The sequence below is a fragment of the Ornithorhynchus anatinus genome, chromosome 5 (genome assembly GCF_004115215.2).
Source record: "Ornithorhynchus anatinus isolate Pmale09 chromosome 5, mOrnAna1.pri.v4, whole genome shotgun sequence".
In the NCBI taxonomy this organism is placed as follows: Eukaryota; Metazoa; Chordata; class Mammalia; order Monotremata; family Ornithorhynchidae; genus Ornithorhynchus; species Ornithorhynchus anatinus.
In genome coordinates, this window is record NC_041732.1 from 3256809 (window position 1) to 3324235 (window position 67427).

At 59.8% G+C, this 67427-nt stretch overlaps 4 protein-coding genes and 1 non-coding gene across 8 annotated transcripts; 3 read left to right on the top strand and 2 right to left on the bottom strand.

Annotated features, from left to right (window-relative positions):
* Positions 1 to 4985: 4985 nt before the first annotated feature.
* SAMD4B (sterile alpha motif domain containing 4B) lies at positions 4986 to 21867 on the top strand. 3 transcript variants are annotated; one of them, XM_029064777.2, is made up of 13 exons: positions 4986 to 5062; positions 11657 to 12035; positions 15791 to 16270; positions 17114 to 17374; positions 17644 to 17753; positions 18877 to 18963; positions 19192 to 19513; positions 19817 to 19902; positions 20049 to 20167; positions 20281 to 20479; positions 20576 to 20699; positions 21530 to 21617; positions 21768 to 21867. In XM_029064777.2, the coding sequence occupies exons 2-13, from the start codon at positions 11840 to 11842 to the stop codon at positions 21823 to 21825; spliced, it is 2130 nt and encodes a 709-aa protein (XP_028920610.1). In that variant the 5' UTR covers positions 4986 to 5062; positions 11657 to 11839; the 3' UTR covers positions 21826 to 21867. The 3 variants fall into 3 exon arrangements, with proteins under 3 accessions (XP_028920610.1, XP_028920609.1, XP_028920611.1); XM_029064776.2 differs by lacking the exon at positions 4986 to 5062 and adding an exon at positions 5463 to 5564; XM_029064778.2 differs by lacking the exon at positions 4986 to 5062 and adding an exon at positions 5465 to 5564 and having other exon boundaries at positions 21530 to 21613.
* Positions 21868 to 24149: 2282 nt separating this feature from the next.
* PAF1 (PAF1 homolog, Paf1/RNA polymerase II complex component) lies at positions 24150 to 29071 on the bottom strand. The gene is made up of 14 exons (XM_029064792.2): positions 28819 to 29071; positions 27819 to 27848; positions 27070 to 27162; positions 26853 to 26974; positions 26664 to 26730; positions 26393 to 26494; positions 26187 to 26292; positions 26029 to 26097; positions 25802 to 25905; positions 25587 to 25703; positions 25344 to 25472; positions 25125 to 25230; positions 24951 to 25038; positions 24150 to 24826 (listed from the first exon to the last, which is right to left on the bottom strand). The coding sequence occupies exons 1-14, from the start codon at positions 28863 to 28865 to the stop codon at positions 24336 to 24338; spliced, it is 1671 nt and encodes a 556-aa protein (XP_028920625.1). The 5' UTR covers positions 28866 to 29071; the 3' UTR covers positions 24150 to 24335.
* A 189-nt stretch (positions 29072 to 29260) lies between these two features.
* On the top strand, positions 29261 to 36573 carry MED29 (mediator complex subunit 29). Of its 2 annotated transcripts, none has more exons than XM_029064811.2 (4): positions 29261 to 29545; positions 32995 to 33053; positions 34349 to 34460; positions 36136 to 36573. In XM_029064811.2, exons 1-4 carry the CDS (start codon positions 29276 to 29278, stop codon positions 36361 to 36363), a joined length of 669 nt encoding a protein of 222 aa, XP_028920644.1. In that variant the 5' UTR covers positions 29261 to 29275; the 3' UTR covers positions 36364 to 36573. The 2 variants fall into 2 exon arrangements, with proteins under 2 accessions (XP_028920644.1, XP_028920645.1); XM_029064812.2 differs by having other exon boundaries at positions 34376 to 34460.
* Positions 36574 to 52264: 15691 nt separating this feature from the next.
* On the top strand, positions 52265 to 54638 carry ZFP36 (ZFP36 ring finger protein). The gene is made up of 2 exons (XM_029064804.1): positions 52265 to 52395; positions 53162 to 54638. Exons 1-2 carry the CDS (start codon positions 52360 to 52362, stop codon positions 54218 to 54220), a joined length of 1095 nt encoding a protein of 364 aa, XP_028920637.1. The 5' UTR covers positions 52265 to 52359; the 3' UTR covers positions 54221 to 54638.
* An 11483-nt stretch (positions 54639 to 66121) lies between these two features.
* Positions 66122 to 66214, bottom strand: TRNAI-UAU. The gene is given in 2 exon segments: positions 66122 to 66157; positions 66177 to 66214. It is a non-coding gene; the product is annotated as a tRNA-Ile (tRNA).
* Between the last annotated feature and the right edge of the window lie 1213 nt (positions 66215 to 67427).

Below are 67427 nucleotides of genomic sequence, written 5' to 3' on the forward strand. Positions count from 1 at the left end.
CACAACCCCGCCCACTGGGGGTGGGGGGAAGAGAAGGATCCCCCCCCTCAAAAAGCCCCCCCAAAACACACTGCCTCCTGCTGGAGGAGAGCAGAATAGTGACCGCCGGACGTTCGGACGTGGGTTTGGGGGCTCAGTCTCCTCTCTGTCTGGGCTTCTCCCTGTGTGACTGTGGGCAAGTCGCTTCACTTCTCTGTGCCTCAGTGACCTCATCTGTCAAATGGGGATGAAGCCTGTGAGCCTCACGTGGGACCACCTGATGACCCTGTATCTACCCCGGCGCTTAGTACAGTGCTCTGCACCTAGGAAGCGCTTAACAAATACCGACGTTATTATTATGTATTCATTCAATAGCATTTATCGAGCGCTCACTGCGTGCAGAGCACTGGAACGGCGTGGCTCAGTGGCAAGAGCCCGGGGTTGGGAGTCAGAGGTCACGGGCTCGAATCCCGCCTCTGCCACGTAGCAGCTGTGTGACCCTGGGCAAGTCACTTAGCTTCTCTAGGCCTCAGTTACCTCCCCTGTAAAATGGGGATTAAGACTGTGAGTCCCACGTGGGACAACCTGATGACCTCATACCCCCCCACCCCCCTGCGCTTAGAACAGTGATTGGCACATAGTAAGCGCTTAACAAATGCCATCATTATTATAATTATTACTATTACTAAGCACTTGGATGAGTACGGTATAACAATAAAAAGATACGAAATCAGACTTTGATCCCCCCACCCCATATTGAATAATTATAACATTTGTTAATAACGATAATAATAATAACGCTATGTTAAGCGCTGTGTGCAAGCACTGTTCTAAGCGCTGGGATAGATACAAGGTAATCAGGCTGTCCCACGTGGGGCTCATGGACTTAATCCCCATTTTACAGATGAGGTAACTGAGGCAGGGAGAAGTGAAGTGGCTGGCCCAAGGTCACACAGCAGACAGTTGGCAGAGCAGGAATTAGAACCCATGTCCTCTGACTCCCAAGCCCGCGCTCTTCCCACTGAGCCATGCTGAAGCGCTTACTTTGTGCCGGGCACGGTACCAAGTGCTGATTCCTACAAACCCCACACTCGCTAGCCTTTATTGTTATATTACACTCTCCTAAGAGCTTAGTACAGTGCTCTGCCCACAGTAAGCGCTCAATAAATACTATCGACTGCCTGACTAGTCTCCTCCCCCTGCTCATCCTCTCCCCTCCTACCTAGAGGAGCAGCATGGCCTAGTGGATAGAGCACAGGCCTGGGAGTCCGAAGGATCTGGGTTCTAATCCCTGCTCTGCCAATTGCCTGCTGGGTGACCTAGGGCAAGTCACTTCACTTCTCTGGGCCTCAGTTCCCTCATCTGTAAAATGGGCATGAAGACGGTGATCCCCATTTGGGACAGGGACTGTGTCCCACCTGATTAGCTGTATCTACCCCAGCAGTGCCGGACACAAAGTAAGCACTTAACAAATAATCACGTTGGTATTCGTTAAGCGCTTACTATGTGCAGAGCACTGTTCTAAGCGCTGGGGTAGATACAGGGTCATCAGGTTGTCCCACTTGAGGCTCACAGGCTTCATCCCCGTTTGACAGACGAGGTCACTGAGGCACAGAGAAGTGACTTGCCCACAGTCACACAGCTGACGAGTGGCAGAGCTGGGATTCGAACCCATGACCTCCGGCCCCCAAGCCCGGGCTCTTTCCACTGAGAATGCCATCATTATTAGTAGTAGTAGTAAAGCGCTCAATAAATACAATGGACTGACTGATTGATTAGCCTCCTCCCTCACCCCCGTCCCTCCTCTGCCCTCCTGTGGGTTCCGGCTCCTTCCCTGACTCTACCCCGTGGCCACATCCCCCACATTGTCACCCTCCCTCGGCTCTGGACCCCCCGCCCCGTCCCTCCTTTGGCTCCGTCCTTCCTCCCTCGCCCGAAAATGGCGGGCCGGGCCACTGGGATGCCTGCGGAGGGAACCTTTCGCACCCTTCCCCACCCACCGCTTCTCCCTCTGCATGCAGACCTGGGCATCAGAAGGTCATGGGTTCTAATCCCAGCTCGGCCACTTGCCTGCTGTGTGACCTTGGGTAAGTCACTTCACTTCTCTGGGCCTCAGTTACCTCATCTGTAAAAGAGGGATCCAGACTGTGAGCCCCAGGTGGGACAGGGACTGTGTCCAGCCCCATTTGCTTCATTCATTCAATCGTATTTCAGTGGTATTTATTGAGCGCTTACTGTGTGCAGACACTGTATACATTTGCTTGTACCACCCCAGGGCTTTTTAAGGTACCTGGCGCCTAGTAAGCGCCCACAGAGAAGCAGCGTGGCTCAGTGGAAAGAGCCCGGGCTTGGGAGTCAGAGGTCATGGGTTCTAATCCCGACTCCGCCGCTAGTCAGCTTTGTGACCTTGGGCAAGTCACTGAACTTCTCTGTGCCTCAGAGGAGCAGTGAGGCTCAGTGGAAAGAGCCCGGGCTTGGGAGTCAGAGGTCATGGGTTCTAATCCCGACTCCGCCGCTAGTCAGCTTTGTGACCTTGGGCAAGTCACTGAACTTCTCTGTGCCTCAGAGGAGCAGTGAGGCTCAGTGGAAAGAGCCCGGGCTTGGGAGTCAGAGGTCATGGGTTCTAATCCCGCCTCAGCCACTTGCCAGCTGTGTGACCTTGGGCAAGTCACTTCACTTCTCTGCGCCTCAGTTACCTCATCTGTAAAATGGGGATTAAGGCTGTGAGCCCCACGTGGGACAACCTGATTAGCTTGTATCTACCCCAGTGCTTAGAATAGTGCTTGGCACATAGTAGGCGCTTAACAAATACCAACGTTATTATTTTTATTATTACCTCGTCTGTAAAATGGGGACGAAGCCTGTGAGCCCTACGTGAGACAACCCGATGACCTTGTATCTAGCCCAGCGCTTAGAAGAGTGCGTGGCCCATAGTAAGTGCTTAAAATCCAACGTGATTAACAAATGCCACAATTATTATTATTATTAGTGGACTGTCTCTCCCCTCCTCCCCTCCCTGCGTGAGCAGCACAGCCGGGGTTGGCCCCATGATGTAACGGTTAGCACTGTGGACTCTGAATCCAGCCACCCGACCTTGAATCTATGTGGGACCTGTCGAATCTCGCTTGAGGGAAGCAGCACGGCCTAGGGGATCGAGCCCGGGCCTCGGGGTCAGAAAGTCACGGATTCTAATCCCCGATCTGCCGCTCGTGCGCCCCGTGGCCTTGGGCGAGTCACTCCACTTCTCTGTGCCTCGGTAAAATGGAGACCGAAACCGTGAGCCCTACGTGGGACACGGACTGCGTCCAGCTCGATTGGCCTGTATCCACTCCGGCGCTTCGTCCGGTGTCTGGCGTTCATTCATTCAATAGTAGCTCAGTGGAAAGAGCCCGGGCTTGGGAGTCAGAGGTCATGGGTTCGAATTTCCGCCTCTGCCACTGGTCAGCTGGGTGACTGCGGGCAAGTCACTTCACTTCTCTGGGCCTCAGTGACCTCATCTGGAAAATGGGGATGAAGACTGGGAGCCTCACGTGGGACCACCTGATGACCCTGGATCTCCCCCAGCGCTTAGAACAGTGCTCTGCACATAGTCAGTGCTTAACAAATGCCAACTTTATTTGTAGTAGTATTCACTGAGCGCTTACTGTGTAGCATGGCTCAGTGGAAAGAGCACAGGCTTGAGAGGCAGAGGCCAGGGGTTCGAATCCCGCCTCTGCCACTGGTCAGCTGGGTGACTGTGGGCAAGTCACTCAACTTCTCTGTGCCTCAGTTCCCTCATCTGTAAAATGGGGATGAAGACTGGGAGCCTCAGGTGGGACAACCTGATGACCCTGTATCTCCTCCAGCGCTTAGAACAGTGCTCTGCCCATAGTGAGCGCTTAACAAATACCAACATGATTATTATTATGTGCAGAGGACTGGACGAAGCGCTTGGAGTGGACAATTGGGCAACAGATCGGGACCGTCCCTGCCCAGTGACGGGCTCACGGTCTAATGGTGGGGAGACAGAGGGCAGGGCAAAGCACTCCAGCGCTTAGTACAGTATCTGGCACATAGGAAGCGCTGAACAAATAATAATGTTGGTGTTTGTTAAGCGCTTCCCATGTGCGGAGCCCTGTTCTGAGCGCTGGGGTAGACACAGGGGAATCGGGTTGTCCCACGTGGGGCTCCCAGTCTTCATCCCCATTTTCCAGATGAGGTCACCGAGGCCCAGAGAAGTGACTTGCCTACAGTCACCCAGCTGCCAAGTGGCGGAGGCGGGATTCGAACCCATGACCTCTGACTCCAAAGGCCGTGCATGTTGGTACTAAGCGCTTCCTATGTGCGGAGCCCTGTTCTAAGCGCTGGGGTGGCTCACTTCTTATCACTTTTATTGTCATTATCGGCCCCGAGAGGCCTCGGCCGCCCCTGCCCCCTCTGGGTTGGGTCCCCATGACCTCGCGAAGGAGGCGTGGAGGCCCGAGGGGAACCAGGCAGGCGGCCTCTTGTCACGCAAAGGGGGCAGGGAAGGCGCGCCCTCTCCCCAGCGCTTAGGCCAGGGCTTAGTGCACCCCGCTGATCGACCGATCGATCGACCGATCGACCGATCGACCGATCGACCGATCGATCGATGCCCGCCTGCTGCAGAAGCAGTGCGAGGCAGGGGCGGTGGCGCGGGGGGGGAGGGCCGGCCGCCAGCTCCGTTGCCCTGGCAACGCTCCCTCCGGCCCCGCCCCCGCCTCCCCCCGCCCTGCCGATCACGGCGGGGAGGGGGCGGCGCCAGCCAATCCCGGGTCGGGGCCCGCCCCCCCGGCCGGCGGCGGCCCGCGGCCCCGCCCCCCGTCGCCTGGGCGGCGTCCGATTGGCCGGCCGGCCCGTCCGTCCGCGCGGCGCCGGCCAATGGGGAGGCGGGGGGGCGGTGACGCGGCGCGGTGACGCAGCGCGGCGGCGGCCACTGCGGTCGCTGCGGGGAGGGAGGCGAGAGGGCCCGCGGCGGGGGGGGGTGGGGGGGGAAAGGACGAGGCGCGACGCGACGCGACGCGGCGGCCTGAGGCCTTCGGGTTCCCCGGCGGCGGCGGCGGCGGCGGCGCGGGGCCGGAGCCCGGTGAGTGTCCGGGGCCCCGCTCTCCTGGCGGGGAGGGGTGAGGGAGGGAATGAGCCCCCCCCGCCCTCGGGGCCAAGCGCGCGCGCGCGGGGAGGGGAGGCGCGCGCCTGAGAGAGAGAGAGCGCTCGCGCGCGCGCCAGGCAGCGCGAGGGGGCGGGGCCTCGCGCCCTGGGAGCGCGCGCCCCCTCCCCCGCCCCTTGAGGCCCCTCTCCCTCAGGTCGCCCTCTCAGCCCTCAGTTTCCCCCCCCCCCATCATCATGTTGCATTTAAGCGCTTCCTGGGTGCAGAGCACTGGCCTAAGCGCTGGGCGAGGGACAGGGTCATCTCACGTGAGGCCCCCCGGGCTTCATCCCCGTCTGACAGAGGAGGGAACTGAGGCCCGGAGAAGTGGAGCGCGGTCACCCAGCTGACAAGCGGTGGAGGCGGGATTCGAACCCAGGACCTCGGACTCCCAAGCCCGGGCTCTCGCCCCTGAGCTGTGCTGCTTTCCCCCATCATTCAGGTTGGCCTCCCCCCCGTCTCTCTGACTTGCCTCCCCTCTTTATGAACACCTTCCCCCCACTTTGCTAGGCCTCCCCCCATCACCCTCACCTCACTCAGACACCCCCCTTTCATGCAAATCACACACACCTCACTCTGATTGTGGTCACCTCACCTTCCCCCCCCCACACGTGCCCCCCCCATATCGCACCCCTAACTCTGATTGCCCCCCCTTCCACGTTGCCCTCCATCGCTCCTCCCGTCCCCCAGTCGCTTACGTTGCCCCGACCTCTCAGACGGTTCCGCCAACACCCAGATTCATTCAGTAGTCTCTATTGAGCGCTTACTATGTACTAAGCGCTTGGAATGGACGGGTCGGCAACAGATAGAGACCGTCCCTGCCGTTTGACGGGCTTACGGTCTAATCACTTTCTCCCATTCGCCCTTATATCTCCCCTTCAGATTGCCCCCCTCGCTCAGACCCACTCCTCTTGAGCCTGGACTTGGGAGTCGGAGGTCATGGGTTCGATTCCCGGCTCTGCCACTTGTCAGCTGGGTGACTGTGGGCGAGTCACTTCACTGGGCCTCGGTTCCCTCATCTGTAAAATGGGGATTAACTGTGAGCCTCATGTGGGACCACCTGATGACCCTGTATCTCTCCCAGCGCTTAGAACAGTGCTCTGCACATAGTAAGCGCTTAATAAATACCAACGTTATTATTATTACTTCACTTCTCTGTGCCTCGGTTACCTCATCTGTTCAATGGGGATTAACTGTCAGCCTCACAGGGGACCACCTGATGACCCTGTATCTACCCCAGCGCTTAGAACGGTGCTCAGCACATAGCGCTTAACAAATAGCAACATTATTAAATCTCCCCCCCCACCTGACCGCTCAGCTCAGCCCCTCCTCATTCTGATCGCTCTCCCCCCTCCGAAATCCCCCTCTCCCACTTCAGTGTGCTCCTCCCCGCTCTCACAGTGTCCCCTCTTCTCTACAAGATGACTCCCGTCCCCCCATTTTTCCTCTGGAGTCATTCCCCCTCCCCCATTTCAGGTTGCCCTCTCCCCCCTCGCCCTCACATTGCCATAGCGAAGCAGCGTGGCTCAGTGGAAAGAGCCCGGGCTCGGGAGTCAGAGGTCATGAGTTCGAATCCCAGCTCTGCCACTTGTCAGCTGTGGGACTGTGGGCAAGCCACTTCACTTCTCTGTGCCTCAGTTCCCTCATCTGTAAAATGGGGATTAACTGTGAGCCTCCAGTGGGACAACCTGATGACCCCGTATCTCCCCCAGCGCTTAAAACAGTGCTCTGCACGTGGTAAGCGCTTAACAAATACCAACATTATTATAAAGAATGACAGTCTCTCCCCCCACCTCCTGCTTTGGGACCCTGTTTTATTTTGGTTTTGTCTCCTCCCAACTGATCTTCCCTGGGATCCCCTGGGCTCCGCTTTTCTCCTCGTGGTGACTTCCTCCCCGCTGGGCACTCGCTCCCCACCTGCTCACCCAAGGGGACAGCGGTCACGCCACTTGTCAGCTGTATGACTGGCCAAGTCACTTCTCTGTGCCTCAGTTCCCTCATCTGTCAAACGGGGATTAAGACTGTGAGCGCCACAAGGGACAACCTGATTCCCCTGTATCTACCCCCGCGCTTAGAACAGTGCTCGGCACATAGTAAGCGCTTGACAAATCTCAACGTTATTATCTCTTTTCTCCCGGGCTCTCCCTTTTCCCAATTATAGTCAGTATCCACTCTGTGTTCAGCTCACAACCTTCACTCCTACAAGCCTCTGCCGCTCGCTTTCTCCCTGCCCATCCTCCCCTCTAAACCTAAGCCGCTCCCGCAAGTTTGCCTTTCCCTCATCAGTCCTGACCTGAGAGAGAACCTGCTCCTCACCGTGCCTCTCCCCGCCTCCGTCTCCTCAGGCTGGGTCCCTCAGCCTGCGGCCTGGACGGTCACCAGATCTCCCTCCTGCCTGTTCCCTTTGACCCTGCCTTCCCAATCCCTGGGTGAAGCTGCTCTGGCCGGGCCTCCCGCCCTCACCGCCCAGCTGGTGACCCATAATGGCCCAGCCCGAAAGTCTCTTCTAGCCTCTCAATCCTGGAGAAGACCGAGTCTTTATCGTAAACCTGAGAGCCCCTCTCCAGCACCAGGCCCCCGGGGGTTCCCAGGAAGGTTTGGAGGCCGTGGAGGGGATCCAGCGAAGGTGTCGGGTCCCGCACGTTAAGAAGGGAGAAGATGGGGGAAGAAAGGGCACAAGAGTCGGGGACCTGGGTACAGAGTGATGAAGTGGTGGGGTGGGTGAGGTTGAAGCATCTGGGAGAGGAAAGACAGAGGAATTGGGAGGGCACCGCTCCCGGGACTACTGCCCGGCCAAGGCCCAGGAGCCCCTCTGCCCCCTGTCTGAGAGGGGTGAGTTTGGAGGAAGGGCCAAGGGTGTTTCTTGAATCCCTTGGGGATTCTTGCCTCCCCGCTACCTTCCTGGGCAAATTGTTGCTCTTTCCCCGGCCCCTTCCTGGCTATCTCCTTGTCCTCTCTCGTTGGCTCCTGGAAGTCCTGGTGATTCCGCTGTGGAGGAAAGATAGGGTCCCCCAACTGACCCAGTCCTGCCCTCAGGTGACTCACCTCAATATCTCCATCTAGAAAGTGGCCATTCCCCGCAAGAGGTGCTGTCCACCCCGCACCGATGACCTCCCGAGAAGGGCCAAGCGGGACGGGGGAAACGGACGGAAACCTGGCCGCAGACCACTTTGCCTGCGCTGGCGGGCCTGGCGTTCTGCAATAGCAGCAGCGTGTCTCTCTCTCTGTCCACCCCCCCACCCCGGGCCACCGGGCCAACGGCCACAGCTGGCCCAGTAGTTCCACCTGGATGGACGGTCTCCTCCGTCCAACCTGCTTCCAACTGGTAACCTAGAACCAGTCCTTTAGGTGGTTACCCAGGCTGGGGAAGAATCAGCGAAAGGCTCCCCCGATCCCGCCATGCTGCTGAATTGTCATCACCCCTTAGAGGCCCCCAATCACTGCCCTCAGACGCCTACCCCCCCACCAACTGCCCTCCCGTTTTGCCCCTCTGTATGCGGAGGGATTGGTCTCTGCCCCTTCCGCTTTAGGGACTCAGGGAGTTCTTCCCGCTTGCTCCCCAAACCTTTGCCTCATCCTCTGCCCCTCCCTGCTCCTCCTTGGTCCTTCAGACCTCAGGCCGGCCTGCTTGCCATCGACGAGGGACGCAGTGAGAGGCGGCCTGGAGCTTAGGGGACCCCAAGATGGTTCCCGCCTTCCCTCATCCACCCTTTTGGGGCCAAACCCGTTGACCACCCTGGATGGACTTGGGGGAGGATGCCAGGGAATTCAGGGAGGCCACAGAAGGGCTCCAGGAATGGCTGCGGGGGGAGGCATTGTTTTCCCCCCCCCGATCCCGAGGGACCAGAGGGGCTCCAGCGCCGCCAGTTCCCAACCTCCTCCCGTCCCCGGGCAATGCCGCACACGTGGCTGAGCTGGAAATAAAATGCCCCAGAAATTCCCCATCCAGGATCGTAGAGAAGTCTTCTGATGACTCCTCTGTGCTCTGCAGCCCCCCGGGTGGGCCGGCCGGTGGACGAGCACAAGCCTTCGGGGGGAAGCCCACCTGTCCTAGGGGAGCCGCCCGGAGAGCAGGGGCCGGGGAGGCGTGGGTGCCCGAAGTTGAGAAACGGGGTCGGCTGGGGGAGCCGCGGGCCGCAGCCAGAGGGATCGAGGGCAGACCGTCGGAGAAGCCGCCACCCTGCGCCAGCAGACCCTCGGGGAGCTTGGGGAATGCCTTCTCGCGGGTGGCGGCCCGGCTCCGGGGACAGGTGTGGGACTGCTTGGAGGCAGGGGGCTGGGTAAGATGGTCTGCCGAGCTCCCGATTGGTGGGCCCAGCCAGGGACGGTCATCCGGAGCCCTGTCCGCCGATTGGGGGAGCGCGGCGGCCGAGGCGACCGCTCTTTCCCGTGCAGAGGGACCCGGGCCAGGCCGCCGGTGATCCCCCGAGACCCGCGATGGCTCAGGGCCTACGGCGTCGGCCCTGGGCATCTCAACTGCGTCCCCGAGCGGGACGGGTCAGCCGGGCCCCCGGGCTACGGCATCCACCAGTGGTGGCCTCCGCCCCCTGATGAACCGGCGATCTGCACCTCGGTGGGCCCGTGTTCGGACTTGCTCCGCCCCGAGGTCTCGGGCCCACCCCGGGGCGGAGATCTGCCGGGGGGGGTCCCCCGGAACCGGGAGGCAGACGTTCAGGGGTGGGGTCGGACCCGCGGCTGTGGAGCCGTGATGCTCAGGTGGGGAAAACGGGGACGCCAAGCGGCTCCAATGTGGAAACCACTCCCAGCCGGTTCCTGTCTCTCGGTAGGGGGTTTTCGCCACTGTCCATTCGGGAATCGGGGACTCCCGGCCCATCCCCCTACCCTCCGGTCGGCTCCCGGCCGGCCTCGAGGGCAGTAGCGGGGAAGCCTCAGTTGCATCGGCCCCCACCCCGGGTCAGGGAGGGGGATCCAGGCCCGGGGCAGGAGGAAGTCAACAGCTCGGTGGCCAGGCCGGCCAGGCGCCCGGGGGCGTGGGCGGTGGGTGATCAGAAATGGGCATTGCGACAGACCGGGGCGAGGCTAGCAGGGAATCACTCTCAGCAACCAGAGGGGCAGCCCCCCGGGTGGTCGAGTCCTCCCTCCTTCCCCCCCGTCCCGTCCCTTGGACCCCTAGAGCCCGGCGGCGCCTAGAGGAGAGAGCCTTGGGGCCTGGAGTCTGCAGACCTGGGTTCTAATTCCATCTTTACCATCGGCCTCTGCTGGGGGACGTTGGGCAAATCACTTAACCGCTCTAGGCCTCAGTTAACTCATCAGTAAAATGGGGCTAAGACCTCTATCCTCCTTCCTTCTTTGTGTATTTCCTCCATCGAACTTTTCCAAGAGCTTAATTGAGTGCTTCGTGCGGACTGTGTGCTCAGTTAATATGATTGATTGAGTGAATGATTGACTGATTTGACTGAGGGGCCCTGGTTGGGCCAGGGACCGTGCCCAATTGGAACGTCTTGTATCGACCCCGAGTTCGGCACCTAGTAAGCGCTTAATCAATTCTCCAGAGTTAATATTAATCAGCCGGGGGAGAGATCATTCTCTCCGGCCCCCTGGGTCCACCCCACCCCGAGCACTTGGGCCAGCCTGATTTCTAAACCTGCCACGGGGCTGGGAGCCGGGGGGGACGGAGAATTGCGGTCCGTTCTACAGTCTCAACCACTTTTTGGCCCGGAAGTCCTTCCTAAAGTCTAACCCGACTCTGGGTCGGTCGCCACCCTGCCCCACCTGGGCAGCGGCGGACCAGCTTCCTCTCTGCCGGCCCTTGGCGACAGCCGAACGGTCGCCCCTTGGGCTGAGCTGGTCGCCCCTCGGGCTCTTCCTTGGCCGGAGCCGCTCCGCCAGAGAAAGTTTCACCTCCAGCCCCCTGGCAGGCCGGACACGGGCCTTGCCCGCCGGACCTCCTCGCAGGCCCCGGGTCAAACTCCCCGAGGGGCTCTGCCTTGCTGGATTAACCAATCCATCAGTCGGTAGTGCCCGTCGAGCCCTCACTGCGTGCTAAGCGCTCGGCCGAATGCAGCCAAGTTAGTTGTCACGGGCCCTGCCCTGCAGGAGCTTGCGGTCGAGTAGGGGAGCGAGATGGCGAACGATACGACAGTTGGGGGAAGCGACAGAATTGAAGGGCATGGATCTCGGGGCCCCGCTGGGAGTCCGTGCTTGGGGGACGCGGGCGGGAGCGGGGACTTAGGGAGGATAGTCAGGGAAGGGCTCCTGGGGGAGACGGGGTTTCGGGACAACTTTGAAGAGGGGAAAAGCGGAGGACCGGCGGCGGATGTGAAGGCCCCGACACCCTGCTCCTGGACCGCCCCCGGGCAGCGGCCTCCTTTGCGGCCCCATTCCTATCACCCCCGATTCACCGGCCATCTCCTCCTCCGGCCCGGGGTTGCCCGTCTTGTCTCCCCTGCCGCCCGGGAGCGAGCGGGTGGCCGAGGGGAGCGGGGAACGGACAGCCCGGTCCTAGGGAAGGGCCCTGTTCGGGCTCCCCCACCCCCGGGGGAGTTTCCGATCTCATCTGTGTGTCGTTCGCAGGGGTGGATCTCCAGCGCCCGCCTGCCGGACTGACCGGGGCAGAAGCTCGGGCGGCCCGGCTCCCGCCGCCGCGCCGGGCCGTCCCTCCACCCCGCACCCCGCACCGGGGGACGGCGGCCGGGGCCCCAGCCGAAACCATGTGACGGCGCCCGCCGTCCACCCCGCCGCCCCGTGCCCGGCACCATGATGTTCCGCGACCAGGTGGGCATCCTGGCCGGCTGGTTCCGGGGCTGGAATGAGTGCGAGCAGACGGTGGCCCTGCTGTCGCTCCTGAAGAGGATCAGCCGCACGCAGGCCCGCTTCCTGCAGCTCTGCCTGGAGCACTCCCTGGCCGACTGCGACGAGGTCCACCTGCTCGAGGCCGAGGCCAACAGCGCCGGTGAGGCCCCGCCCCCTCCCCCACCACCACTCGCGTCTGGGCGGGGAGGGAGGGGCCCGGATGATGCCGGCAGGGCCCCGGTGGGTGACGGCGCTTCGCTCCGGGGTGAAGGGAGAGACGGAGGTCAGCCTCCCGGTCGGACTCCGGGGAGCCGCGGGAGAGCCGTCCGCGGAGGAGGGGGACGGCTGGGCCGGGGGACGGCGACGGGAAGACGCCCGGGGGACTCGCAACCGACCCACCTTCTCAGCCCTCCACTCTCCCTTTGCTCCGGGCCAAGCACCCGATGGGCCCCGGCTCACCACCCACTGGTGACGATGGGGCGGGGACCGCCACGCCGCCTGTCCGTGACCAGGGCCCGTTAGGTGGCTGAGAGACGCGTGATCCCGGCCCCCCTCACCCGATCGGTCAGCGGCGTTTACCGTGTGCAGAGCACTGTACTGAGGGCTCGGGAAAGCGCATCGTAAAAGGGTTCCGATAGCCCGGTATTGGGCCCCCTGCCCCGTCGGGTCCCCGGCGCCGGGCACCTCCCCAGGCATGTGGGCGTGGGAACCTGGGGAGAGCAGGAGCCCGTCCCGGCCCAGCCTCCTTGGTTCCCGGGGCGGGAGCCGCGGGAGCGGAGGAGGGCAGCGGTCCGGGCGGGCAGACCCTCTGCCCGCTCGGGGACCTGCCAGGAGTGAGGCGCGGTAGCCTCTGGGTGTCGGCAGCAGCCACCCAACCTGTCAGGCGCCCTCCGGAGAGCACCCGCCTGGGTCAGCTCCCGGGGTCATGCCGAGGGCAGGGGCGGGGTGAGAGCAACGGGGGTGGCCGGAGGGGGTGTGCCCACATGGGGCGGTGCGTGATCACAAGCGTGTATTGATTGGAACTGTTTATTTGGGGAATTTGCAACTTTTTTTTTTTTAATAGTGTTCGTTAAGCGCTTACCATGTGTCGAACGCTGTTCTAAGCACGGGGGTACGTACAAGTTAGGTTGGACACAGTTTCTGAACCACCTGGGGCTCCCGGTCTCAGACCCTTCTCCTCCGGGTCTTATTTCTTTTTCCTAACAGAATGCCCTCGGCACTTACTACGTGTCGAACACTGTTCTGAGCGTTGGGGTAGATACAGGTTAATTAGGTTGGACGCAGTCCCTGTCCCACATGGGGCTCACAGTCTAAACGGACGGGGGGGACAGGAGAACTGAGGCACAGAGGAAGGGAAGTGACCCGCCCAAGGTCACACAGCAGACGAGCGGCGGACTCGGGACTAGAACCCAGGTCCTCTTGACGCCCAGGTCCGGGTTCTCCCAGCGGGGATCAGCTGGGCCGTGGGCTCTGCGGGCCCGAGCTCCCTCCTCTCCTTCGATCCAGGTGCCCCTCGCCCGTCTGCCCCTGATGCTCCGGGCATCAAACACCCAAATCCCAAAGTCGAAGCGCTGCATGAAACTGTGGGAATTGCTACCTAAATTCTCCCCTTGCTCCCTCACCCCACCCCGACCCTCAAGCCGGCCGCCCCTTTTCTTCGCTCTCCCCGGGACCCCACCGCTGCCTCAGTTCGGCCTCGCTGCCGGGCCCGGCAGGGAAAGCTCTGGGGTGGACACGCCGGGGATCGCGGGAGCCCCCCCGGCCGTCGGGGGCTTCCCCCCAAGCCGGCCGGACCCCGAGCCCCTCTGCCTCTCGGTCAGGCAGGTCCTCTCCGGAGCCGGGGGAAGCCGGCCCGGCCCCAACCGCGGCCTCCCCCTCCACGGCCGGGCAGTAGCCACGGTGGCCTCGGAGGCCCCGGCCGTTGCCGGAACCCACGTGGCCTCCTTCGCCGGCCCCGCCCCTCCGCCCCCCTCGGAGTGAGCGGGGGACCCCGCAGGCCCCCGGGCAGCCCTCCCCGCTCCGGCTGCCCCCCGGCAGACCGGTTCACCGCCCAGAAACGCTCGGCGTTTCCCCGCCCGGGGCAGCGGGGGCCCGGCCGGGGAGCGGGGGGCCGAGCCAAGTCCCGGCCCTCTGGTGGCCGCCGCCATTGACGTGATTGCAACAGAGCCGCGATGTAAAAATGGCTTTTGCCTCGTCAGAGCCTCCGAGATATATTTGGCCCAGAGCAGGCTGCCAAGCCTCAGGTTCATGCCCAGCTTGGCTCTGGCCGGGCCTCGGCCCTGCCCCCTGCCCGGCCCCGCCTTCCCCTCTTCTTCTCCCTCCCCCGGGCCTCCCCTCACCCTCTTCTAGCCATCTCTTTCTCCCTTCTCCCTCCCCCTCCTCAACAACGTTCAGGTTTGACGCTCAAAGGAGGGCAGGGACATTCTGGGGTGAGGCCGCAGGTCCGGTTGTCTCAGGGCCAGAGATCCCCCCCCACACCAGCTTCCCTCTCACCCGCTGGCTGCCAGTCTCTGCCAGTGGGAGCTGTTTCCTGGAGGGTCTTGTGAGCCCTTGCCTTTGCCGGCGGGGCAGCTGCCGAGGGCTGGGGGACGGGTGGGCGAGCCCGTCTGCCTCCACTGGGAAGTGACCTGCGGCCCCAGAGGCCTTCGAGGAGCCCGGAGCAGTGAGAGGAACCGGGGAGGGAGGCTTCAACATCCCCACCCGGGGCAGCTCGGTCCTTCTTTGGCAGTTCGCCCGCTCTCGTCGGAGATGGGTCGAGGGGAGGGTGTCCCTTCCTCCGTCCCACCCTGCTCCTCCCCGTCACGGGCACCAGTGCCAGCTCTGCCCTTTCTTCATGGCAGAACAAGGTCCTTCATTGAGCCCCGCGCCGGCCAAAGCTGCTTCCTTGTTGACTCACCGCCCGGCCTGCCCTGGGACACCGGGGAACGGCGGGGCCCTGGGAGCCCGGGGGGCGGGGAGGGTTGGAGTCGCCCAGCGGGAGAGGGGAGGTCTCCGTACCACGAGGTGGGGACCCCGAACGTGGGCGGAACGGGGAGAGACTGAGTGTCGAGGGGAGGTGATGGGGGTTTAAAGGAGCAGCGGAGGGGAGCTGAAGGGCCTCGCCGGAACCGAGGCCGGAAGTGCCCGGTAGCCGGAGGGTCTCGGCGAAGGGCCTCGGGGCTCCTGCTCAGGAGGGTCCCCTGCTCAGGACGTGGGGACGGGCAAGGGAGTGCCAGTGGGCTCGGGGGTGGGGGACAGGTCTCCGCCGAGCCCAGGCCTCCCTTCTCCCCCCGGGTCCTTCCCGCCCCTCCGGCTTCATCCTCAGCTGTGCGATCGACTGCAGCCCATCCAGGCGACGAGGCAGCATCGCCCGACAAGGGGGGATCCCCCCGAGGTGGCGGGTTGGGAACCGGAGCCCAGGGAAGGTGGGGCGGGCGCGGGGCGGGTGCGGCAGTCGAGGAGGACTTCCTGTGGGGGCTGAATTCGGTGTGATTTTGCAGCGACTGAAGAAGAGGGAGGAACTTGGATCGGGGGGGGGGACGCTGTAGGCGGGGGGAATGGCTTAAAGGCAGGAACTGGGGGCCAGGGAGGGTGAGCATCCGTAGGGGTACCAAGCCACAGGCCTCACAAGCCGAAAATCAGAGGGGGTCAGGGTGCATCTGCGGACACCACTTGCGAGGGCACTAGGAGGAGGAAGCGCGGCCTGGTGGAAGGGCCCCGGGTCCTGGATGGTGGGGGCCCCGGCTTCTATTCTCAACTTGGGCCACCAGCCTGGGCCAAGTCGCTTGACCTCTCTGGGCCTCGGTTTCCTTCCCTGTCAAAGGGGGTCCGGCAGTTGTTCTCCCTCCCTCCCTCTTTTTTCAGTCGCGGGCCCGGGTCGAGTCTCGGGGCCGAGCCGGGCGAGAGCTAACTGTGTCGGTGGCTCCCTTCCCGCAGCGGTCGTCAGCCAGTGGCAACAGGAGCCCAAGGAGAAAGTGGTGTCCCTCTTGCTGTCCCACCTGCCCCTGCTCCAGCCGGGCAACCCGGAGGCCAAGGCGGAGTACATGAAGCTGCTGCAGAAGGTGCTGGCCTACTCCATCGAGAGCAACGTGTTCACCGAGGAGAGCCGCCAGCTGCTGTCCTACGCCCTCATCCACCCGGCCACCACCCTGGAAGACCGGAACTCCCTCGCCCTGTGGCTCAACCACCTGGAGGAGCGGCTGGCGGGCGGCTTCCCCGGCCGGGCCCGGGCCGAGCCCGCCTACCACTCGCGCCAGGGCTCGGACGAGTGGCAGGGCCCCGGGGAGCCCGGGGCGGGCGAGCCGGGGTCCGGCTGGCAGGAGAAGCCTCCCCGGGAAAACGGATACGCGGCCTTCCACCCCGCCGGCTCCGGGCCCCCGGGCGCCGCCAACAGCATCGGGGGCAACGCCAACACGGGTGAGGCGAGACGGCGGCGAGGGGGTATCCGGGGTGGCACGGGGAGGGGAGCGGGGAGCAGAAATCTGGCGGGAGAGGGGCGGTGGGCCGGCCCCACCGCCCCCCCATCGTCCTCGGTGCCCGTCCCGCCGGGTGGGTCGAGCCCGTGGCCAGCGCCCCCCCGCCTTCTTCCTCTGAGCCCTCCGACCGGGGGCTGCTGGGGGAGGGGGCCGATAGACGGGGCGGCCACGAGGCGCTGGAACCCGGGCCCCCTCCTAGGGGTAACCGACGGAGCGGGTCCGGGCCGACAGCCTGCCTTGTGGGGTCTGGCTCAGCCCGGTCCCCGGGGCGGGGGTGTGGTCTCCGCTCACGGCCGTCCGGGCCCGGCCCCGACTGGGGGTGGGGGCCGGCGGGGGCGGGGGCCGGCGGTCTCCCGGGGCGGCTCGCCGTCCCCAAGCTGGCTCCTCCTCTCCGGCGCGGGGCCGCTGCCGTCCCGCACATACCAGATTCCTCCCGCTGTTCCCCACGGACCGCCCCCTCCCTGCCTCCCTGCCCGCCTCCCCCCTTCCCTTCCCCTCCCGCTCCTCCCTCGCGAGGCCCTGGGAAGCAGCCAGCGGGAGCCAGAGCCCTGACTCAGCCGGCAGGCGTCACCCCCGGCTCTCCGCCGGGCCCGGGCGGGGTCCCGGGCGGGCGGTGGCGGGGAGCCAGACCCGCGGCCTCGATCTCGGTCGTCCCCGGGAGCGCCGCGGGGGGGCGGGCGGGAGGCCTGGTGCACATGGGGTCTCAGGGCCTCCTCCCGATGGGGGGCCTGGGCCAGCTGACCCTCTCCGCCCCCCCACCCCCGCCCCGTGTGTGCATGTGCAGGGCCCACGTGTCAGATCCACCCCAGCCCGCTGAAACGCTCCATGTCGCTGGTCCCCACGAGCCCGCAGATGGCCGGGGAGTGGCTGGGCCCCGAGGAGCGGCTGGGCCCCGAGGAGCAGCTGGGCCCACGGCCCCTGTTTGTGCTGCCCGACCACGCGCCCCTCTCGCCCCAGAGCAGCGTGGCCTCCTCGGGCAGCGAGCAGACCGACGAGCAGGGCGGCAGCCGCAACACGTTCCAGGAGGATGGCAGCGGCATGAAAGGTGACGGGGCGCATGGCGGGCTGCCCGCCGCCTCCCCTTGGCGCCCTGGGGTTCGGTTGGTTCGGTTCCCCTGCCGCTCCGACCCCGTCCCCGGACGGGCCTCCCTCGGGTCGTCTCAGTTCTGAACGGTCACCCCCTCCCCACCCCCGAGACCGCGGAGGGGGTCTCGGGCGTCCCCGAGACGCCCCAGCGCTCCGCCCAGGGCATGGGGCGGGGAAATGAGCAGAGTCAGGGGGATTCGAACTCCTCTCCCTGGCTCCCCCCGGCAGACGTCCCCTCCTGGCTGAAGAGCTTGCGCCTGCACAAGTACGCGGCCCTCTTCTCCCAGATGAGCTACGAGGACATGATGACCCTGACTGAGCAGCATCTGGAATCCCAGGTCAGGCCTGCAGTGTCCCTGGTCCCTAGAGAAGCAGCGCGGCTCAGTGGCAAGAGCCCGGGCTTGGGAGTCGGAGGTCATGGGTTCGAATCCCGCTTCTGCCACTTGTCAGCTGTGTGACTGTGGGCAAGTCACTTCACTGGGCCTCAGTTCCCTCATCTGTAAAATGGAGATGAAGACTGGGAGCCTCACGTGGGACAATCTGATTACCCTGTATCTACCCCAGCGCTTAGAACAGTGCTCTGCACATAGTAAGCGCTTGACAGATACCAGCATTATTCTTACCAGCCCGCTGCGGCCTCGGGGGGCCGCCGCCTCCGACTCCCCCCCCCCCCCCCCCCCCCCCGCATTGGTCAGAGGGGCAAGGCGGGCCCGCTTGGGGCAGCTCCTCCTCGCTCCTTCCCCGGGGGAATACCCACCGCGTCTCCCACTGGGGCTGCTCAGGCCAGCAGAGACCTGGAGTCCAGTTAGGGGGGTGGACCCTGCTCCCGGGAGTGGCGACAGCGCGTGGGTCGGGCCCCGGGGCGGCGGTCGGTAAACGGGCCTGTGCACCCTGCCATGGGGCACGGGGCGGAGACGCGCACCGTCCCCTCGGCTGCCTGGCGGTGGGGCCGAGAGAGAGGGGGAGGAAATGGGGAGCGGCAGCAGGCGAGAGACGGCCCTACGGTGTCGGCGGGTTCCGCCCCGGCCCCGCTGGCGACGGCACGACCCTCAGAAGCCCGGCCTCCCCGCCGTTGGGGGACGACCGGTCACCTTTAGCCCCCGGCTCCGGCCCACGGGGGGAGGGGCCGCACCGGACTCGATCGGTCGATGGTATTTACGGAGCACACGGCACCGTAATGGAGCGCTTGGGCGAGGACGGGGCAGTAGATCCATCAGTGGTATTTCTGGCGTGCTTGCCGTGTGCAGAGCACCGGACTGAGCGCCGGGGAGAGAGTCCAATCCCACCGAGTCGGTCGAGACGATCCCTGCCCACGAGGAGCCTGGGGTCCGTCTGCCAGAACCCTCCGTTGGGAGGTCGAGGCGGCCCGGGGAGACGGCGGGCCGGGCGGAGTCGAGTCCGTGCAGAGTGGCGATTCCAGAAGAGGATCGGGCTCCACTGACCCGCCCGCCTCGCCCACAGAACGTCACCAAGGGCGCCCGCCACAAGATCGCTCTGAGCATCCAGAAGCTGCGGGAGCGGCAGAGCGTTCTCAAGTCTCTGGAGAAGGTGAGGGCACGGACAGCAGAGGCGGGGGCCGGAGCTGGAAACGGGAGGCTGGCGCCCGCCTCCCCGCCCGGTGGGCCCGGGGGACCGGGCCGGGGGGAGGGGAGGCCGGCGGGCTGGGCGGCGGGGAAGGCCGAGCCGGCCGGCGACCCGCAACCCTCCGCGTGCCGCGACTCGGCCTCCCCTTCTGAGCTGGGGTCGGGGTGGGCCCCGCGCCCCCCATCCCCGCAGGACGTGCTGGAAGGCGGGAACCTACGGAGCGCCCTCCAGGAACTTCAACAGATCATCCTCACGCCCATCAAGGGCTACGGCACCCTCCAGGCCGCCGTGGCCGCCGCCGCCGCCGCCGACGGGGGCCGCGGGGAGCCGCCGGCGGGAGCCGAGCCCCCCCCGGGCCGGGCCGGGCCGGAGAAGGGCGGCGGCGCCGAGGACAAGGAGCCCCAGGCCGCCGCCTACCCCCCGCAGCCGGCCGCCCCCAGCGACGGCGAGTCCGCCACGGCCCCCGTCGCCGACGGCGACATCCCCAGCCAGTTTACACGAGTGATGGGCAAAGGTGGGCCGCGCGGGCACTGGCGGGCGGGGGGCCGGGCGGAGCGGGGGCGTCCCCCGCCTCGTCCCTCAGACCCGACCCCGTCAGCAGCCTCCGAGCTGCGGGGCCGGGTGCGGGGGCCGGGACCGGTGAGGCGGCCGTCAGAGGAGCCGGCCGGCCCGGCCTGGTGCGGCGTAGCCCCCCTCTCTGCACGGCTCAGGACCGCGTGTCCGTCGGGCCCGGGTGTCCCTCCCCCGGCCCCCCCCCGGGCCCTGCTCGGGCAGGGGGAGGGGGTGGGGGCGGCTGACACCCCTCTCCCGCCCGCAGTGTGTACGCAGCTGCTGGTGTCCCGGCCGGACGAGGAGAACATCACCAGTTACCTCCAGCTCATCGAAAAGTGCCTGACGCATGAGGTGAGGGGGCCCGTTCGGTCCTGACCCCATCACCCGGAGGGAGGGAGGGACGCGCCCCGAGCCCGCCCGGACACCCCCCCCCCCCCCCCCCGGGGAGGTCCGGCCGCCGGGCTGTCCGCTGCTGACCGCCCGGCCGCCCCCCCCAGGCGTTCACGGAGACGCAGAAGAAGCGTCTGCTGTCCTGGAAACAGCAAGTGCTCAAGCTGCTGAGAACCTTCCCCCGCAAAGCCGTCCTGGAGACGCAGGGCTACCGCCAGCAGAAAGGGTGCGGGGCGTCGCCGGGGGGGGCTCCGGCGGGGCGGGCGCCGGTGCCAGGAACTGGGGGGCGGGGGCGGGGGACGTCCGGGGCGGGCCCCTAACCGGCTCCTCCCCCCACAGCTGGGCGTTCGGCTCCAACTCCCTTCCCATAGCCGGCTCTGTGGGCATGGGGGTGACCCGGCGGGGTCAGCGCCAGTTCCAGCTGCCCCCCCGGGCCCTGCCGCCCAGCCGCATGGGCATCCTTAGCCCCGCGGGCATCGGGGGCGTCTCGTCCCGGCACGCCCTCGCCGGGCCCGGCCTCGGGGGCGGGGGCCGACAGGTCAGTCCTCCGGGGGAGCGCGGGGGGGGGAGGGGCGGGGGGCGGGGGGACGGGGGCCGCCTCTCACCGTGTCCGCCTCTCCCCTGGCCGGCCCAGAGCCTCTGGTTCGCCAACCCCGGGGGCAGTAACAGCATGCCCGGCCAGAGCCGCAGTTCCGTGCAGCGCACCCACTCGCTCCCCGTCCACTCATCGCCCCAGGCCATCCTCATGTTTCCGCCAGGTGAGGCCCCCCCGACCCCCGGCCTCCCTTGCCCGCCGCCGGCTCGGTGCGTCTCGGGGCCGTGACCCGGGGCGATCACTTGGCTTCTCTGGGCTTCGGTTCCCTCATCGGTAAAATGGGGAGTACGTGAGAAGCGACGCGGCTTAGGTGGATCGAAGCAGCGTGGCTCAGTGGAAAGGGCGTGGGCTTGGGGGTCGGAGGTCATGGGTTCCGATTCCGCCTCTGCCACTTGTCAGCTGGGTGACTGTGGGCAAGTCACTTCACTTCTCTGGGCCTCAGTTCCCTCATCTGTAAAATGGGGATGAAGACCGGGAGCCTCACGGGGGACCACCTGATGACCCTGTATCTCCCCCAGCGCTTAGAACTGTGTTGTGCCCATAGTAAGCGCTTAACAAATACCAACATCATTATTATCGTTATCGAGCACGGGCCTGGGAGTCAGAAGGTCATGGGCTCTAATCCCGGCTCCGCCGCGTGTCTGCCGTGGGGGCTTGGGCAAGTCACTTCACTTCTCTGGGCCTCGGTTACCTCATCTGGAAAATGGGGATTAAGAGCGTGGGCCTCATGTGGGACAGGGACTGTGTCCAACCTGACTGATATAATAATAATAATTTGGGTATTTGTACCTGCCCCAGTGTTTAGAGCAGTGCTTCGTACATATTAAGTGCTTAGCGGATACCGTCATCGTTAGGAGGGGGAGACCAACTGGGGTAATGGGGCAGGAGAGCAGTCCGCCTCCGCCCGCTGGCCAGCCTGCTCCCTCTGGTCCTGCCCGCTCTGTGCTCCTTCTGCCCCAACTCCGCCTCGCTTTCTCTTTCTGCCCAACACAGAGTGCCAGGCCCCTGGCCCGGACCTGGAGATCAATCCCACCCTGGAGTCACTGTGCCTCAGCATGACGGAGCACGCTCTGGGCGGTGGGTGAGCCTCCTCCCGCCTCCCCCGCCCCCCGCGCCCCTCCATCCCCGACGCGGCGGCGGCGGCGGCAGCCGGTCGGCCGGGGCCCGGGCCCCGGCGGCCCGGCCGCCCCTGACCACCCGCCTCCCCCATCCTCCCTCTCTCTCCCGGCAGACGGATCGGACAAAACCTCCACCATCTGAGCCGCCCGCCCGCCCGCCCGCGTGACTGAGACCTGAGGCCGGTGGGGGTCTGTGGGAGGGAGGGACGGAGGAAGGGAGGGAGGGAGGGGGAGGCCAGCGCCCACCCCAGGCCCCGCCGGCGGCGGGAGGCGCTGGGGGTGGGGGGCGGCCCGGCTATATGTTCTAATATTTTTCTACTTTATTAACCCTCTAACTCTGGTTTCCTATTGGCAACGGTGCCCCAGAAGCCCCTCGCAGCCATGACACCAGAGACCCCCCGGGGAGGGGGGCCGGAGGGTGGGGGCGAGGGAGGAACCGACCCCCCCCCCGTCCCCTCCCGCCCCCCACCCCACCGGCCAGCGCGTGGAGCCCGGGACGGGTCCCGGCTCCCCCAGCGCACACCCCTTCCTCCCCCCCCCCCCCGCCCCCCACCCGCCCCATCTCCGTCTCAGACGGACCGACTCCTTCCTCCCCGGGAGGCCGGGCGGGGGGGGGCGGGGACCCGCACCCCGGGAGAGGGGCCGGCGGCGGGGGGCAAGACCCAGCCGGGTGTCGGGGAGGGGACCCCGTTCTCGCCGGCCCACCACCGGCCCCCAGGTTTCGTACGATTAATTTCTTAGGCCTATTTAAGACATATATTTATATAGTTCTTAGCGGTTTCTGTCTCTCCCTTTCTCTCTTTTGTTTGTCTCATTAGGTTCTCTGAGCTGTGATGCGGGGGGGGGGGGGGGGGGAGGGGGGGGAAACGGACTAAGGCCCGGGCCACCGGCTAGGTGGGGGCCGCCGCAGGGGGTGCCGGGCGGAGGGGGAGCCCGCTGCCTTACTTTAGCTCCCGCTCCTTCCCCCACCCCGAGGCCGGCCGGGACCCGAGCGTCCGGGCCTCCCGGCCAACCGGAGGGGAGAGCCGGGGACCTCCTTCCCCTGCCCGCCTCCCCCCCGCCCCCCCCCCCCCCGTCTTCTCCCTCTCTCTCCTCCTTCCTCCCTCCATTCGTCCCGCTGTGTCCCGACCTCACTAAGCAGAATAACACTACAGCGCCTTCCCCGCCCCACCTCCCCCCAGGCCCATCGCCCACCCACCCCCTTTCAGGCTGCTCTCCCCCTCCCCTTCCCTTCCCCCCCCCCGGAACGAAGGGGGTTACGGGCTTCTCTCGGCCCCCGGCCTCCCAGGGCGGTGTGGGAGAGGACCACCGCCCCCGCCTCCTGGGGCCCCGATCTTGGTACTGAAGCCCCGCCCCGCCCCCCCCTCGAGCTTTTCACACAGAAAAGAAGAAAATGTTATTTTTAGATACATTTTATGAATCACTTTTGTTATGACTATGGCTGGTAACCATGAGTATGTTATTAAAGAAACAAAACATTAAAAACCAAAAAAACACCCGCACACACCCCCCCCCGCCCCGCCCCTCCGCTCCCGCTTCCCCAGCCTGGGTCTCCCCTCCGCCCTCCCTGAGCCCGAGGTCCGGCCGGGGTCCCTCGCCGGGGTCAGGGCGGAGGGCGGCCGGGGGTGGCCGGGGGGGGGGGGGGGAGAAACGACCCGACCGGCCCCTGCCGCCCGCCACCCACCCCGGGGAGGAGCCGGACAGTTTATTTATGTACCTCTTGGATGCGCCGACCTATGCAAGCTCCCTCTCCCCCTCCCATTGCTGTGCCTTCACCGGGCCCCGGGCCCCTCCCTCCCCGTCTCCCACCCCGTCTCCCACCCCGGGCCACAGAGTGGAATGAGGTCGGGGGCGGCGGGAGGTTTGGGGGGGGGGCGGGGACGGACCCCTCCGCGCCCGTCTCCTTCCGGGGGTCTCCCCGCCCGCCCGTCGGTCCCGTCCCCCGCTAGGAGTGAGCTGGCTCACCCCTAGGCGGACCCCTCGGCGCGAGGGGATGGGGGCCGGAGAGGAAGGAAGGACGGGCCTCTGGAGGGAAGAGCCTCCCCCACCCCGATCCTGACCCCAGAGCGTGGGGCGCGGGCAGCCCGGACCCCCCCACCCCGCCCCGTGGGCAGGACCCAGCTTCCTCCCCGCCTCCCTCCCTCCCCCGTGGGGCAGCTGCCCCCCAAGTTTCAGCTCACACTCCTGGAAGCTATTATGTCTGTAACTCTCTGTACACAGTTTTTAGCTCTGGTGGGAGAAGACATTGTTGGCGTTTCACTTGTTTGACGGTCTAGGCTTATTTTGAAGAGATTCCAACCTTTGTTATAATACATTTAATGAGAAAACCCAGTTACCCTCTGTGTCGCCTTCTTCTGGGAAGGGGGAGGAGGAGGAGGAGCAGACGGGCTCACGGTGACCCCTCTCCGGTCGGGGGAGGGCCGGCCCTCACACTACGCTCGCCTCCCTCTCCTGCCCTCGTCGGGGGGAGGGGGGGAGACAGGCACCAGGCGGACGCGCAGACAAAAATGCTTTAATAAACAGCGAAAAGTAAAAAAAAAAAAAAAAAAGCATCACCATATGCTCCAGTCCTGAGAAGTGCCCTCCCCGGGGTAGGGGGAGGAAGGGTGGGGTCTGGACCCGGCAGGGGGAGGGGAGGGGGACTCTCGGGCTTTGAGATCCCGTCCCATCCCGTCCCCCGCTCAGTCACTGTCACTGGCATCGTCGTCGTCCTCGTCGCTAGAGTCAGAGGCCCCTTCGCTGGCGCTGGCGCTGGCCTCGTCCTGGGGGGAGCGGTCACTCCCGCTGAGGAAGGGGCTGGGGCAGTGCCGGGCGGCTGTCTCCTCTTCCTCCTCTTCCTCCTCCTCCTCGCTGCCGCTCTCCTCGCCGCTGCCCCCGGCCCGCCGGTCTCCGCGCTCCTCCTCCTCCTCCTCCTCCTCCTCCGAGTCAGCCTCTTCCTCCGAGTCGGCGTCGCTGCCGAAGATCTCTTCCTTGTCCCTGGCGGCCCGGGCCTCGTCCTCGCTGCTCTCCTCCTCCTCCTCGGCCTCCTCGGCCTCCTCCTCCTCTTCCTCGCCGCTCCCGCTCTTCTCGCTCTCCTCCTTCTCCTCCCGCTCGCTCTCGCTGGCCGACCGCTCCTCCTCCTCCGCGTCGCTGGCTTCCTTCTCGCTGCCGCTGCCCTTCTCCTGCTCCTCATCTGCGGGGGAGAGAAGGGACGGGAGGTGGGCGCCGGTTAGCCCCCCCCCCCCCTCCCTCCGGCTCCCGTGATGCCCGGGGCCCTGGCGGGACCCTCCGTCCCTCCCTCCGCCCTTGCCCCGTACCTGAGCCCTGGGCCTCTTTGTCCATTTCCATCTCTTCCTCCTCCTCTTCCTCGGGCTCGTGGTTCTCCAGCTGAGCTTTGCGAGCCTCCTACGAGCGGGGGGCGGTGGGTCAGGAGGGCCTGGGGCGGGTGGTCCCCACCCTTCCCCGCGCCGGTCCCTCCCCCGCCGCCGCACCTGGGCCTCCAGCTCCTTCTCGTTCATGTCCCGGTGTTTGACCACCAGCAGGGCGTTGGTGCCCGACTGCACCCCGGCCTTGGCCCGCCGCTTGCTGAGACGGACCCTGGGGGAAGAGCAGGACGGTCGGGGAAGGGGGCGGCGCCGCGAGGGGAGAGGGAAGGGCCGGGCCGGTGGGCGGACGGAACCCCGGCCCCCGCCCGGCCCCTCCCCGCGCACCTGGTCTCCAGCTCGTTGTAGTAGACGCCGTCGCCCTCGCGGAAGATGAAGAAGTAGTTCTCCTCGTAGCCCTTGCTGGCCTTATTCTTCACGTTCCAGTTGTATTCCCGGGCGATCTTGTAGTCGTAACTGGGGGAGGGGGGAGGCGGGGACGTGGTTGGAGCGGGGCAGCCGAGTCGGCCCCCTCGCGACCCGGCGGAGGGGAGGAGGAGCCCTAGCCCCCGTCCCGGCCCTGCCGCTCACACGTCTTCGGGGGCGTAATCCATCTCCTCCTCCTGGTCCCGCTTGCGCTTCCTCATCGTCTCTTCCACGGGCAGGAAGTAGGCCACGAACTGGTTCCCCTCCTCGTCCATCATGCCCCTGGTGGGGGAGGAGGTAAGGCCGGGTGAGCGGGGGCTCGGGGCCCGCGCCCCCGCAGCGGAGGGCGGGCGAGGAGGGGGCCGGGGGGGAGCCGGGACCTGATCATGGCCTGAGACATCATCTCCAGGGCCGCCGAGCCGCTGGTGTCCTTGGGGGCCGGGTCCGAGTCGAAGATCACCTGGGCGCAGGGGTTGATCCACATCTGCGGGGAGACGGGGGAGGGGAGCCCTGAGTCGCCCCACCGGGCCCAGAGCCAGCAACCCCGCAAGGCAAGGCCGGAGGGCCGGCGGACCGTCCCCGCCCTCCCCTCCCCGAGTTCCCTCACCTTGAAGTCGGGGAAGACGGGCATCACCTCCACCGGCGTCACCCGCGGCTTACTGTAGTGCTGGGAGATCTGGGGTGGGGGGGCGGGGGGGGTCAACCGTGAGCAGCCCGCGGGTCCCCGCCTCCCCACCGCCCCCACCCCCGGCCCGGCTCCCTCACCGATTTCTGGGCGTCCTCGAAGGTCTTCTCGATAGCGGCGATCTGGCTGTCCCGGTCCTTGTAGATCTCCTCCTCGGTGAACTGCTGCTTCACCGACACCCCGATCCTGGGGACGGGGGACGGGAGGGGGCCGGGCTCGTACGGGGCTGGAGAAGGGGCCCTCGCGCCCCGGCCCCGCCCGGCCTCCCCCCGGCCCGAAGGCTCACTTGACTTCGGGCTTCTCGTTGGAGACCCCGTAGCGGTTGAACTCGGTGGAGATGTACTCGGTCTTGCGCATCCAGGGCACCACCTTGGCGTGTTGCTGGGACCTGGGTCGGGGACGGGCGGGAGGGTGGACGGGACCCCTCGAACCCGCCCGCGGAGAGTCCCCGGGCCCCCTGCCGCATCCAGAGCGCGTCCCTGTGCTGACCACTGGAGCGGGGGGATCCGGGCCGCCCCCCCCCCCCCCGCCCCAGATCCCACCCGGCCTCCCCTCACCTCTTGGAACTGGTCGGGGCCTGGATCTCCTCCTCCAGCAGCTTCTCGTCGGCGGGATCTAGCAGAACTGGAGAGAGGGGAGGGCCGGGGGCGGAGGAGGAGGTTGGGGAGAGGGGGCGGGAGCGGGGAGAGCAGGGGCCGGGGGGACGGGGCCCCGCCGCCTCCCCGCCGCCCGGCTTCCGCCCTCACCGTTGGGGTCGATGCGGTAGGTGTCGGGGTTGATGAGATCGATGGTGACGCCCAGGTCCGGCTCGGTGAGCAGGTCGTGTTTGTGCTGCTTCTCCAGGGACGTGGCCTTATACTGGACGAATCTGGGGGAGGGGGTGCGGGGAGGGGGTGTGGGGCGGGTGGTCCCTCAGCCCGCACCGCTCCCGCGCCCACTCGGCCCTCCTCCGCGGCTCCTCACCTGTTCTGGTCGAAGGGATAGGTGATGAACTTGGGGTCGAAGGGGATGTCGGGGAGGCTGTTGCAGTATTTGACCCGACACACCACGCCGGACCTGGGGGGTCAGGGGGGCTCAGGCACCCCGGTCCCCACCGGGTCCCCCCTTCCTTCGCTCCCACCCCTACTGGGGGTAGGGATCCGGCCTCCCTCCCCCTGCCAGCCCACGCTGTCCAGCGGGAACAGTAATAACAGAGAAGCAGCGTGGCTCGGGGGGGGGGGGGGAGCCCGGGTTTGGGAGTCAGAGGTCACGGGTTCTAATCCCGGCTCCGCCGCTTGTCAGCTGTGGGACCTTGGGCAAGTCACTTCTCTGGGCCTCAGTGACCTCATCTGTAAAATGGACATGAAGGCTGGGAGCCCCACGTGGGCCAACCTGATCGCCTTGTATCCCCCCCCAGCGCTTAGACCAGTGTTCTGCACCTAGGAAGCGCTTGACAAATACCATCGTTAATAAAACAGTAGTCACTGTAATAATCGTGGTACTTCGGTCGCCCCGTGGTACTTGGGCGAGACTGAGCCCCGGTGGCGTCCAGGTAGAGCAAGACTGACCCAGGGCCAGATTCATTCATTCAGTAGTATTTACTGAGCGCTTACTATGTGCAGAGCACCGTACTAGGCGCTTGGAACGGACAATTCGGCAGCAGAGAGAGACGATCCCTGCCCAAAGACGGGCTTACAGTCTAATCGACTCCTTTGCCTGGGGAGGATACTCACCTCTCCGGGAGCGTCCGGTGGGAGTTGGGCCTGCGGGAGAGAGGGGGGAAGGGGAGACGGTGAGTTGGGGGGGCCCCTCCGTGGGGGGGATCCCGGGGCGGCCAACACACAGGTGGGGGAGACGCCCAGGTCCTGGGGATCTCCAAGAGAAGCAGCGTGGCTCAGTGGCAAGAGCCCGGGCTGGGGAGTCAGAGGTCATGGGTTCCAATCCCGGCTCTGCCACTTAGCTGTGTGACTGTGGGCAAGTCATTCATTCATTCAATAGTATTTATTGAGCGCTTACTACGTGCGGAGCACTGCACTAAGCGCTTGGAATGGACAAATGGGTAACAGATAGAGACAGTCCCTGCCCGTTGACGGGTGTACGGTCTAATCGGGAATCAGTGTGGCTCAGTGGAAAGAGGCCGGGCTTGGGAGTCAGAGGTCATGGGTTCGAATCCCGGCTCTGCCACTTGTCAGCTGTGTGACCGTGGGCAAGTCACTTCACTTCTCTGGGCCTCAGTTACCTCAGCTGTAAAATGGGGGTGAAGACTGTGAGCCTCACGTGGGACCACCTGATGACCCCCCCCCAGCGCTTAGAACAGTGCTCTGCACAGAGTAAGCGCTTAACAAATACCAATATTATTATTATTAATCGGGGGAGAGACAGACAGACAAAAACAATGGCAATACATGGAACTTCTCCGGGCCTCAGTTCCCTCATCTGTCAAATGAGGATGATGCCTGGGAGCCTCACGGGGGACCACCCGATGACCCTGGATCTCCCCCGGCGCTTAGAACAGTGCTCTGCACAGAGTAGGCGTTTAACAAATACCAACATTAGTGTTAGTAGCGCTGCGGGGGAGGCGAGCCAATAGCCTCCCCCTTCCGCACGGGGGCGCTAGAGAAGGAGATGCTCTTGCCACGGGGGGGAGGGAGTGACGTCACGAGCCAGCCGGGCGGTTGGTGACGTCAGGGGCGGCCTCGCTGCCGTCCGTCCGTCCGTCGACCCCGGCCTCACCTGTGCCCGTCCTCCCGCTGGGCCTGGGTCTGGATGGTGGGCGCCATGACGACGACGACGACGACGAGGCGGCCGGCTTGGGTCCTCACCGCCCCGAGGGCTGCCCGCGGCGGCCGCCCGAGGCCAGCGGGGATCTTGGAGGGATGAGCGGCCTCTCCCTCCCCCGGGCCGAGAAGGTGGCGCGGAAGGGGACGGCGCCCGCCGGGGCCAAGAGCCGGCCCTGGCAGCCCCTCAGCCGCCGGGCCCCCGGACCGCGGCCTCGGACGCCCCACTTCCGGCGGGCGGCGCGGGGGCTCCCGGGAAATGCAGTCTGCGGGCCAAGGCGGGCCGTGACGCGCTTCCGGCGGGAGGCGGGAGCGGCGGGCGCGGCGGCCAATGAGCGGCGGGCGCGGCGGCCAATGAGCGACGGGCGCGGCGGCCAATGAGCGGCGGCCAATGAGCGGCGGCGGGGGACAAGATGGCGGCGCCGCCTCAGCCGCCGCCTCAGCAGGCGCCGCCGCCCCAGGCGGCCGGGTCGGGGTCGGGGTCGGGCTCCGCGCCGGGGGCGGGGGCCCAGCCGCCGCCGCCGCAGCCGCAGGCGGCGTTGTTGGCCACGCAGGCGCAGATCCAGGGGGCGGCGGCGGCGGCGGCGGCGGCTCCCGGGGGGCTCCAGCAGCAACAGCAACAGGACTTCGACCCGGTGCAGAGGTACAAGCTGCTCATCCCGCAGCTCAAGGAGAGCCTGCAGGTGATTGGCGGGGCCGGCCCGGGGGGGCGGGACCCGGCGCGCAGGCGCGGCTTCTGATTGGCCCCCGCGGGGCTGTGATGGACAGCCCGGGACCGCGGAGGGGCCCGGCCGGAATTGGGCGGGAAAGCGACGAGGCTCGGCAGCGGGCGGCCTCTCGGCTGACGGGATGCCGTTCATGCACGCCTATTTACTGAGCGCCTAAGGGGTGCAGGGCACTGGACTAAACGCTTGGGAGAGGACAGCCGCCCCACAGATGCATTCCCTGCCCACAACGAGTCCACAGTCCAAAACGGATGAATTCACTTAATCGTATTTATTGAGCGCCTAATGGGTGCAGAGCACTGGACTAAACGCTTGGGAGAGGACAACAGCACAACAGATGGATTCCCTGCCCACAACGGACTCGCAGTCTAGAAGGGATTCCTTCATTTAATCGTATTTATTGAGCGCCGACTGGGTGCAGAGCACTGGACTAAACGCTTGGGAGAGGACAACAGCACAACAGATGGATTCCCTGCCCACAACGGACTCGCAGTCTAGAAGGGATTCCTTCATTTAATCGTATTTATTGAGCGCCAACTGGGTGCAGAGCACTGGACTAAACGCTTGGGAGAGGACAACAGCACAACAGATGGATTCCCTGCCCACAACGGACTCGCAGTCTAGAAGGGATTCCTTCATTTAATCGTATTTATTGAGCGCCTGTTGGGTGCAGAGCACTAGACTAAACGCTTGGGAGAGGACAACAGCACAACAGATAGATTCCCTCCCCACAACGGGCTCACAGTCCAGAACGGATTCAGTCATTCATTCAGTCAATGAATTCAATTGTATCTTGAATGCATTCCATCATATTTATTGAGCACCTACTATGGGCAAAGCACTGGACTAAACACTTGGGAGAGGACAACAGATAGATTCCCTGCCCACAACGGGCTCACAGTCCAGAAGGGATGCATTCATTTGATCGTATTTATTGAGCACCTACTGGGTGCAGAGCACTGGACTAAACGCTTGGGAGAGAACAACAGCAGAACAGATGCATTCCCTGCCCACAACGGGCTCACAGTCCAGATGGGATTCATTCTTTTAATCGTATTTATTGAGCGCCAACTGGGTGCAGAGCACTGGACTAAATGCTTGGGAGGAGACAATAGCACAACAGAGTCCCTGCCCACAACGGACTCACAATCTAGAAGGGATTCATTCATTTAATCGTATTTATTGAGTGCCTATTGGGTGCAGAGCACTGGACTAAAGACTTGGGAGAGAACAACAGCAGAACAGATGCATTCCCTGCCCACAGTGGGCTCATAGTCTAGATGGGATTCATCCATTTAATCGTATTTATTGAGCGCCTACTGTGTGCAGAGCACTAGACTAAACGCTTGGGAGAGCACAACAGATAGATTCCCTGCCCACAACAGGCTCACAGTCCAGAACGGATTCATTCATTCATTCATTCATTCAATTAATGAATTCAATTGTATCTTGAGTGCATTCAATCACATTTATTGAGCGCCTACTGTGTGCAAAGCACTAGATTAAACACTTGGGAGAGGACAGCAGATACATTCCCTGCCCGCAACGGGCTCACAGTCTGATGGGATTCATTCATTCAGTCGTATTTATTGAGCGCCTACTGTGTGCAGAGCACTGGACTAAACGCTTGGGAGAGGACAATAGCACAACAGAGTCCCTGCCCACAGCAAACTCGCAGTCTAGAAGGGATTCATTCATTTAATCGTATTTATTGAGCGCCTGTTGGGTGCAGAGCACTGGACTAAATGCTTGGGAGAGGACAACAAAACAACAGATTCCCTGCCCACAACAGGCTCACAGTCCAGAAGGGATTCATTCATTCATTCAGTCATATTTATTGAGCGCCTACTGTGTGCAGAGCACTGGACTAAACGCTTGGGAAAGGACAACCACACAACAGATAGATTTCCTGCCCACAACAGGCTCACAGTCTAGAAGGGATTCATTCATTCAGTGGTATTTATTGAGCGCTCACTGTGTGCAGAGCACTGGACTAAGCGCTTGGAAAGTACAGTTTGGCAACAGAGACAATCCCTACCCAACAAGCAGCGTGGCCTAGTGGACAGAGCCCGGGCCTGGGAGTCAGAAGGCCCTGGGTTCTAATCCCACTTCCACCCCTTTTCTGCCGTGTGACCTTGGGGAAGTCACTTCACTTTTCTGGGCCTCCGTTCCCTCATCTATAAAATGGGGATTAAGACTGTGAACCCCATATGGGATGGGAACTGTGTCTAACTCAATTACTTAGTATCTACTCCAGCGCTTAGTACAGTGCTTGGCACATAGTAAGAGCTTAATAGTAATTACTAATTATGGTAAGTGTTAAGCTCTTACTGTGTGCCAGGCACTATATTAAGCGCTGGGGTGGATACAGGCAAATCGAGTTGGACACAGTTCCTGTCCCGCATAGGGCTCCCAGGTTTATTCCCCATTTTACAGATGAGGTAACTGAGGCACAGAGAAGTGAGGCCATGCTGCTTGGGGCAGATACTCAGTGGAAAAAGCCCGGGCTTGGGAGACAGAGGTCACGGGTCCTAACCGCGGCTCCGCCGCTTGCCAGCTGTGTGACTTGGGGCAAGTCACTTCGCTTCTCTGGGCCTCAGTTACCTCCTCTGTAAAATGGGGATAAAAACTGTGAGCCCCCACGTGGGACAACCTGATCACCTCCTGTCCCCCCAACGCTTAGAACAGAGCTTTGCACATAGTAAGCGCTTATCAAATACCACTGTGATTAAGGTTGTCAGGTTGGACTCGGTCCCCGACCCATATGGGGCTCACAGGCTCAATCCCCATTTTACAGAGGAGGTAACTGAGGCACGGAGAAGCCAAGTGACTTGCCTAAGGTCACCCAGCAGACGAGCGACAGAGCAGAGATTACAATATCACAATCATTGTTGTTGTTATTATTGTTATTATCCAGGGATGCAGTCAGTGGGGAGCAGGCTCTGATTGGTGATGAAGAGGGAGGGACGGGGTTGAGTCAGCTGGAAACCCCGTGGGTTCAAAAGGTCGCGCTGTGATGGCCGGCATGATGAGGCCGGTGATGAGAAAAGAGCTCAGGCCTGGGAGTCAGAAGGACCTGCGTTCAAATTCCGGCTCTGCCACTTGTCTGCTGTGTGACCTTGGGCAAGTCGCTGCACTTCTCTGGGCCTCAGTTCCCTCATCTGTGCAGTGGAGATTGAGATCGTGAGCCCAGTGTAATCCAACCCGAGCCCGTTGCGGGCAGGGATCGTCTCTGTTGTGGAAGTGTACTTCCCAAGCGCTTAGTACAGTGCTCTGCACACAGTAAGCGCTCAAGAAACACGAATGAATGAAGGAATGAATCTCGTATCTCTCCCAGTGCTTAGTACAGCGCTCAGCACATAAACAAATACCCCAATTCTTATGATTATATGCTCCATTTCCCGTAGAACCTAATGAAGGTGGCTGCCCAGAACCTGGTCCAGAATACCAACATCGACAACGGCCAGTGAGTATCTGCCCCCCCCTCCAAACACCACCTACCTTGAATCTCCCCCAGCGCTTAGTACAGTGCCCGGCACGAGAAGCGGTGTGGCTTAATGGAAAGAGCACGGGCCTGGGAGTCAGAGGATCTGAGTTCTAAGCCCGGCTCTGCCTCTTGTGTAATCTTGGGCAAGTCACTTAACTGCTCCGTGCCTCAGTTACCTCATCCGTAAATGGGGACTAAATCCTCCTCCCTCGATCAATTGTATTTATTGAGCGCCTAGAGTGTGCAGAGCACAGTAGTAAGCGCTTGGGAGACTACAGTATAACGGACACGTTCCCTGCCCGTAACGAATTTCCAAGTCTGGAGGGGGAGACGGACGTTAATGTAAATGTTGCCTACTTAGACCTTGAGCCCCTTGTAAGACAGGGACTGTGTCCAACCCTGATTAACTTCTATCTACAGAGGGCTTAGAACAGCGCTTGGCACATAGTAAGTGCTTAACAAGAACCGTCTCTCCCCCCACCCTCCCACCCACCAAAGCAGTGGAAAGAGCTCGGGCTTGGGAGTCAGAAGTCATGGGTTCGACTCCCGGCTCTGCCACTTGGCAGCTGGGTGACTGTGGGCAAGTCACTTCACTTCCCTGGGCCTCAGTTACCTCATCTGGAAAATGGGGATTAGACTGTGAGCCTCATGTAGGACAATCTGATTACCCTGTATCTACCCCAGCGCTCTGCACATAGTAAGCGCTTAACAAATGCCAACATTATTTATTATTATTGAAGGCCCCTCTCCTCCAAGAAGCCTTCTCTGACTGCACCCTCCTTTCCCCTTCCACTCCCTTCTGCGTCACCCTGACTGGCTCCCTTTATTCATCCCCCCCTTCCCGGCCCCACGGCTCTTATGCACATATCTGTCATTTATTTATTTACTTATTCATATTAATGTCTGTCTCTCCCTCTGAACCGTAAGCTCACTGTGGGCAGGGAAATTGTTTATTATATTGCCCACAGCCCTTATGCACATATCTGTCATTTATTTATTTACTTATCATATTAATGATCTGTCTCTCCCTCTGAAACCGTAAGCTCATGTGGGCCAGGGGAAAATGTTTATAATTGCACTCTCCTAAGCGATTAGTACAGTGCTTTGCACACCGTAAGCGCTCAAAAACGAATGAATGAGCGATAATAACATAACAGATACCACGTATTGTCATTATTATTACCCACCCCGGTTCCCTTTGACCCCAGAAAGTAGCAGTGGAGGTGGGGGGCTGGGGTGGGGTGGGGGGGGGGAGGGGTCTTACAGGCTCCCAGTTTGCCCTCCGCCTCTCCTTGTTGCAGGAAGAGCAGCGATGGTGCCCTGCAGCGCTTCGACAAGAGCCTGGAGGAGTTCTATGCCCTCTGTGACCAGCTGGAGCTCTGCCTGGTAAGGACGGTTCCGCCCGACCTCGCCGGAGGGCCCGGGCGCCCCCACCCCGCCCCGGGGACCCCCGCCGGCTGGGGAGGGAGGGGGCTATTCCTTGCTGCAGCAGGGGTGGCCATCGGCACCTCGGTCCTATCCAAGGGGCCTGAGTTTCCCCGGCCGGGGCCTGTGGGAATGGGGAGGGTCCCCTCCTGGTGACGGGGGGGGGAAAGGGAGCCCCCCGCACACAGGGTCTCCCTCCCATCCCTCGGTTCTACGAGACAAGGCCCAGCCCCCACCCAGCCCACCCGCCGACGGCTGAGAGGGAAGAGAGGCAGGCGGGCAAAGGCTGAGATCCTGCCCTCGAGGGACTGATGGGGGGCTGGGGAGGCAGGAGAGGCGAGATTTATAAAGTGCCAGTCAGTCCATTGGATTTATTGAATGCTTGCTGTGTACGGGACACTGTACTAAACGCTTGGGTGAGTACCGCATAACAACAGAACAGTCGCATTCCCTGCCCACAACAAAACGGGCAGAGAGAGACCATTCCCAACCGTTCACCCCATCTCCTCTCCACACCCCCCACCACATTCCCTCTCCTCCTTCCCCCTCAAAAGCCTCAGTCATCAGAGCTCTGCCCACCCCGCAGGACGCATCAATCATATTTATTGAGCCCTTACCTTGTGCAGAGCACTCTACTAAACGCTTGGGCGAGTACCTTATAACCGAGTTGGTAGACACATTGGACCCTCCCCCTCCTCTCCTTTTCCTTTTCCCATCCATCAGTGGTATTTATTGAGCACTTGCTGAGTGCAAAGCACTGTACTGAGCGCTCAGGAGAGCTGGTAGACATAGTCCCTGTCCACGGGGAGCTTACAGTCTAGAGGGGGAGATGGACTAGCAGCATGGCCTAGTGGAAGAGTACAGGCCTGGGAGTCAGAGGACCTGGGTTCTAATCCCGACTGCTGTGTGACCGTGGGGAGAGCCCTTCTCTGTGCCTCAGTTCCCTCATCTGCAAAATGGGCATTTTATGCCAGGTCATTCATTCAGTCGTATTTATTAAGTGCTTTCTATGTGCAGAGCACCGTACTACTCTCTTGGAAAGTTCAGTCTAACAAGATAGGCGAGCTTGAGGTATGGCGAGTAGGTTCATGTTAGAGGAGGCCCGGAGGGTGGGGTGGGGCGGGGAGGGGCGATGCCTGGATCGATCAGAGTGACTGGACAGCCTGGGAGGACTCCCTGGCAGAGGACTCGCTGGTTCGATTCCTTAGGGCTTCGTACTTTCCCCCACTCTAGACTGTAAGCTCTCCCCCGTCTTGACCGTAACCTCGTTATGGGAAGGGAATGTGTCTGTCTGTTGTTGTACTGTACTCTCCCAAGCGCTTAGTACAGTGCAGCTCTCCCCAGCCTTGACCGTAAGCTCGTTATGGGAAGGGAATGTGTCTGTTTGTTGTTGTATTGTACTCTCCCAAGTGCTTAGTATAGTGCTCTGCACACAGTGAGCGTGCAATAAATACGGCTGAATTGATTGACATGAGCGGAGGAGGGTTGAAAACGCACCGAGTCCGGCGTAGTAGCAGGGGAGGGAGCCAGGATTGGGCGGCGGGCGGGTCCCCCCCGGGGGCTCGGGAGAGGGACAGTGGAGGCTGGAGGGGGAGAGGCGGCCGCTCACCATTCCGCCCCCTCTCCACGGTGTCAGCGTCTGGCCTACGAGTGCCTGTCCCAGAGCTTCGACAGCACCAAGCACTCGCCCACGCTGGTGCCCACGGCCACCAAACCGGACGCGGTGCAGGCCGAGAGCCTCCCCTACACCCAGTACCTGAGCATGATCAAGGCCCAGATCTCCTGCGCCAAGGACATCCACAACGCCCTGCTGGACTGCTCCAACAAGATCACCGGCAAGCTGCCCGCCCCCGGGGGCCTCTAGCCCGGGCCACCGCCTCCTCCACCAGCCCCGGCTCTGACCCGGCCCCAGCTGGAGGACCCGGGGGGGGTGGGGCGGGACGGGACGGAACGGGCGAGATTGAAACTGGACCTTTGGGGCAGCTCGGTCGGGGGGGCTGGGAGGGGGGGTATCCAGTGGGGCAAGGCGTCGGGTGGGGGAGAGTCTCTTGTATGAAGAACCTCAACCTGCAAACCCTGTCTGCTGCTCTTGTTTGGGGGCCCTGGAAGGTGGGGAGGTCTGTAGGGGGGACCCCTCCCGGGTCACCAGCACCGGGGCTTCGACCACGTCCCCCTCCCCCACCTCCAGCCCCCGGCCTCAGGTCGGACGCAGTCCCTGTCCCACGTGGGGCTCACGGTCTTAATCCCCATTTTAGGACGAAGTATCCGAGGCATAGAGGAGTGAAGTGACTTGCCTATGGCCACACAGCAGGCAAGTGGCGGAGAGTTGAGATTAGAACCGTTCATCGAGTCCTTTCTTCAGTCATTTAGCACTGTACTAAGCACCTGGGAGAGTACAGTATAACAATTAATCCAGGTCCTTTGGATTTTCAGGCCCGGCCCGTGCTGCTTTTCTTTACCCTGTGCCCCCTACACAGAAAAATAAAACAACTGGCATTGGGTGGGGAGTGGATGGGGGCTGGTAGACCCTGCCCCCTGTTCCTGTGGGGGGCTGCACCCCCTCGATCACCAGCTCCCCTGTTTCGGCTCAGCCCCTCACTCCCCACTGCCTCCTCTCCACCCCCTCGCCCCTCCTGTCGGGGGCAAGCTGCTGTAGAGAAGCAGCAGCGTGACCTAGTGGCAAGAGCCTGGGCTTGGAAGTCAGAGGTCGTGGGTTCTAATCCCTGCTCTGCCACTTGTCTGCTGTGTGACCGTGGGCAAGTCATTTAACCTCTCTGGGCTTCAGTTACCTCGACTGTAAAATAGGGATTGAGACTGGGAGCCCCATATGGGACAGGGACTGTTTCCAACTAGATTGCCTTATAATAATAATAATAGTGGTATTTGTTAAGTGCTTACTATGTGCCAAGCACTGTTCTAAGCACTGGAGTAAATACAGAATTATCAGGTTGTCCCATGTGGGGCTCACCGTCTTAATTCCCATTTTACAGATGAGGTCACCGAGGCACAGAGAAGTGAAGTGACTTGCCTAAAGTCACACAGTAGATAAGTAGCGAGCCGGGATTAGAACCCATGACCTCTGACTCCCAAGCCTGGGCTCTTTCCACTAAGCCATGCTGCTTCTCTATCCCAGTGCTTGGCACATAGTAAACGCTTAACAAATACCGTAGTAATTATTATTATTCTTCATTCACTCATTCATTCCATTGTATTTACTGAGCATTTACTGTGTGCAGAGCACTGAACTAATCGCCTGGGAAAGGTCAATACAACAATAAACAGACACAGTCCCTGCCCACAAGAAGTTTACAGTCTAAAGCAGGGCTTCGTAGAAAGAGCCCGGGTTTGGGAGTCGGAGGATTTGGGTTCTAATCCCGCTCTGCCACTTAGCTGTGTGACTTTGGACCTGTCACTTTGCTTCTCTGTGCCTCAGTTCCCTCGTCTGTAAATATGGGGATTAAAACAATCTGATTCCCCTGTATCTACCCACCGCTTAGAACAGTGCTCAGCACATAGTAAGCGCTTAAATACCGTAATTTTTTTTTCGTCCGTGCCTCAGTTCCCCCATCTGTAAGGTGGGGATGAAGTTTGCAAGCCCCATGTGGGACAACCCGTTGACCCTGTATCTACCCCAGCACTTAGAAGGGCAGTTGGCACATAGTAAGCGCTGAACAAACGGCATCAAAGGGTTATCCATCCAAATCAATGACAGGTGTGGGGCTGGGAGAGGGGGGAAGGGAAAGGGAGCAAATCAGGGTGATGCAGAAGGGAGAGGGAGATGAGGAGGAAGGGGGGGGTTATTCTGGGAAGGCTTCTGGGTGGAGGTGGGCATCCCAGCCCTCCCCTCTTTTGGGGCGGAGGATGAGGAGGAAGGGGGTTAGTGTGGGAAGGCTTCTGGGAGGAGGTGGGCATCCTGGCCCTCTCCTCTTTGGGGGCGGAGGGTGATGAGAAAAGGGGGGTTTAGCCTGGGAAGGCTTCTGGGCGGAGGTGGGCATCCTGGCCTTCCCCTCTTTGGGGGCGGAGAGTGATGAGGAGGAAGGGGGTTAGTCTGAGAAGGCTTCTGGGAGGAGGTGGGCAGCCCGGCCCTCCCCTCTTTGGGGGGTAGAGGGTGATGAGGAGGAAGGGGTGGTTAGTCTGGGAAGGCTTCTGGGAGGAGGTGGGCATCTCTTTGGGGGGAGAGGGTGATGAGGAGGAAGGGGGGTTAGTCTGGGAAGGCTTCTGTGTGGAGGAGGGCAGCCCGACCCTCCCCTCTTTGGGGGCAGAGGGTGATGAGGAGGAAGGAGGGTTAGTCTGGGAAGGCTTCTGGGAGGAGGTGGGCATCCCGGCCCTCCTCTCTTTGGGGGCAGAGGGTGATGAGGCGTGGCTCAGTGGAAAAGAGCCTGGGCTTCGGAGTCAGAGGTCAGGAGTTCGACTCCCTATTCTGCCACTTGTCAGCTGTGTGACTGTGGGCAAGTCACTTCACTTCTCTGGGCCTCAGTTCCCTCATCTGTAAAATGGGGATTAACTGAGCCACACGTGGGACAGCCCGATGACCCCATATCTCCCCCAGCGCTTAGAACAGTGCTCGGCATGTAGTAAGCGCTTAAAAATACCAACATTATTATTATTATGAGGAGGAAGGGGGTTAGTCTGGGAAGGCTTCTAGGCGGAGGAGGGCAGCCCGGCCCTCCCCTCTTTGGGGGGTAGAGGGTGATGAGGAGGAAGGGGGGGTTAGACTGGGAAGGCTTCTGGGTGGAGGAGGGCAGCCGGGCCCTCCCCTCTTTGGAGGCAGAGGGTGATGAGGAGGAAGGAGGCTTAGTCTGGGAAGGCTTCTGGGAGGAGGTGGGCAGCCCGGCCCTCCTCTCTTTGGGGGCAGAGGGTGATGAGGAGGAAGGGGGTTAGTCTGGGAAGGCTTCTGGGCGGAGGAGGGCAGGCCGACCCTCCCCTCTTTGGGGACGGAGGGGGCTGCGGGGCGCCGGGGGTCCGGCAGGGGGCAGCAGAGGCGCTGGGCCGCCCGCCCCAGGCCCCCGTTTGTCTCTCTCCATCTCTCCCTCCATCTCTGTCTCTGGGTCCTGCAGCCGGGGGGGGTCTCTGGGGGGGGGGGGTCCCACCTTCGGTTCTGCGGTCCGTGGGGGGGGAGGGGGTGCTCACGCCGTCCGGACCGAGACCCCCGGCCCAAAGCAGCGTGGCTTAGTGGCAAGAGCCCGGGCTTGGGAGTCCGAGGTCGTGGGTTCCAATCCCGGCCCCGCCACTCTTCAGCCGTGTGACCTGGGGCAAGTCGCTTCACCTCCCCGGGCCTCCGCCCCCTCAGCTCTAAAACGGGGGTGAAGGCGGTGAGCCCCGCGTGGGACAACCCGGTTACCTCTAGCTACCCCAGCGCTTAGAACAGTGCTGGGCACTTAGTAAGCGCTTAACAATGACCAAATCATGAAAGGGGGAGCTGGAGCAAGTACGGGACATACTTGCTGTTTTTTGAGCCGGGAGGGAGGGGGCAGGGCCGGGGCTTTGCTGACACAGCAGCCTCGCTGAGTCAGCGCCAGCCTGGCCCGGCCCTGAGCTGTTCCCACGGAGCGTCAAGCGGGATAATCCCCGGTTATATAACCCCACCCCCGCCTCTGGGCCGAGGGGGTGGGGAGACGGGACATCCCTGGGGGGCCGGCGGGAGGGGGAAGGACCAGCCCCACACCCCTCTCCGGGCCGGAGCCAAGGGGATGGACGCCAAGGCCGGAGGGGGTGGGGGCTGGGGGGTCCCCAAGGGGAATAATAATAATAATAAAGTTGATGTTTGGTAAGCGCTTACTATGTGCAGAGCACTGTTCTAAGCGCTGGGGGAGATCCAGGGCCATCAGGTCGTCCCACGTGAGGCTCGCAGCTAATCCCCATTTTCCAGATGAGGTCACTGAGGCCCAGAGAAGTGAAGTGACTAGCTGCCAAGTGGCAGAGCCGGGATTCGAACTCCTGACCTCTGACTCCCAAGCCCGGGCTCGTTCCACTGAGCCACGCTGCTTCTCTACGGGGCAGGGGTGCCTGATCTGGGTGCCCCCCACCCCCTCCCCCCCTCCCCCCCCCCCAGGCCCCAGCCTTTTCCTGGAAACGGCTGGCGGCCCGGCAAGGCCCGGGGCCAGGGTCTGGCTTTGTTTAGTTTTGTGTCTCTTCTCTGGAGCTGTGAGTCACCCAGGCCGTTGTTCGCTTTTCATCCCCCCTCCCTTCCACCGGACTCCTGAGTCCTTCTAGGCTGGGACAGGGGTGGGGGGGGCTTTCCAGGTTAACCAGGCTGGGGGGGGTCACCAGCCTCTTTCCTCCGCCCCGGCTTGGGAAGGCCCAGGCCCCGGGCAGGGCCGAGGCTTTGGGGGGGTCACGCCGGGCCTCCCAGGCCAGGAGAAACGGGGTCCCCTGGCAGGGCCCCGGGCGTCCCGCTCGCACTCCCCTCCCAGCCCCACGGACCTCCCAACCCCGGAGATCATCGGGTCCCGGAGCGGGTCCCCCAGGTCCCTTCCCCCACCCGCCCTCTGGGGACCCAGAATCCAGGGTCCCCTTTGGTCCGGTCCAGCCTTCAGCTGGGCGGAAAGAGGAAGCCGAAGAGGGGAAGTGAAATCTTAGGAGGGGGGAGGGGAGGTGACCAATTCCTCTGTAGCAGCCAGCCCGGTCCCATCCTAGTCTCCCCCATCCCGATTACTGGGGTCTTGAGGGGTAGGGCAGGGGGGCGCCCCAATTCTTGGGACCCACCTGAGGACCCCCCACCCCCGTGAGAAGGCCGTGGGGATGAGCCTGGGTCAGTGGGGCAGAATTGGGGGAAACCAGTGGGGGCGGGGGGGACAAGCCCCAGCCCCGGAGGGGACGGGGAGATCTGGGGGACCCAGGACCGGGGCCTGGAGGACCCAACCAGCTCGGGGGGCCGGGGGAGGGGGAGACGCCCCTGTCCTCTCAGCGTTTGGATTATCCGTGACCCCCCTTGCTGCGCTCCTATGCAGGAGAGACAGGAGAAATGGGGCTGGGGGAGAGCCGGGGCCCGGTGACTGCCTTCCTCATCCCTCCTCAGGTTTCGGGGTCCCGTGGAAGACTAGAGAAGGGACGGAAGCAGTCGCCGGCCCCCAGCTCCGCCCTCTCTCCCTACCCCACCCCAACCTCCACGTCACCCCAACCTCTGGACCCTGGTCCGGTGCTCGGGCCGGGCCCGGGCCTTCTGCAGGAGGTCTCCGCCTTAACCCTTCCCCACCGCCCCCCACCTGGGGGGAGGAAGGTTCAGACGACCTGGGGGGGTCCGGGAGGCCCACCTCAGAAGAGGCAGCGGGGGTCGGGAAGCCCACCCCCTCACTCCCCCTGGGCGGGGGGAACCTCTGCGGCTCCGATGGGGACGCGGGAACCACGGCTCCTTCCCCCTGAGGCTGGGAAGCCGGGGGCTCCTGGTTGCCCCACCCCGGAGCGCAGGGCTGAGGGGTTGCTGGGGAGGGGGTGGAGACTGTGCAGTGGAGGGAAACTGTGGAGGGGAGGGTGGGTGAGGGGGAAGCCACGGGTTGGGATTTATTTTCGGTCCAGAAGAAGAAGTGAGAGTGCTAGGCGCCGAGGACGGGAAGGAAGGGACGTAGGGGAAGGCTAGTGAAAGGTGGGGACACCCTCCCCGTCCCCCTCCAATCCGGGACCTCGGTTGTCTACTCCTCCCCGCCTCTTGGCAGGACACGCCCCCGGGACCCAGGTGCCCGACCTCATAATTTGCCCATCGGAGGGCACCGAGGTCCCGCCCACCCCGGGGAGAAGGACGGGGAAAGGGGAGGGGGACCCGGGCTCTGAGCCTGGGGAGGGGGGTTGTCTTGGACCAACATCTGGAACCCAGCTGTGCTCCTCGGGAGGTTGGAGGGGGGCTGGGTCCGTTGAGGGAAATTCCTTGTTGTCTTCCAAAGCTGAAAGGGAAGAAAGCGGGGGCCTCCTTCGGCCCAATTCCTTCCCGGTCCTCTGTGACCTCTCCAGCTTCCTAGCCTGAGCGCAGGCCTCTAGCTCCACTGCCTCTCTCTTACCAGGCCTGCCCTCTCTTAGCAGTCCTGCTCACATCCCTGCTCACACACCCGCGCACACAGACAAACAAACCTGCCCCCTCCCCGCCCCAGGCCCAAAGTTCACACAGGCACATTAGCACTCACACACACACTCCCGCCACCCAGACGTCTTCTCCGGCACAGACACACATTCTGCAGGACGCAAACACACTGACACACACATTATGACATCGGCGCACGTGTGCGCACACACACCCATACCCAGGGACACAATGCCACACCCCCCAGAAAGCCACATAGACATACTCACAGCCCTGCAGTTTCCATGCTGCCTTTCCCCACTGTTGTTCTCAACCTTCTTTGCCCCGGAAACCTGCTCAAACCCCTCCGCGCACCCATCCCCCAGTCTGCAGGGCAGGAAATGGATATTTTTAGCTCCGATTGTTTCCAGCCCCCGCCCTGCCCCATGCCCCTTTGTTTTACTCCTTCCCTCCACGTAGGACCCAGGTTCCTGCCTCCCAGCCTGGCCCAAGGGTCTGACTCTGACCCAGAGGGTCTTCAACAGGAGCAGGAGACAAAGGATCAGGAGCTGGGTCTGGGGTCCTTTTGGCCCCTAGCCTGTCCAGAAACAACATATATATAGTGTGTGTGTGTGTGTGTGTATTGTATATATACATATATATACACAATACACACAAAATATATACATATATATACACAATACACACAAATGTATATAAACAATACAATATACACACACACATATATATGTGTGTGAGTTGAGTGTGCAGGCAGGGCCGCACACACGTGTGCCTGATTAGGCATAAACTCACACTGGGGGTGTGGGAGGGTGATGGAAAGCCAAATAAAGCCCCAGGCGTCCTGGCTCCCAGGCCCGCCAGCTTCCTCGAGGGCACAGGGCTAACCTTTAGCTGGGTTTTCTCTCTGCTGTTGACTGAGCACAGTGTCCTAGTGACCACTCCCCCTTGCACCTCTCCGATTTCCTCCCATCCCTCAGATTTCCCACCACCACGAACCCGGACCCTGCCGGGGCCCCAGCTGCCCTTTCCCAATAGCCTTCCGGAGGGGAATCCCAGATTCTGGGGAAGAGTCATGGCAACGGGACTTCCCCTTGGAGGATCTCCAAGCACTTAACTCCCCCGGATTCCTGGACTCTCCCCTCTCCCCTGGGCCCGGTGCCCAAGCCGGGCTGGGATCTGAACACCTGAGGCCCAGGAATTCAAGTCTGGAGGGGGGTTGGGGGGAAGGGGGCAGGATCCCCAGGCCTCGGGGTTACATGGAGCAGGAAGCATTGGAGATCCGGAGACGAGGCCCCTAAGCTGGTGTTAGCTCTGGGGAGGAGAAAGCGGGAAGGGGACTACGGGCCTTACCCCTGGGGGGGGCGGGAGGCCCAGAGAGGGGGTGAGCGGGTGGAGGGGCCAAGTCCAGAGGAAGAGAGAGACAGGAGACCCAACCCTGTTCCCCACAGGAGTTTTAGCCCGGGGCTGGGAGGGGACTCTTGTTCTGGAGGGGGTGTTGGGGAGAAGGAATTATTTTGGTAGGGCAGGGGGCTATTATAGTAAGAAGAATTGGGGCCTGGGGTGAGGGGGACAACCAGCCGGAAGGACGAGTCTGGGAGAACCTAGGGACCCCCAACACCACTCAGGATCAAAGTGCCCCCCTCCCCGCAAGGAGAACCTCGGGGCGGGAGAGGGGGCAGGTAATGGGGGGGCCACCTCCTTCCTCTCCAGCCCCTGAGCCTCTACTCCTTCCCTGAGGGGTCTGGGGTGGAGGGCTCCCCAGATGACTCAGCCCCGGCCTGGCATCCTGATCCGGTGAGAAAAGGGAAATGGCTCCATCCTCATCGGGCCGGGGTGGGGGGACATCGGCTGCTCAAGGGGAGGGAGCGAGCGTCCCTCTCCCCAGGGCAGAGCTGGGGCTGGGGATGCCTGGGTCCTCCTTGGAAGAAAGACAGAGTCCTGGGGGCCTGGAGGGGCGAGATCAAAGCACACCCAAACCTTAGGGGCAGAAGCAGATGGTGGGGGGCTTTTGTTTTCCCGAGAGAAACGGAGAGCGGGGCTCCTGGGGGGCTGGAGGCTTGAAGTGGGGTGGGGGGACCTCGGAGAGAAGCCCCCACCCCCCGATTTCCACAGCCCTGCGCCCTCCAGTCCCTTCTGTTTTCCCTCCCGGGCCTTTCTCGCTTCTGCAGCCCCACGGGCGACAGATCTGGGAAGCGGGGACCGGGGGCGGAGGGAGCGGGCCGAGGGAAAGGACGCGTGTCTGGGTCTGTCACGAGCTGTTTACGGGCCGCGGTTGGGGGAGAGGAACCCCGGCAGGCCCGGCCCCCCGCCCTCCCCCACGTCACGTCACGGGCCTGCTTCCAGGAACCCTGACGTTGACTCACGCGAGCCAGTGGCAGGTGAGGCCGGAAACCCGAGCAAAGAGTCGAAGGCCCCGGGTCACTGTCCACTGGCCCCGGCCCACTGCCCACTGCCCCGGCCCACTGCCCCCTGGCCCACTGCCCCCGGCCCACTGCTCCCAGCCTACTGCCCCCTGCCCACTGCCCTGGCCCACTGCCCCCGGCCCACTGCCCCCGGCCCACTGCCCCGGCCCACTGCCCCCTGCTCCGGCTTCCTCCATCGTAAGCGGCCCTGCCCACCCCAGGGCTCCTGCCCTCCCTGACCCCCAGTCACTCATTCTTGCTTTCATTCTTTCAGTCATATTTGTTGAGTAACAATAATAATAATAATAATAATAGTATTTCCCAAGCACTTATTATGTACAGGCACCGTTCTAAGCGCTGGATGACGACGACTGCTACTACTACTAATAATGTTGGTATTTGTTAAGCACTTACTGTGTGCCAGGCACTGTTCTAAGCGCTGGGGGGAGATACAAGGTAATAATAATAATAATATTGGTATTTGTTAAGCGCTTACTATGTGCAGAGCACTGTTCTAAGCGCTGGGGGAGATACAGGGTCATCAGGTGGTCCCAAGTGAGGCTTACTGTCTTCATCCCCATTTTACAGATGAGGTAACTGAGGCACAGAGAAGTTAAGTGACTTGCCCATGGTCACACAGCTGATAAGTGGCAGAGCCGGGATTCGAACCCATGACTGATCAGGTTGTCCCACATGGGGCTCACCATCTTCATGCCCATTTTCCTGCACATAGTAAGCGCTCAATAAATACTATTGAATGAATGAATGAATGAGGTCACTGAGACGCAGAGAAGTGAAGTGACTTGCCCAAAGTCACACAGCTGACAAGCAGAGGAGGCAGGATTAGAACCCATGTCTACTTATTACAGAAGCACCGTGGCTTAGTGGAAAGAGCCTGGGGGCAGGGGAGTCAGAGGTTGGGAGTCAGAGATTAGGAGTCAGAGGTTGTGGGTTCTAATCCCACCTCCACCACTTATCAGCTGTGTGACTTTAGGCAAGTTCCTAAACTTCTCTGATTCTCAGTTACCTCATCTGTAAAATGGGGATGAAGACTGTGAGCCCCACGTGAGACAACCTGATTACCTTGTATCAATCCCAGGGCGTAGGAGAGTGCTTGGCCCATAGTAAGTGCTTAGCAAATACCATCATTATTAACATTGTACATTCCAAGCGCTTAGTACAGTGCTCTGCACATAATAAGCGCTCAATAAATACTATTGAATGAATGAATGAATTACTACTAATAAAAATTGAGGTATTTGTTAAGCACTTTCTATGTGCCAAGCACTCTTCTAAGCACTGAGATAGATACAAGGTAGTCTTTCACTCATTCGTTCATTCAGTCGTATTTATTGGGCGCTTACTGTGTGCAGAGCACTGAAATAAGCGCTCGGAAAGGACAATACAGCAATAAAGAGAGGCAGTCCCTGCCCACAACGGCTTTACAGTCCGGGGTGGGGGAAATTACAGATACAGGTCACGTGATAAAATAGCACAAGAAACACTTACCAAATATAAGGATGGACTTAAGGGCTGTGGGGTTGAGGAAGGGATGAATCAAGGGTGCAAATCCAAGCGCAAGGGCGATGAAGAAGGGATTGGGAGGGGAGGAGATGAGGGCCTAGTTGGGGAAGGCTGAGAGGAGATGTGCTTTTAATAAGGTTTTGAAGAAGATGGGGAGAGGGACCTCTGTCAGATATGAAGAGGGAGGCCATTCCAGGCCAGAGGCAGAATGTGGGCGGTGGGTCGGTGGCGAGATAAATGAGGCATATTGAGTAGCTTGGCATTAGAGGAGTGAATGGGGCTCACCGTCTTAATCCCCCATTTTACAGATGAAGTATCTGAGCCACAGAGAAGCGAGGGGACTTGCCCAAAGTCACACAGCAGACAAGTGGAGACCGGGATTCGAACCCTTGATCTCTGACTCCCAAGCCCGGGCTCTTTCCACTAAGCCACGCTGCTTCTCTGCTACCACTACTAATTGAGGTATTTGTTAAGCACTTACTATGTGCCAGGCACTGTTCTAGGCCCTGGATTATTACTAATAATAATAATTGAGGTTTTAGTTAAGTGCTTACTATGTGCCAGGCACTGTTCTAAGCACTGAACTACTACCACTACTACTACTAGTAATAATAATAATTGAGGTATTTGTTAAGCGCTTACTATGTGCCATGCACTGTTCTAAGCACTGGACTACTACTACTAATAATAATAATAATGATTGAGGTTTTTTTTAAGCCCTTATTGTGTGCCAGACACTGTTTTACATGCTGGGCCACTATCGCTACTACTAATTGAAGTATTTGTTAAGCGCTTACAAAATAACAGGCACTGTACTAAGCGCAGGGGTTGATACGAGGTATTGGGTGTGGCTCCAGTCCCTGTCCCACCTCGGGCTCCCACTCTTCCTTCCCCTATTTTACAGGTGAGGTTACTGAGGCACAGAGAATAATAATAATAATAATGTTGGTATTTGTTAAGCGCTTACTATGTGCAGAGCACTGTTCTAAGCGCTGGGGAAGATACAAGGGAATCAGGTTGTCCCACGTGAGGCTCACAGTCTTCACCCCCATTTTACAGATGAGGTAACTGAGGCAGAGAGAAGTGACATGATTTGCCCACAGTCACACAGCTGACAAGTGGCAGAGCCGGGATTCGAACCCATGAACTCTGACTCCCAAGCCCGGGCTCTTTCCACTGAGCCATGCTGCTTCTCTACAATAATAATAATAATATAATAATAGTAATTACGATATTTGTTAAGCGCTTCCTATGTACTGGGAACTGTACTAAGTGCTGGGATGGATACAAGCTAACCAGGTCAATGTCCCACGTGGGGGGGGGGTCCCACTCTTCAGCCCCCATTTTACAGATGAGGTCACTGAGGCACAGAGAAGTGAAGTGACTTGCGCCGAGGGCACACAGTGAACAAGGGGCAGAGCCTGGTGTGGAACCCAGATCCTTCTGACTCCCAGGTCCAGGCTCTAGCCACTAGGCCCTACTGCTTCTCCTTTACTAAGAGCTTGGAAGAGTAGAAAATAACAGTGAAGAGATACATTCCGTGTCCACGACAAGTTGACGGTCCAGAGGGGGAGGGATCAAAAGCAAAAGCTGTGTGGGATGGACCCCCTTTTTCTTCTCCTCCCCCCAGGGATAAATAGCCCTATCACTGCACTAAGACCCTCCCCACCAGAAGAGAGTCCTCAGGGCAGAATCAGACTCCCGCACCGGCCTCACCCCTCCTCTTTTTAGAGTAGTTGTTAAACGCTTCATATGTGCCCAGCACTGTACTAAGCGCTGGGGTGGATACAAGCTAACCAGGTTGGACCCCACCTCTGTCCCGCATGGGGCTCACAGCCTTAACCCCCGTTTTACAGGTGAGGGAACTGAGGCCCAGAGGAAGGGAAGTGACTTGCCCAAGGCCACACAGCAGACTGGTGGCGGAGGTGGGATTAGAACCCATGACCTTCTGACTCCCAGGCCCGGGGTCTAGCCACTAGGCCGTGATTTATCCGCTTTGAAGAGAAGTGCCATCTCCAGACCCCAGGTGTAGTATTTATTAGGTGCGTACTAGGTGCCTAACACGGCGCTCAATGCTGTGGTAGATACAAAATAATCCCATCGGGTCCCGTGTCTGATCCATTCGAGCCGGGGGGGCGGCTGGAACCCCGAGGGAGAGGGGAAGTGGGGGAGAGGGGGGTCGGCGTCGCTGAGCAGAACTCAATTCCCCACCCGCTTATAATCATGGGATTTATTAAGCTCCAAAATACAAAATAATCCTCTGGTCCCTCTCGCAGCCCATCTCTTGCTCATCATTCAATCCTATTTACTGAGTGCTTACTTTGTGCAGGGCACTGTACTAACCGCTTGGAGAGTACAATATGACAATAAACAGATCCGTTCCCGGCCCGCTTACATCCTCCAAAGCCCTCCCAGCACCACAGCATTTATGTACATATCTGTCACTGATTTATTTCTATTAATGTCTGCCTCCCCCTTTGGACCGGGGCCCGGGAATGTAGCCGTTCTTTTGTACTCTCCCAAGCGCTCAGTACAGAGGTCGAGGTCTGCATACAATAATAACAATGTTGGTATTTGTTAAGCGCTTACTATGTGCAGAGCACTGTTCTAAGCACTGGGGTAGATACAGGGTCATCAGCTTGTCCCACGTGAGGCTCACAATCTAAATGCCCATTTTACAGATGAGGTAACTGAGGCACAGAGAAGTGAAGTGACTTGCCCACAGTCGCACTACTGACAAGTGGCAGAGCCGGGATAAGGTGAGCACTCAGTAAATACGATGAACTGACTGACTTCTGGAAGCCCATCTCCTCTGGGAGGCCTTCCTGGAGGTTGATGTTTCACCTACCACCTCTTACAGACCCTTTAGCACTTCCTTGTCACCTCATCACCTTGGGTCCTGGCCCTCATCCCTACAGCATTTAGCTAAAGTTGGTTGCTTTCCCCTACAATTTATTGTAATAATAATGTTGCTATTTGTTAAACGCTTACTATGTACAGAGCACTGTTCTAAGCGCTGGGGTAGACATAGGGGAATCAGGTTGTCCCACATGAGGCTCACAGCCTTAATCCCCATTTTACAGATGAGGAAACTGAGGCACAGAGATGTGAAGCGACTTGCCCACAGTCACACAGCTGACAAGTGTCAGAGCTGGGATTCGAACTCATGACCTCTGACTCCAAAGTCCCACTCCCCTGATAGACTGTCAACTCCTAGTTGGGACCGAGGGGTCAGGGTGGGGGGGTCCATGTCAAATAACTTTATGGTCCCCGTCCCCCCACCCCGAAAGCGTCCAGGGCTTTGCACAGAGTAAGCACTCGGAAAATAACTATTGACTGAAGTCAGTAGTTTCCGGTCAAAGTCAGCAGGCATACAGGGATCACAATACGAGAGCAGTAAGAGTATTTATAATAATAATAATAATGATGATGGCATTTGTTAGGCACTTCCTATGTGCCAAACACTCTTCTAAATTCTGGGGTAGATGCAAGGTAAGCAGGTTATCCCAGGTGGGGCTCACAGTCTTCATCCCCTTTTTACAGATGAGGTAACTGAGGCCCAGAGAAGTGAAGTGACTTGCCCAAAGTCACACAGCTAAGTGGCGGAGCCGGGATTAGAACCCACATCCTCTGACTCCCGAGCCCATGATCTTTTCACTAAGCTACACTGCTTCTCTATTCATTTTATTTTGTTCGTTTAGACTGTGAGCCCGTCATTGTGCAGGGATTGTCTCTATCTGTTGCCGAATTGTACATTCCAAGTGCTTAGTACAGTGCTCTGCAGATAGTAAGTGCTCAATAAATACTGTTGAATGAATGAATTTTATTTTATTTATTTATGAGGCGCTTACATGTGCGAAGCCCTGTACTAAGTGCTGGGAAAGCATACGTGGATGGGCTTTAGACAGGATCGAAGAGTAGGGTTTTGTTGAGAGTTTTTATGATATTCGTTAAGCACTTACTATGTGCTAGGCAGTGTACTGAGCACTGGGGTAGATATAATCCCGCCTATGCCACTGTCTGCTGTGTGACCTTGGGCAAGTCACTTCTCTGTGCCTCAGTGACCTCATCTGTAAAATGGAGATTAAGACTTTGAGGTTGTGTGACAACCCCATTACCTTGTATCTATTACCCCAGCGCTTAGAAGAGTGCTTGGCACACAGTCAGCGCTTAGAAGGAGGAGGTCGGGAGAGGAGAGAGAAGTAGTGTGGTCTAGTGGATAGTTCATGGGCCTGGGAGTCAGAAGGACCTGAATTCTAATCCCGGCTCTGCTTCTTGCCTGCGGCGTGACCTTGGGCAAGTCACTTAACTGTGCCTCAGTCACCTCATCTGTAAAATGGGGATTAAGATGGCGAGCCCCATGTGGGACAAGGTCTTTGTCCAACCTGACTACTTTGGTCTCTACCCCAGGGCTTAGGACAGTGCCTGGCACATTGTATGAGAAGCAGCGTGGCTCAGTGGAAAGAGCATGGGCTTTGGAGTCAGAGGTCATGGGTTCGAATTCCGGCTCTGCCACTTGTCAGCTGTGTGACTGTGGGCAAGTCACTTAACTTCTCTGTGCCTCAGTTACCTCATCTGTAAAATGGGGATTAAGACCGTAAGCCCCACGTGGGTCAACCTGATTCCCCCGTGTCTACCCCAGCGCTTAGAACAGTGCTCTGCACATAGTAAGCGCCTAACAAATACCAACATTACTATTACGAGCTTAACAGACACCGTTTTCAAAAATCAAGGGGTAACATCCCGTTTAAGAGGTTACAGTGATAACTGTGGGATCTGTTAAGTGTTTACTTTGTGCCAAACACTGTACTCAAGCTAATCTGATCCCACAGGGGGTTCACAGACTAAGTAGGACGGGGACCAGGTATCCGATCCCATGTGACAGTTAAGATAACTGAGGTCCAGGGCAGGCTGTCTTGCCCGAGGACAGAGCAGCAGGTAGGTGGTGGAGCTGGAATTAGAACCCAGGTCCTCTGCCTTCCAGCCCCAGGCGCTTGCCACTGTGCCACACTGCTTCTCTAAGGGCACCGAAGCCCTGAGAGCTTGAGTGAGTTGTCCTAAGTCACCCAGCCGGCCCACGACGGAGCTGGGATTAAGACCCGGCTCTCCTAACTCGGATCTTTCCACTTGGCCGCGCCGCCTCCAATTCCAGATTCTGAGTCCAGATGTGGACTCCCAAACCCCGAGGGTCCCCTGGTCCCCTCCTCTCCCTCCACCCCCGCCCCCCGGGGGGGGGGGGAAACTGAGGCTGAAGAAAGCGGAAAGGGAGGGATCCCCGACGGAGAGAAGAGCCGGAGCAGAGTCCGGGGGTCGTGGGCCCCCCCCCCGAGATCCCAGATGGGGGCTGGGAGGGAAAGAGGGATTCGCTGGGCGTTGGGGGGCTTCCCCTCCCGGACACGGCCTTTCGGTGACCACTCTGGCAACCGCCCCCTTCCCCAAACAGACGCACCAACGGCCCCCCACACAAACACTGGCTCCAATCCCCTTTCGCTTTCCTTTTCCTTTTCCCGCCGCGGGTCTCCCGGTGACTCCCACCCCCCAGCCCTCGGCCCCGTCTCTCCGGGCCTAGGTGTGTCTCTGGATCTCTGCCTCTCTGTTCTTCCTCCTCGGCGCCCCAATCCGGGAACTGCCCGCTCCCGACCCCGCCCCCAGACCCCTCCTTTTCCCGGCCGGCCTCTCCTCCCCCTTCCCCAGCCCCTAGGCCCCGCAGGGGGAGGAGGGGAAGGAGGGGAAGGGGGCGGGCCCGAGGCGGGGGCCCGGAATCCCCTCCCCGCCCCCTTGCCCCCCCCCCCCCCCCAGCCCATAAAGACGGGAGGCCCGGGCCGGGCTCGCTCAGCTCCCGCACCGGACAGCCGAGGAAGCAGGCGGGGGGCTGCCGCTCGCTGGGAACCAGGACCCCCGGAGTCCCGACCGTGCGACAGCCATGTCCTCCGTCCTGGAACTAAGCGCCCTGTACGAGGTAAGGGGCCTTGCCCCAAGCGCTCCTCCGGGACACAGGGAACTTGGGACGGGAGACGTCGCGGATCCGGGACGGGGACTGGAGGGGGGGGAAAGGACAGATCTTGGGGGTGTCTTTGGGAGAGTGTGTGTGTTGGGGAGAGAGTGTGTGTGTGTTGGGGAGAATGGGTGTGTTGGTGACAGTGTGTGTGTCTGTTGGTTTTTTTTGAGGGGGGGGGTGGGCTTTGTGATCCCGGTATCCCGGTTCGGGACGGATCGTCCCGCGGGGGGGAACCGGGGAAGGGAAGGGCCGGAGAGGGAAGGAGGGGGAAGGGTTGGCCTCGAGGCCCCGGTTGTTGCTTCCCCCTCCCCTCCCCCCCCCCCCGTTTCCGGACTTGGGTTCGGGTTCTGGGCGAGGCTGTTTACCCTCTGCGAGGTGGCGGCGGGAGGGAGGGAGGGAGGAGGGACAGGAAACGGGGAGGGGGGAGGGGAGGAGGAGGAAGGGGGAGGGGGCCTGGTGGCGGAGAGAGGGGGAGGGGAGCCGGGGAGTTGTTATTTTGGGTCCTGCGGAGGGACACAGGCCGGGGCCTAGGCGTCCGGGCCCGTCCTGGGGGGTCGGTCCCGTCCGGGGGGCCGGTCCTTCCCGGGCGGCCGGCTGGACGGCTCCGGGCCGGAGAGGGTCGAGGGGCTCGGGGCTCGGCCCGACGGGGAGCCCCCTGTGACCACCGACCCCCTGGTCTCTCTCCCCGTGTCTCTGCCCCCTCCCCCCCCCCTCCCCCCCGCTCCAGAGGTTCCTGACGCTGAACGGGAGCGAGCTGGACGCCTCTCCCTTCCCTCGCCGGCCCTCGGCCTGCAGCCCGGACCCGTCCCGCTGCAAGGGCGGCTCGGACCCCCCGGCGGACTCCCTGGGCTGGGGGCCGCGGAGCCCCTGGAGCCCCGGGCCGGAGCCTCCCCGCGGGGCTCCGTCGGCCGTCGGCCGTCCGCCCGTCCGCTCCATCAGCCTCATCGAGGGCGGGGGGCGCGGGCCGGGCAGCCCCCCGGTGGTGCCGCCGCCCCCGGGCTTCCCCCCGCTGCGGGCCCCGGCCGCCCCGGCCGCCCCGTCGAGCCGCTACAAGACGGAGCTGTGCCGGACCTTCGAGGAGAGCGGCCGCTGCAAGTACGGCGTCAAGTGCCAGTTCGCCCACGGGGCCGCCGAGCTGCGCCAGCTGAGCCGCCACCCCAAGTACAAGACGGAGCTGTGCCACAAGTTCTACCTGCACGGCCAGTGCCCCTACGGCGCCCGCTGCCACTTCATCCACCACCCGGGCGAGGAGCGGGCGCCGCACGCCCTGCGCCAGAGCCTCAGCTACTCGGGCGCGCCGTCGGGCCCCGGCCCCCGGGCCTCGCCCCCGCCGCCCGACCCCAGCGCCTTCGCCCGGGCGCCCTCCGCCTCCCCGCCGCCCTCCGACCTGCTGTCGCCCTCCGCCTTCTCGGGGCTGCTGGGCGGCGGCGGCGGCTGCGGGGGGCCCGGACGGCTGGGCCCGGAGCCCGTCCCCCGCGGGGCCACCGTCGGGGAACCGGCCGGGGCGGGCTGCTGCGCCTGCAGACGCGGGCCGGGCCGGGGCCCCGGGGGCCTGGCGGGGGCCGGGGCCGCGCTCTTCCCCGGGGGGCTGCCCAGGACCCCCTCGGCCCACTCGCTGTCCTCCGACCTGGACTGCTACAGCAGCTCCGGCAGCCTCAGCGGCTCCGACTCGCCCGTCTTCGAGCTGCCCGGGGGCGCGGGGGGCGCGGGGGGCGTCCTGCCCGCCCCCGCCCTCGCCCCCTCCCGCCGCCTGCCCATCTTCAACCGCCTGTCCGTGTCCGAGTGAGCCGGGGGGGCGGGGGGGGGGGGGGGAGCGGCGGGCCCCCCGCGGCCCGGACCCACGCGTGCCTCAAAGCTCTGTCCAGATGTGGCCTTCGTCCTGCTCCTCCCACCGCCTCCCTGGTACACGAGGGGTTAACCGGCCCCCCCTCACACACACACACACACACACGCCGGGGACCCCATTTGGGGGCTGGTGGGGAGGGGGCGGCACTCGAGGGGGAGGGTATTTTTTTATTTTTTAATATGTAGCAGATTAAAGGGGAAGGATGAGGGCGCCACCCCCCCGCCCCAACACCCCTTTTTAACCTTCAATTTGTGCTGTGAATAGAGCCAGGGACCCTTAAACGCCCCCTCCTCTCATCCCCCCCCCACCCCCAGCCCCCAAAGGAGCTCTAAGGCCCAGTGGGGTGAGGGGGGGGGCGCGGGGGTGTCCCGGGTGGGGGACTCCAACCAAAGTTGGGGGGTGGGGGTCGTCTCTGGACCCGGGAGAGGGGGAGACAAGGGAGGGGGACAGCCGTCTCCCTGATCCCAGCCCTGGTGCTGTGACCCCCCCCCGAAAAAAAAAAAAAAGATTCCCGTCTCCCCCTTTGTAGCCAAAGCTCCCTCCAGCCCCCTTCCCCTTATTTATGAAAACGTTATTTATTGGAAACAGAATTTTATAGCTATTTATCTTTATGGTCGTCTGTCTGTCGGTTTGTTTTGTAATATTGGAAGATGATATAATATAATAATATATATTGTTATTATATGATCTGATTTTATCTATTTTTTTGGCGTTTGACAATTAAAAAAAAAAAAAACAACAAAAAACATCATCCTAGCCAAAGCCTGAAACTGGCGTGTTGGTTTTGCCTGAAGGGGTGGGGGAGGGCGAAGAGGAGGAGGAGGAGGAGGCGGGCAAGCAGGGCAAGCGGCAAGCAGGGCAAGCTGGGAATCTTTTCTTTTCCTCTCCCTCCCTCATCCCCATCCCACCCACCCCTCCACCCGTCCTCGGAGGGCGGCGCCTCGGTGAAGTCACCGGAGCTGCGAGCCAAGGGGCTCTCGGATATGACTTCACCATCCCCCGCCCCTCGTGGGTGTGTCCACCCTCTTGACCAGAGACTCGGGTGGGAGGATGGGGGTGCTCACCTGAGGGGGGGTGTGGTCAGGTCCGCCCAGGTGAGGTCACCTGCAGCGGAGCTGGAGGGGAGCTCCACACACCCCCCCCCCCGCCCCATCCACCTGCCCGGACTGGGGGAGCCTGTTTCTGGGCCTGCTGGGGGGGGGGGGGAGGATGAGCTCCACGCCCCCTCCCCTCCACCGCCTGTACAGGATAAACTTGCTGCTCGGCGGAGAAGGGAGCCGCCCTGGCTCCCGGGCCTCGAGTTGGCTGTGGGCCGGTGCCCAGGACCGGTCAGGCCGCATTCTCCGTCCGAGGGGCGGGGAGACGCTCCGGCTCGGCGGGGGGAGGGTCCCGGCCCCGCTCAGGACCCCCCCCCTCCCCCTCCCCACCACACATCCCCCTCCCCCCGGCCCGGGCAGGGCCCCGGACTTCGGCCTCTGCGGGCGGGCCTTTGGGCCGGGACAGGATGGAGGCTGCGGCCGGGGTGGGCGGGGATGGGGGGCCAGGGGAGGGGGCCGGAAAGAGCCGGGGACGGAATGTGCCGAGCCGGGGGGGCCGCGGGCGTCTTCGTCCACGGGTGGTTCCCCAAATCGGCGGGAAGGGGTGGGGGTTCAGGGGGACATTCAGGGGCGTGGCCCTGTGTGTTTGTGTACGTGTGATGGTGGTGATGATGATAGGACCTGAGCGAGGGTGGGTGTGCGCGTTGGGAGGGCCGGGGAGGGGGGCGTTCGTTCATCCAGGCCTATTTATTGAGCGCTTAGTGGGTGCAGACCCCCTCCCCTTTTGGTTCCCGGCCCGTTCCGGAGTTGCCGGGAGACGAGGGGACCCGCCGGGGCTGGGGGTCGCCCGCAGCCCACCTCCCCGGCCCGAGGCCTCTCCTCCCCCGGGGCGGAGCGGGGCCCGGCGACCGTGACCATACAAGGCCAGGGAGCCGAGGCCGCGGGGGTGGGCTGGGGTGGGGTGGGGGGCGGAGACAGCGGGAGGAAGCGGAGAATGGAAAACACTGAGACCAGAGGCAAGCCGGGGCCACCCGGAGACGGAGGCCTTAGACACTCTCCCCCGGGCCGAGAGGGACGGCCGGAGACCCAGAAACGGGGGGGAAGGTGGAGGCGGGACCCCGGAGGGGGGCAAGAAATGGTCGCCCCTCCCTCCTGGCCTCGACGGGGCCGGATCGACTCCCGCCTACGTCAGCGATGCGTCCCGGCCTGTGGAATGCGAGGGGGAGGGGAGAGGCCACCCCCAGGCCCAGCTCCTTCGCCCCCTCCTCCCCATGGAGTCCTTCCACTCCTCTCCCCTTCCCCCAGTCACCCCACAGGGCCAGGGGCGGACACCCTCTAAATCTGGCGACGGACACCCCTTCCCCCCAAATCCCTGTGTTGAGTGTAGGGGAGTGTAATGGGCACCCCAATGTGGAGGAGAGGGAGAGACAAAAGAAAAAAAACCACCCTCCCCGCCTGCACCGCCAGTCACGCCTCCAGGCTGGAGGCCTCGTTGCCCGCACCATTCGAGCCTCAGTTTCCCTCCCTCCTGGGTCGATGGAATTCGAGGGTCCCCGCCAGGCCTTGGGGGCGGGGAGTGGGGGGAGGCAAGGGAGAGATGTGACTTTTCGCCCACCCCGCTTGGCCTCCTCTCGCCCCCTCCCAGCTACCAGGAGTCCAGCTGACCGTCGGCCCACTGACCTTTGCTCTTTGATTCTAGGAAACCGGAGATAAGGATTGGGCGGGCGAGAGGGGCCGAGGGGGAGGGCTGAGAGGGGTCCAGCCTAAGCAGCGTGGAGAGAGCCCGGGCTTGGGAATCAGAGGTCATGGGTTCGAATCCCGGATCCTCCACTGGTCGGCTGGGTGACTTTGGGCAAGTCGCTTCACTTCTCTGGGTGACCTCTTCTGGAAAATGGGGATGAAGACTGGGAGCCCCACGGGGGACAACCTGATGACCCTGTATCTACCCCAGCGCTTAGAACAGTGCTTGGCACATAGTAAGCGCTTAACAAATGCCATTATTATTATTATTATTATTACTATTACTCCGTTGCCATTCCCTTCCCCCCCGGCCCCGCCCGGGCTAGAAAACCTTGGTCCGTCGGCACGGTCATCCGTGGCCGACACCGCCCCCCTGTGGCCGGTCAGGGGAACGACGCATTCCCTAAATTCCCGGACTCTCCCCCCCGAGGAGCGGCGTGGCCTGATCGATAATAATAATATTGGTAATTGTTAAGCGCTTACTATGTGCAGAGCACTGTTCTAAACCCTGGGGGAGATACCGGGTCAACAGCTTGTCCCTCGTGAGGCTCACAGTCTTCATCCCCATTTTACAGAGGAGGTCACTGAGGCCCAGAGAAGTGACTTGCCCACAGCTGACAAGTGGCAGAGCCGAGATTCGAACCCATGACCTCGGATTCCCAAGCCCGGGCTCTTTCCACTGAGCCACGCTGCTTCCATCGCGGCCCTGGGATTCAGAAGGAGCTGGGTTCTAGGGTCCGCTCCGCCACTTGCCCGCTGTGTGACCTGGGGGAGGTCATTTCTCTGGGCCTCAGGAACTTCATCTGGAAAATGGGGTTGAAGAGCGTGTGGCCCACGTGGGACAGTGACTGTGTCTAGCCTGGTTGACTTGTGTCTAGTTTTTAGAACAATGCTTGGCACATAGTAAGGGCTTAAGTACCATTTTATTATTCTGTGTGCTCGGGTTCCTCGTCTGTTTCATGGGGATTAAGACTAGGAGCCCCATGTGGGACAGGGACAGTGTCTAACCTGGTTGACTTGTGTCTAGTGTTTAGAATAGTGCTTGGCACATAGTAAGTGCTTAAGCACCGTTATTATTACTCTGTGTGCTTCGGGTCCCTCATCTGTAAACTGAGGATTCAAACTGGGAACTCCATGTGGGACAGGGACTGTGTCTAACCTGGTTGACTTGTGTCTAGTTTTTAGAATAGTGCTTGGCACATAGGAAGGGCTTAAATACCATTATTATTATTCTGTGTGCTCGGGTCCGTCACCTGTATAATGACAGACAGGGACTGGACAGGGACTGTGTCTAACCTGGTTGACTTGTGTCTAGTGTTTAGAACAGTGCTTGGCACATAGTAAGTGCTTAAGCACCGTTATTATTATTATTTCTCTGTGCGCTTCGGGTCCCTCATCTGTAAAATGGGGATTAAGACCGGGAGCTCCATGTGGGACAGGGTCTGTGTCTAACCTGATTGACTTGTGTCTACTCTAGTGTTTAGAACAGTGCTTGGCACATAGTAAGGGCTCAAGTACGTTATTATTATTCTGTGTCCCTCAGTTCCCTCATCTGTAAAATGGGGATTAAGCCTGGGAATCCCATGTAGGACAGAGACTGTGTCTAACCAGAGATTTTACTTCTACCTACTTCAGTGTTTGGCACATAGTATGTGCTTAAGCACCATAATTATTATTATTCTATGAACCTCAGACTTCTCATCTTAAGACTGTGAGCCCCGTGTGGGACGGGACTGTGTCTGACCTGATTACCGTGTACCTACTCCGGTGCTTAGAACAGTGCCTCTTACCTAATAAGCGCTTAACAAATACCATTTAAATTTACCAAGCACTGTACTAAGCTCTGTGGCAGTACAAGAGTACCTCATTGTATGTATTAAGCACCTTCGGTCCTGGACTAAATGCTGGGTGGTTCGTTGGGGGCAGGGAATGTGCCAGCTCTGTAATATCATTTTGTGCTCTCCCAAACTTTTAGTACAATGCTCTGCACACAGCAAACACCCAATAAATACGATTGATTCAGAAAATTATTCTGCATTAATCAACTAAGGCACATTCTCTGCCTCCAAGGAGCTGACAACTGAATGGTGGAGACAGTAGGGCGTAATTTTTCGTGAAAGTCAGGGAAATGGGAAAGAAGAGAATAAGGAAACAACTGGTAATAACTGGAGCTCGGGAAGGTGAAACAGATAAATTGGTGAATGCATAAATAGCATGTGTAGAGTCATATATACAAGTGGTAAATATAATTGCTAAGAATGGGTGTCAGTGGCTCAGGATGAACTGACTGTAAAAGCATCTTTGACTAGTAATAACTGGGGGAGTTTGTTACTGTAACATAAATATATAAGCTAAGGGGGAGGTGTTAGGAACCAATCAGGGAAAGCTTCCTGGAGGAGGAAGTGGCTTTTCAGGAGGATCCTGAAAGGGGGAGGAGTATCTTGTGTATATTTGTATATATTATTTATTATTCTATTTTATTAATGATGTGTCTATATCTATGATTCTATTTATTTTGATGGTAGTGATGCCTGACTACTTGTTTTGTTTTGCCGTCTTTCTCCCCCTTTTAGACTGTGAGTCCGTTGTTGGGCAGGGATTGTCTCTATCTGTTGCTGAATTGTCCATTCCAAGCGTTTAGTACAGTGCTCTGCGCACAGTAAATGCTCAATAAATACGATTGAATGAATGAATGACTGGTCACAGATGTCCAGTCAGCAGAGGTGATAGGGATGGTGGCCCAAAAAGCCTTTTAGAACTATCTTCCCAGACTTGTGCATTCCCAGGTCTCTGACAAAACTTGAGCGTTTCCAGTCAGGGATGAAAAAGTCTGAAATTGTGACTTTATGGCCTAGTTGTTCTTTGTAGCCTATCAGTCAATCAAGAGTATTTATATAGAATGCTTTATCAAGTCCTTGGGAGAGTGCTATAGAGTTAGCAGGCATGGTAACCTACCCTGAAGAAGATTACATTGTATACTATATATATATACACACAAACACACAATATATGTACATATAATACATATATGCAATATATATACACAATATACACAATGTATATACAATATATATATATATACAGACAGACAAGCATGGTGGCCTAGTGGAGCAAGAATGGGCCTAGGAGTCAGAAGGACCAGGGTTCTAATCCTGCTCTGCCACTTGTCTGCTGTGTGACCTTGGGCAAGTTACTTCACTTCTCTGGGCCTCAGTTACCTCATGTAAAATGGAATGATGAGTGTGTGCCCCATGTGGGATAGGGATTGTGTCTAACCTGATTTAACTTATATCTATCCCGGTGCTTAGAACAGTGCTTGGTACACAGTAAGTGCTTTAACAAGTACCATAATTACTATCGTATATATAAATTATAAATTATTTATAAGAGGGTCTGTGTTTCCTCTAGACTGTAAGTTTGCTGTGGGCAGGGAGTCTACCAACCGTGTTGTATTGTGCTCTCCCAAGTGTTTAGTACAGTGTTCTCCACACAGTAAGTGCTCAATTAATAGCATTGATTGATTACAGCCTAAGCAAGGGAGAGAAATTCTAGAGTAAATGACAAGTGGAAGCAATCGAGTATCAAGATACGTGCAAAACTTCTATATATGGGGGTGTTGTGCTGAAGTGGCATGAAAGTGATTTCCTTTCCTAGTACTTGACCCCTTCCAAATAAAAACCTCTACCCCCTTCTTCCCTGAGCTCAAAATGAAAAGCTGGCACCTCTAAGATTTGACGGGGCAGGGAGTTGGAAGCAGGGGGAAGAGCCTAAGCAAGGGGTTGAGGGCCGGACAGCCAAGAGCTTGGCACAGTGAGGTGAGGTGAGTTTAGGAGCAGCGAAGAGCGCAAGCTGGGGTGGGGTGGGAAAAGAGCCGATACGTAAGATGGCGAGCCTTGGAACCAATGATGAATCTCTCGTTATTATTATTAAATGCCGTCGAGTCGTTTCCGATTCACAGTGACTCCGTGGATATACTTCCTCCAGAACGTCCTGTCCTCTGCCGTAATCCGCAACCTTTCTAATGGTCTTTTCGTTATCGTTGTTGATGGTCTCTATCCATCTAGCATCTGGTCTGCCTCTTTTTTGTTGTCCCTGGACTTTTCCTAGCATTAGTGTCTTTTCCTGATATGTGTCCAAAATATGCTAATCCGAGTCGAGTCATTTGGCCTTCCAAAGATCACTTTGGTTTAATTTGCTCGAAAATCCATTTGTTTGTTTTTCGGGCAGTCGCAAAAGCAAAATTCGCAAAAGCCTTCTCCAACCCCACATTTCCAAAGAATCGATGTTCTTTCTATCCTCCTGTATTTCACCATTCAGCTTTCAGATCCACACATTGTTACTGGAACCAGAATCTCTCAATCATTCGTATTTATTGAGCGCTTACTATGTGCAGAGCCCTATGCTAAGCTCTTGGGAGAGTACAGTACGAGAGAAGTAGCTGACACGTTCCCCGGCCGTAACGAGTTTACAGTCTAGAGGGGGAGAGAGACATTAATAGGAATAAATAAGTAATTTGTAATGATCTAATTTAAAGATATGTAGATAAGTGCTGTGGGGTTGGGTGTAAGGAGACTATCGAGTGTCCAAAGGTCACCGATTGAGGTTGCAGAGATGACGCAGGAGGGAGACCGAGATGGGGGAAAAGAGGGTTTAAACGGGGAAGGCCTCTTGAGGAGGTGTGACCTTTGTGATGCTTCGAGGGTGGAGGGAGCGGTGGGCTGGCGTACCAGGACGGGGAGGGAGTTCCAGGCTAGGTGGGTGACGCGGGAGAAGGGTCGGTGCTGAGGTAGATGAGAGTGGGGCAGAGTGAGTAATCTATGAGTGAGAATAATAATCAACATATCCTGTCTCCACATCAAACAGAAACTCCTCACCATCAGCTCTAAGCCACTCAATTAATCAATGGTATTTATTGAGCACCTACTGGGTGCAGAGCGCAACACTCAGCTCATGGGAGAGTACAGTACAACAGAGTAGGTAATCGATCGTATTTACTAAGCGTTTACAGTGGGCAGAGCACTGTGCTAAGCGTTTGGGAGACTATGCTAGAACAATAAGCAGATACATTCCCTGCCCACAATGAGCTTACAGTCTAGAGGGATGAGATGGACATTCATAGAAATAAATAAATGACAGATAGGGACATAAGTGCTATGGGGCTGGGAGGGGGGGATGAATAAGGGGAGCAAATCACGGTGACACAGAAGGGAGTGCGAGAAGAGGAAGGAAGGCTTAGTCAGGGAAGGCCTCTTGGAGGAGACGGGCCTTCAGTAAGGCTTTGAAGGCGGGGAGAGTCATTGTCGGTTGGAGAGGAGGAGGGAGGGCGTTCTAGGCCCGAGACAGGACGTGGGCAAGAGGTCAGAGGCGGCGAGATAGATGAGATGGTGGACACATTAACTGCCCACAGGGGACTTATGGTCTACAGGGGTGACACATGAATATAAATCAATTATGGATAGGCACATAAATGCTATGGGGCTGAGGGTGGGGTGATACCAAGTGCCCAAGGGGTACAGGTTCACTGCCCACAGGGGGCTTACGGTCTACAGGGGTGACACATGAATATAAATCAATTATGGATAAGCACATAAATGCTATAGGTCTGAGGGTGGGGTGATACCAAGTGCCCAAGGGGAACAGATTCCCGTGTGAAGATGATACAGGCGGGGAGTCTGGGAAAGAGGGCCTATTCCGGGAAAGCCCCTGGAGGAGATGTAATCAATATTCTGACACCAACCGACTCAGGGTGCCTCGGTCTCGTCTCTCTCACCATCCACCCCATGCTCAAGCCCTCTCTCCTTCCTGGAACTCCTTCCCCTTTCATATCCAAAAAACCATCGCTCTCCCCATCTTCCTCCAGGAAGTCCTCCCTGACTAAGTCCTCAGCTATTCTCCCTCCCTTCTGCGTCACCTATTAATGCTTAGGACATTGCTCTTCACACACTAAATGCTCAATAAATACCATTAATTGATTCACCTATGTACTTGAGTCTGTACCCCCTAAGCAGTCTGATACTCACCCCACCTCCATAGCATTCTTGTCTATATCCTTTTATTCTGTTGCTTAGCCTACTTGGAATTTTTTTCATTTCCATTCATTCAATCATATTTATTGAGCAGTGACTGGGTGCAGAGTACTGTATTAAGCGCTTGGGAGAGTACCAGAGGACAATAAACAGACACATTCTGTCTCCCCCACAAGATTGTAAGCTCCTAGAGAGCAGGAAGTATATCTACCAATAATAAAAATAATAATTGGAGATGAGGATTGGGCGGGCGAGAGGGGCCGGGACGGTGGGGGGCTGAGAGGGGTCCAGCCTAAGCGATGTGGCTCAGTGGAAAGAGCCGGACTTGGGAACCAGAGGTCATGGGTTTGAATTCCAGCTCCGCCACTTGTCAGCTGGGTGACTTTGGGCAAGTCACTTAACTTCTCTGAGCCTCAATTACCTCATCTGGAAAATGGGGATTAAGACTGTGAGCCCCACGTGGGACAACCGATCACCTTGTATCCCCCAGCGCTTAGAACAGTGCTTTGCATGTAATAAGCACTTAACAAATGCCATTATTATTATTATTATTATTATTAATTGTGGTATTTGTTAAGCACTGACTATGAGCCAGGCACTTTACTAAGTGCCGGGGTGGATACAAGCAAATCGGCTTGGAAGCTAGGCCACGCTGCTTCTCCATCATATATATTGAGCACTTAATGTGTGCAGAGCGCTGTACTAAGCGCTTGGGAGAGGACAATGGAACAACATAACAGATGCATTCCCTGCCTACAATGAGCTTAAAGTCTGGGAATTGGGGACAGAGACAACGTGAGGAAGAGTTGGGGACAGAGACCAGGGGGAAGAGTTTGGGATGGAGAGTTTGGGGGAAAGTTGGCGTCGGTGAGCTGGGGGCTAAGTGGAAGTCAAAGGTGCCAGATGGACGACCCGGATCACGAGGGCGGGGGGGCTGAGAGGGCAACCAGTGTCCGAGGGCCGTCCTGGGGGAGTCAACCTCTCCGCGTCGCCCACCCGTCCCACTCTAGTATTATCCCAAATGCTTAATACAGATTCACTACTCTAATGCCAACCTATTCAATATACCTCAATCTCATTTATCTCGCCACTGACCCATCGCCCACATTCTGCCTCTGGCCTGGAATGGCCTCCCTCTTCATATCTGACAGAGGTCCCTCTCTCCACCTTCTTCAAGACCTTATTAAAAGCACATCTCCTCCCAGTCTTCCCCAACTAGGGCCTCATCTCCTCCCCTCCCAATCCCTTCTGCATCGCCCTTGCGCTTGGATTTGCACCTTTGATTCATCCCTTCCTTAACCCCACAGCCTTTATGTCCATATCTGTAATTACCCCCACCCACCCCGACGGTAAACCCATTGTGGGCAGGGATTGTCTCTATTGCTGTATTATACTTTCTAAGCACTTATTACAATGCTCTGCACACAGTAAGCACTCAATAAATACGATTGAATGAATAAATATTTTATTCAAATTAATGTCTGTCTCTGCCTCTACACTGTTATCTCATTGTGGGCAGGGAACATGTCTACCAATTCTGTTATATTGCGCTCTTCCAAGTGCTTAGTGGTGTTCCTAGTAAAGTAACAATAATTATTATTATTCTGCACACAATAAGAGCTCAATAAATTTGATCGATGTGGAGAGGGGTGGGTATAATAATAATAATAATAGTATTTGTTAAGTGCTTACTATGGGAGTCAGAGGTCATGGGTTCGAATTCCAGCTCCGCCACTTGTCAGCTGTGTGATTGTGGGCAAGTCATTTAACTTCTCTGTGCCTCAGTTACCTCATCTGTAAAATGGGAATTAAGACTGTGAAACTCGTGTGGGACAATCTGATTACCCTGTATCTACCCCAGCGCTTAGAACTGTGCTCTGCACATAGTAAGCGCTTAACAAATAACGACATTATTAATATTATTATGTACTTACTATGTACACTGTACTAAGCGCTGGGGTGGATATAAGCAAATAGGGTTTGGACACAGTCCCTGTTCCACATGGGCCTCACAGTCTCAATCCTCATTTTACAGATGAGGGAACTGAGGCGTAGAGAACTAAAGTGATTTGCCCAAATTCCCACCGCAGACAAGTGGCAGAGCCGGGATTAGGGAAGCCATCGAAGGTTTCTATGGCCGGAAGAAAGCCACTGTTCTGGTCCGAAGGGAAGTTTTTCCTGAATTTTAACCCCCATCCCACCTGCTGCAATCTTCCACCTTATTCCCCTCTGCCGCTTGTGAGATGGAAGGTGACTTCTTTATAGGTAGAGGAGATGGACGGAGAGACAGGAATCACTGATTCATTCATTCGTTCAATAGTATTTATTGAGCGCTTGCTATGCGCAGAACACTGTACTAAGTGCTTGGAATGGACAATTCGGCAACAGATGGAGACAATCCCTGCCCACTGACGGGCTCACAGTTTAATCGATCTACCTTAGGGATCCCACTCCCCACCCGCCGGCCCTCCGCAATGTCGGGCCTCTGCTCCCCCTACCCCTTTTCCCTTCGGGCCAGGGTCAACCCTGGCTTTGTTTTGGTAAAAAAAAAAAGATGCCCAGACAGGGCATCTGTCAATGGGTTTTCTGGAGGAAACCGTCCATGCCTCCCGGAGAGCCTGAGGAGCCCCCCTGAGACCCCAGACTCGATGGAGGGGCGACTAAAGTTCAAAAGGAGCCAGGTGGGGAGTCAGCCCAGGCGGAGGTGGATGACCCCCACCCCCCACCCCAGGCAGGAAACAGCGTGGCTCAAGAGCCCGGGCTTGGGAGTCCGAGGTCATGGGTTCGAATCCCGCCTCTTCCACTTGTCAGCTGTGGGCAAGTCACTTCACTGTGCCTCAGTTCCCTCATCTGTAAAATGGGGATGAAGACTGTGAGCCTCACGTGGGACAACCTGCTCCCCCTCCACCTACCAACAGTGCTCTGCACCTAATGAGCGCTGAACAAATACTAACATTATTATTAAATAACCCCCCGCCGTCTTTTCCTTGCCGTTGTGGCCCTTCCCCCTCCGCCCACCGCTCAAAATGATTTTTCTGTGCTCCAGGTGAGGATCGAACTCACAACCTCGGCATGGCTCCGCTCGCACTGCTGTATAAGTACCGCGCGCTAACCGATTGCGCCACTGGAGCTCCGCCCGCTGCTCCGCCCCGCTGCCCCTTTCGATCTCCGCCCCCTTCGGCTGCCGGCCCGGCTTCTTCACCCCCTTCTTTGACGCTCCTTCATTTATTCATTCATTCGATCGATTTTATTGAGCGCTTACTGTGTGCACGGCGCTGGACTGAGCGCTTGGGAATGTACGATTCGGCCACAGCATCCTGTCCCGCCCACTCCCAGACTTTCATTCATTCGTGAATTGATGTATTTATTTATTGAGCTTACTCTGTGCAGAGCACTGTACTAAGCGCTTGGAAAATGCAATTCGGCCACAGCATCCTGTCCCTCCCACTCCCAGACTTGCATTCATTCGTGAATTGATGTATTTATTTATTTATTGAGCGCTTACTCTGTGCAGAGCACTGTACTAAGCGCTTGGAAAATACAATTCGGCAACAGCATCCTGTCCCCCTCCCTCCCACTCCCAGACTTTCATTCATTCATTTATTCATGAATTTATTTATTTATTATTGAGCGCTTACTGTGTGCACAGCTCTGTACTAAGCGCTTGGAATGCACAGTTCGGCAACAGAATCCTCTCCCTCCCACACCCAGATTTTCATTCATTCATTCATGAGTTTATTTATTTATTGAGCGCTTACTGTGTGCAGAGCGCTGTACTAAGCGCTCGGAATGTACGGTTCGGCAACAGAATCCTTTCTCTCTCCCTCCGACTCCCAGACTTTCATTGATTCATTCATGAATTTATTTATTTATTGAGCGCTTACGGTGTGCAGAGCACTGTATTAAGCGCTTGGAATGCACAGTTCGGCAACAGAATCTTCTCTCTTGCTCTCCCTCCTACTCCCAGACTTTCATTCATTAATTTATTCATTGATTGAGCGCTGACTATGTGCAGAGCACTGTACTAAGCGTTTGGAATGGACAATTCGGCAACAGAATCCTCTCCCTCCCACTCCCAACTTTCATTCATTCATTCATCCATCCACCCATCCATCCATGGATTTATTCATTCATTTATTCATCTATTGTGCGCTTACTGTGTGCAGAGCCCTGTGCAGAGGCCTTCCCTTCTCCCTCCTCGTGGCTTTGGCTTCGGTCGTCTCTCCCGCCCCCGGGCAGGACAGGCCTGGTGGACGACGGGCGGAGAAAGGATGCAGCTCTAGAAGAGGGATCTCTCGGGGAGGAGCCGGTGGAAGGGGAGGGCGGCGCGGAGGAGGAAACGAG

Excerpts from the sequence above, each read along its gene's own strand:
- SAMD4B (XM_029064777.2), top strand. The coding sequence starts at position 11,840 with ATGATGTTCCGCGACCAGGTGGGCATCCTGGCCGGCTGGTTCCGGGGC. Across the intron at positions 12,036-15,790 it reads GGCCGAGGCCAACAGCGCCG|CGGTCGTCAGCCAGTGGCAA; the intron begins GTGAGGCCCCGC and ends CCCTTCCCGCAG. Across the intron at positions 19,903-20,048 it reads AAAAGTGCCTGACGCATGAG|GCGTTCACGGAGACGCAGAA; the intron begins GTGAGGGGGCCC and ends CGCCCCCCCCAG.
- PAF1 (XM_029064792.2), bottom strand. The coding sequence starts at position 28,865 with ATGGCGCCCACCATCCAGACCCAGGCCCAGCGGGAGGACGGGCACAG. Across the intron at positions 26,975-27,069 it reads TATCCCTTCGACCAGAACAG|ATTCGTCCAGTATAAGGCCA; the intron begins GTGAGGAGCCGC and ends CCCCTCCCCCAG. Across the intron at positions 26,731-26,852 it reads CTACCGCATCGACCCCAACG|TTCTGCTAGATCCCGCCGAC; the intron begins GTGAGGGCGGAA and ends CCCTCTCTCCAG.
- MED29 (XM_029064811.2), top strand. The coding sequence starts at position 29,276 with ATGGCGGCGCCGCCTCAGCCGCCGCCTCAGCAGGCGCCGCCGCCCCAG. Across the intron at positions 33,054-34,348 it reads ACCAACATCGACAACGGCCA|TTTGCCCTCCGCCTCTCCTT; the intron begins GTGAGTATCTGC and ends ACAGGCTCCCAG. Across the intron at positions 34,461-36,135 it reads ACCAGCTGGAGCTCTGCCTG|CGTCTGGCCTACGAGTGCCT; the intron begins GTAAGGACGGTT and ends CCACGGTGTCAG.
- ZFP36 (XM_029064804.1), top strand. The coding sequence starts at position 52,360 with ATGTCCTCCGTCCTGGAACTAAGCGCCCTGTACGAG. Across the intron at positions 52,396-53,161 it reads AACTAAGCGCCCTGTACGAG|AGGTTCCTGACGCTGAACGG; the intron begins GTAAGGGGCCTT and ends CCCCCGCTCCAG.